This window comes from Schistocerca americana, chromosome 4, assembly GCF_021461395.2.
Source record: "Schistocerca americana isolate TAMUIC-IGC-003095 chromosome 4, iqSchAmer2.1, whole genome shotgun sequence".
Lineage (NCBI taxonomy): Eukaryota > Metazoa > Arthropoda > Insecta > Orthoptera > Acrididae > Schistocerca > Schistocerca americana.
In genome coordinates, this window is record NC_060122.1 from 549,838,458 (window position 1) to 549,910,546 (window position 72,089).

Consider the following 72,089-nt stretch of genomic DNA (forward strand, 5'->3'; position numbering starts at 1 on the left):
CGGTGATGATGGTATTGACTTTCAGCAGAAAAGAGTCAGCTATCAACCCCCACAGTATTTATACTATAACGACCCCAATGAGCTAATAGAGCAGCTTTGACTGTTCATAGCATCAGCTGCTGGTGGTAATACTCCTCATTCGAATGAGATTGTTTCAGTAAAGCGTAGAGAGAGAGGTATAATCGAATAAGTATGCAAAACAAACCCTCTTAGGCATGTCATGATTGAAGGTTTGGATAACTTATGGCAGGCTGATCCGGTAGATATGCAGGAATATTCACTTGCTAATAATAGATTCAAATATATTTTAATGGTTATCAATACGCAACCCAAATTTCCTCTGGATTACCTACTAAAACAAAGAGAGAGAGATGTTATGGAGGTGTTTGAGCGCTTGTAGCAGACAGTGATGAATCAATGCTCGGACAATCTCCAAACCGATCATCGTGGCGAGTTTTACAACAGGTATTTCAAGATCTTGATGCAGCAGTATGGAATACATCATCACTCAACATTCACCCAACTTCATACGAATATCATGGAACATTTGAATAGAACAATAAAAGGTCAACTGTGGATGCATTTTAATCTTCACAGCTCATACAAAAGGACAGGTTCATGAAAATGGACTAATGGGTATGGTATACTATTTTATGAAAATGCTGGATCCATGTAAACAGAAATTTAGTGTGGATGATTTGGTTGTATTTGAAAACACAAGACAGCACTTGAGAAGGTATACCTCCCAAACTGGTCGAATGACATATCCACAGTTTCGAAAGTGCTGAGAAGAAATCCCGAGCCTGAATCTTAAAGGATAGCCGTGACATTGAAATTTTAGGAGGCTTTCACACAGAGGAAAAGCTGAAGATCTCGGAGCGACGCGTGTTTCTCATATAGTGTGTCATACAACACAAAACAGCTGGATTCATGCTGACAATACTATATAATGGGATGTATAGAGCACAGCCGACACAGTAGCATAACAGGCACAATAGGAGGCACATTATAGAAGGCGGTGGTATTCTACATCTACATCTACATCTACATCGATACTCCGCAAGCCACCCAACGGTGTGTGGCGGAGGGCACTTTACGTGCCACTGTCATTACCTCCCTTTCCTGTTCCAGTCGCGTATGGTTCGCAGGAAGAACGACTGTCTGAAGCCTCCGTGCGCGCTCTAATCTCTCTAATTTTACATTCGTGATCTCCTCGGGAGGTATAAGTAGGGGGAAGCAATATATTCGATACCTCATCCAGAAACGCACCCTCTCGAAACCTGGCGAGCAAGCTACACCGCGATGCAGAGCGCCTCTCTTGCAGAGTCTGCCACTGGAGTTCGCTAATCATCTCCGTAATGCTATCACGCTTACCAAATAACCCTGTGACGAAACGCGCCGCTCTTCTTTGGATCTTCTCTATCTCCTCCGTCAGACCGATCTGGTACGGATCCCACACTGATGAGCAATACTCAAGTATAGGTCGAACGAGTGTTTTGTAAGCCACCTCCTTTGTTGATGGACTACATTTTCTAAGCACTCTCCCAATGAATCTCAACCTGGTACCCGCCTTACCAACAATTAATTTTATATGATCATTCCACTTCAAATCGTTCCGCGCGCATACTCCCAGATATTTTACAGAAGTAACTGCTACCAGTGTTTGTTCCGCTATCATATAATCATACAATAAAGGATCCTTCTATCTATGTATTCGCAATACATTACATTTGTCTATGTTAAGGGTCAGTTGCCACTCCCTGCACCAAGTGCCTATCCGCTGCAGATCTTCCTGCATTTCGCTACAATTTTCTAATGCTGCAACTTCTCTGTATACTACAGCATCATCCGCGAAAAGCCGCATGGAACTTCCGAAATTATCTACTAGGTCATTTATATATATTGTGAAAAGCAATGGTCCCATAACACTCCCCTGTGGCACGCCAGAGGTTACTTTAACGTCTGTAGACGTCTCTCCATTGATAACAACATGCTGTGTTCTGTTTGCTAAAAACTCTTCAATCCAGCCACACAGCTGGTCTGATATTCCGTAGGCTCTTACTTTGTTTATCAGGCGACAGTGCGGAACTGTATCGAACGCCTTCCAGAAGTCAAGAAAAATAGCATCTACCTGGGAGCCTGTATCTAATATTTTCTGGGTCTCATGAACAAATAAAGCGAGTTGGGTCTCACACGATCGCTGTTTCCGGAATCCATGTTGATTCCTACATAGTAGATTCTGGGTTTCCAGAAATGACATGATACGCGAGCAAAAAACATGTTCTAAAATTCTACAAGATATCGACGTCAGAGATATAGGTCTATAGTTTTGCGCATCTGCTCGACGACCCTTCTTGAAGACTGGGACTATCTGTGCTCTTTTCCAATCATTTGGAACCCTCCGTTCCACTAGAGACTTGCGGTACACGGCTGTTAGAAGGGGGGCAAGTTCTTTCGCGTACTCTGTGTAGAATCGAATTGGTATCCCGTCAGGTCCAGTGGACTTTCCTCTATTGAGTGATTCCAGTTGCTTTTCTATTCCTTGGACAAGCTTCTCGCCAAACTTCCAGTAAAGTTGCACATTATTGGGTATAATTAGTGTATACCTGGTACAAAGCTTCAAACATATTTAGCTTGTGGTGACACAGAGATCAATCTGGTCGTTGAGGCACGTTCGAAGACGATACTGCATACAAAGAACATAAAGGTCTCCCAGGAAGTCACATTGCAAATTGAATTTTGGTTCGTAAAGCCAAAGCAATACAGGAGAGAAAGGATATTGGTATAGGGCAGCACGTTGCAGCACTTGTAGTTCATAAAACCATGCGTGATAAAATTAAGCTGGGATTCTTTGTGGTTTTCGAGCAAGTTATGAATACTGCATATCGTGCACTGAAGAAGAAGAACACAATGATGGCGAAGAAGTGGTGATAAAAAAACTGTATCCTGACAGTGATGTATGCAGTTAAAGTGCACTGAAGCATAACAGACCAGTAAAAGCACCCTAGGTTCCGCTGATATCCAAAACATCAGGAAGAATTATCCCCTTCCTCATTCCTGTCGTTATAGGTCTCTTAGCGATGGGGTAAGTGACTGGTGGTGCTGCGGCTGTTGCCAGAATGGTCAAGACGCACAGAATCCTGGGAGCAGCTGAAGGAAGCTAGAAAACATAACCGCATGATGGAAACAGCAGCCACAGCGAAAGGTCTGTATCTGTAAGCATACAGGAAAGGACTATGTCTCATAAATAATAATAACAATAAAAATAAATCCCGTTAGGTATCCTGCTTACAAATACAGATCTGTTCAAGTTTGTTAGGAAAAAGTTCATCCGTCCAAGAGTCTGTGACGTGTTTATGCGGCATAAATTACTGAAGACTATGGGGAAATCCGGAGAATGTGGAATTACTCGTATGCATTTAGAAGTTGTTGTTGGCACGCAAAGTGCACGCAGCCCTGGTGAGGCCAACTGAGGAGCTACTTGATCGAAAAATAGCAGCACCGATCACGAAAACTGACAACGGTCGGGAGGGCGGTGTGCTGATCACGTGCCCCTCAGTATCCGCATCCAGCGATGCCTAGGGGCTGAATGAGGATGACGCGGTGGCGGTCGGTACCGTTGGACCTTCAAGGCGTGCTCGGACGGTGTTTGGTTGTTTGTTTATTTCGACTCGTTCGGAGACCTCTAGTGAGACCTGTAGCCACCAGAAGAGTTACAACCATACTTCACCATCAGCGTGTTCCACAATTTTTATCGCTAGCAGGCCTTTAATACCTAATTGTGTGAGATACGAGCATCATGTTCTTCCTAACGTGCATTAGACATCCACTCATCAGCTAAGATACAAATGCAATCTCGCATAGTCTGACTTTAAAGGAATGATCGTCAGTATTATGCGGGACTTACTTCCCCCCCGATTGATTCAAGCAACGGGGAGTGGAGTATTGCGCTGACTACACTGGCGATATATAACAACATTCAGAATATCGCAGAGGCTAACAATGAAGTTCATCAGGAAATTAAAAGTGGAGGAGAAATTGTGGAAAGAGAACCATGTGCATATGATACAGCTATTGGACTGGAAAAGGGATTGTGCTACATGAAAATATCAATACACTTAAATATGAAATAAAGATACCTAAAGCAACGATTGGCTTTAACCAGAAAGGTTCAATTGGACGGCTACTGGGTTTCACAAAAGGACAGGTTTTTCAAGAAGGATCCTAGTAAAGTTTACAGATATCATCAGTCTGTGGATATACATCCCGTCAGTACTATCCGTGTTGAGTGTAACATTGCAACAAATTCTTATCTCTACAATGGATTGATTCGTACAATTTACAGACTCTTCCCACCAGTTGGAAGAGGACGTAAGATCGTTGAGATCCCTGCCAACGATATTTACCTCCCAGTAACGGTTTGAACAATGGGGCTCCGTATTGTGGACCAGGATAATCAACTTTTCAACTTCTGCGGCGAGGAAATCATTGTAGGGCTACATCTAAAGTGGAATTAGCAGTGATATCAAACACACAGAGATGCAGAAGTGGTCAACCATCTGGGACCTGTTGTAGGCAGTTGCAACGACATTTAACTTGCTAGACAGAAAGCACTGGGGCAACCTTTATCCAGTCAGGCATCGCAGCAACCCGCAGCGTCCTCATACTGTCAATGAAGACAGGATGAACCTAAGGTATAAAACCAATGTGCACAATGCACAGCGCAGCGCTTCACAGCAGGCAGCAAGGTGATAACACACGCAAACTACAAGTTTCTTAAATTATTAGGTCTGAAACATTGCAACGACGTTCGATATAACTACCCTAGTGGAAGTTAATGAGCGTATTATACACCGGGAATACTTCTAGCATAAGCTTTAAGCATCAACCACATTTAACAAGAATGATGACATTAGGGTTGTCATTCAGCACCAAGATGCTTTAACACTCCCATGCAGGAGTTTCATATATCTTGATGGATCATTTACGTAAAAGGATAGTACTGCTACAATGGCATCGAACCTCACATGTAATGCTTTAGGTATCCTGTATTATGAGATGCAATATGAAACTAATGGGGTCGAGGTAGACCGTCATGGACTGTACACACAACATCAACTCTTAAAATGATTTGAACAATTTAGAAAATGCTGGATGGTTCATTCGCGAGCCAGTGGATAGAACAGTGGAAGAGTACAATAAATTTACTGCATGTGTACCTCTAAAACTTCTTATTGGATACTCTGAAGACATGCGGCGAGCTATATTGAATATTAAACAGGAACTTATTCTGGTAGAGAGTGCAACGGATAACAACTGATATGTTCAAGGAGCTCAACAGAAGAACGAGATCACCATCAATAAAATGATGTGGAAAATGCCACACGTCAAATGAGCAGTGTTTGAAGCTTACAAAAGTTATGAATGCCGGTGTATTTCCACCATTATCTTATCATTCATGGGAGGTTTCGCGTACCCAGTGCTACTGATTGCACGCAGACAAACAGACGTGTGAACATCATTGTAGATGATCAGAGTTTCTATGATGATGAGCATACATACTTCACATTTAAATGTGTTGCATTCATAAAATACACAAAAGATGCCAGAATAATAGAGAGATTCTCAGTAAAAATTACATCGCTGAGGGGTTTCAAGGATATGAAGTATGTTAAAACATTTTCATACCACAGAATTCACTAGATGGTTCTGGTATACCACATAAAGATATGGTGATATCGCTTTGATTATTCAACCTCATGAATACAATTATTTACGTCAAAGGCGAAGAGAAGATCACTTAGATGCGTCGAATCTCCAAGTTTGCTGCTATTCAAGACCTGGAATATTATGGGTGTCCTGCTCTCCATCGACTCAAAAAGAAGAAGATGTGTGAAAATAGGATTGTGTCTCCTTATGAAAATGTAAAGTTTCTTTTAACTGGGATGAAAAACAATTTTTTATATTTTTTTATTTTACTTTTCTTACCTCACAATCCATCTATGATTTCTCTTCAGCCTGTTCCTACTTTGACAGTATACACTTTTTTTCATAGGTCTGTTATTTTTTTCAAGTACTGGTGATATAATTTTCGACATGTTTGCCGTATGTCATTAGAAGATGTTAGCCATATGCCATTGGAAGTGAATATTTTCATGTGCCTCCTGCCTCTATAAGACAATTCGTGCTGCCCAGTATGAGTAATTCCATGTGACAATTTATTATCTTCCATGTTAAACTTCACCTACATGTTCAAAACCAATGTCATTTGTGTCTTGCTCATCCTATATACAATCATCATATACACAATTGGGATAGGCGTTCTGTAAATAACGACAACAAAGATGTATAGTAACAATGTTTTCTTCATTTATTCAATTCTCACAGATACAATTTGATTATTGAGATATAATTTGTTCTTGAGGTACGATTTCGATTCGGTATTATTCAATAAAAAGATTTTTTTTGCGTAATAACAAAAAAATTTCTCTGGTTGAAATATTTACAATTGTCAGGTATATAAATCTATGCTAAAAGTAACAGTGATGTGGTTGCTATACAACAATTATGAAGGATGGTTAACTATATATATACGTATATATATATATCCTGAATGGCTAGCGGCAAGTGAAACTTAAAAAATCTGTTTTATTTACATATTGTGCAAGGTAACTACATATATTTCCGACATACAGCTTTTCTTGTCGACACACATGCTGTGCAAATATTTTACAAGTACAATTTTTTACCGATCAGCGTGATGTGTAGATTTCCCTTACAAGATATATGTTTTTACAAGTGCACACAGCACACATTCCTCACACACATGCTTTCCATAAATAAATAAATATTTACATCACACATATACACACAAAATTACTTACACTATGATAAAAGGATCATATTATTCTGCAGTATCACCCAATCTCATTCTCGCCCTCTCATTCCGTCAGAGTCTTTTCACCTACGCTCTCTCAAAATACGAATAGTTTGAGTATGGGAGAATTTCATTCCTGTAATCACAAATGACCCTTTTATCGTCATGAGGCGACTATCGTCAAGAGGCGACAGGTCGACTTTAGATTGCAGCACAGTGTACGTGTTTTCCCGTAAAGGTAATATGTAGGGTCACCTTCATAGTGGGTCACAAGAACGAGGAGGCATTCCAAGTTGACATACACCACAAATGGGTAACGCTCCTGATGGTGAGTATTCTTAAACTTTACGAATATGTTTTCTTCAATAGGCATAACACGTGCCGGCCGAAGTTGCCGTGCGGTTAAGGGCGCTGCAGTCTGGAACCGCAAGACCGCTATGGTCACAGGTTCGAATCCTGCCTCGGGCATCGATGTTTGTGATGTCCTTAGGTTAGTTAGGTTTAACTAGTTCTAAGTTCTAGGGGACTAATGACTTCAGCAGTTGAGTCCCATAGTGCTCAGAGCCATTTGAACCAGTTTTTTGCATAACACGTACTGAATTATTTGAAGTGCAGTCTACTAGATAGTTTCCCAATAACTTTTCTGGGGAAAAGACATTGGGACACCTTAGTCCAATATGCTGCATATCCTTACATTTACTTAGTTGGGAGGCAAGGAGTCAGGTCCTTGATACAAACAAAATGATAATTGCCTTTCTCCTTAATTTCCTCAGCTAAGAATAACAAAGCGTTCACATGCACTTACACTTACTGACAAATTTTGAGAAATGGAGGGGTCGGACGACAGTATGTTTATCCTGCTTGTTCTGCTGTTCTGAATTTGAGGCACGGAGTACCAGAACATTGCTTCATGTTTATGGCCTGGAGAAATGCAAGTCAAATGAGCCAGATGCTGGAAGGAGGATGGCTCATGGACTCCAGAAAAAGGTTGGTGGAGACAGGGGCGGAGGCAGTGGCGACTGTGGCTGTGACTGCTGGTGCAGCAGCAGCTTCCTGTGCACTGACGAGGCTCATTGTACATGGTGCAGCATGCCACTCAGAACCTCTTCTACAGTTCTACCTTCACTGCCCTCGGTACTTGCGCCACTGTATACTACATGAACAATGGTTCTGAGAAAGAATAACGAGAAATAAATACACCATTCCAGACATCACCTGTTGCTGCAATTATGAAGGATGGTTAACTATACAGGGTGATTCAAAAAGAATACCACAACTTTAAAAATGTGTATTTAATGAAAGAAACATAATATAACCTTCTGTTATACATCATTACAAAGAGTATTTAAAAAGGTTTTTTTTTCACTCAAAAACAAGTTCAGAGATGGTCAATATGGCCCCATCCAGACACTCGAGCAATATCAACCCGATACTCCAACTCGTTCCACACTCTCTGTAGCATATCAGGCGTAACAGTTTGGATAGCTGTTGTTATTTCTCGTTTCAAATCATCAATGGTGGCTGGGAGAGGTGGCCGAAACACCATATCCTTAACATACTCCCATAAGAAAAAATCGCAGGGGGTAAGATCAGGGCTTCTTGGAGGCCAGCGATGAAGTGCTCTGTCACGGGCTGCCTGGCGGCCGATCCATCGCCTCGGGTAGTTGACGTTCAGGTTTCATAACTAACCTTTTTCGTAGGACTCTCCATACAGTTGATTGTGGAATTTGCAGCTCTCTGCTAGCTCTGTGAGTCGATTTTCCTGGGCTGCGAACAAATGCTTGCTGGATGCGTGCTACATTTTCATCACTCGTTCTCGGCCGTCCAGAACTTTTCCCTTTGCACAAACACCCATTCTCTGTAAACTGTTTATACCAACGTTTAATACACCACCTATCAGGAGGTTTAACACCATACTTCGTTCGAAATGCACGCTGAACAACTGTCGTCGATTCACTTCTGCTGTACTCAATAACACAAAAAGCTTTCTGTTGAGCGGTCGCCATCTTAGCATCAACTGACGCTGACGCCTAGTCAACAGCGCCTCAAGCGAACAAATGTACAACTAAATGAAACTTTATAGCTCCCTTAATTCGCCGACAGATAGTGCTTAGCTCTGCCTTTTGTCATCACAGAGTTTTAAATTCCTAAAGTTGTGGTATTCTTTTTGAATCACTCTGTATATATATATATATATATATATATATATATATATATATATATATATATATGGATTTTATATTCAGCAGAGTGAGTATATATATAAATTACCTATCTCTGTCAGGCTCTGTGCGGTATCCTTCAGGTCTTCTGGCATCTCCCCATTTCGACGTAGCTCCTTCTGCATCTCCTCTGCCAACTCAAGCATCTCCTTGCCCAAACCACTGTGGATCCATCGCTCGAGGTCTGCGAAATCACATGAAATATACAATGTAGATTTTCACGGCCGATATTGTCAGGGTTGAGATTTGTACATCGATCACGGCCTATCAGCCCGGAAGTCTTAAGTGAAGTCACGTGAAACAGCAAGATACTGATTTAATAAAAAAGTATACGCTCGAAAATCGAAGAAAAAATTTAATTAACAAATATGTACTTACTTGATAGCAGTGACGCATATGGCGCCACAACCTCTGCCCATTCCTGCTCCTACTCCTTGAAATCATCTACAACAATAACGAAGAATGTGCCTCAGACATCATATTATGTATATGATGAATTTTTTCAAGCAGACACGATAATATGTCTAACAGCTACACAGTACTATGATAAAGAAAATGTATCTGAAGCTGCTGCTGCTGTTCCTTCTCAGCTGCCAGCTGATCCACGATTTGGTGGATGTATGCTGAAACAAGTAGGAAAAAAAATTTACACCGAGATCTGAGCAAATGCTATGAAACCTGAACAAATACTACGAAACCTATGAAATCCGAACACACAATGATTTGATACTACTAAACCTTTCTACTAAAATATACTGCGAAATCTGAGCACGCAGTACTTTGATACTGTGACACCTTTTTACGAATGTATACTTCTAAATCTGAACACACAGTGACTTGATACTACAAAATATTTTTGCAAAAACATATGCTACAAAATCCGAGCTCACGCTATGAAACCTGAAGGGGACTGATCCATGAATAAAAGGGGAAACCTTGAAAAAATTGACAGTTTTCTAAACAGTATAACTCAAAGAATAATATTTACAAGGCCATACAATGCTTGCCATCTTTTAAAACATCTTTTGAGAACATTTTTATGGATGAACCACAGCTTTAGCTCTCACACGATTTTTTACTGTATTTTTTATTGCATGTGAAATAAACCATGCTAATTATTTATGTACATCATAGGCACACATTATTCAAAATACAAACTAAGTAGAAGGTTTATTTTTTTCTGTAAGTTCTTTACACTATTATCTTTAAAGCAGACTGTTGAAAAGATGGTGCTGACATAAACTGTGGTACTAAAAATATTTTAAATATGATTATCAAAAATTTTGGAAATGAATTCAGGTTTTTTTTCAAAAAAGCATTTTATTTTCAAAGCTAAGTCACAAGAGTAGTCTACTTTTTAGTGAAACATGTTTTAAGACGTTATACAAAATTTCAGCAAACTATCTTTGATAGTTTTTAGGCGAAGTGTACCAGAACACGAAATAATTTAACTTTCGCAAAATGCAAATTAAAGTTAAAACTTGCTTTTTCTATTAAACTTGCATGGCACTAATGCACCCCAGGTCCACATTCATCTTGTTTCATGTGCTGTTCTTCCACCCATCTCTTTTTCACACTTCTTCTTATTCTTGCTTCTTTGGTGGCTTCCAACACTGATTTTTCTGCTTCGACTGTCTCCTTCAGTCAATGGGTATTAGAGCTCTGTTCATATTTAGTCCACCAGGCACTCCCATCAGTTCCATAACGTTATGCCTTGACACTGAACCGTTATTGAAACATAGAACAGCATGTAGCACATCTATTTTCAAAATATTTAGTCCTAGTTGAACAGTTTTTGGTATCTATTCCCATATACAATTGTTGAAACTATGATTTGGATTTTGAGTCCTACCATGTAAACATTTTTTTTCAGGATGCTGCCACTACAACTGTCTGATGTAATTTGTCAGATAGCCTGATCCACTGAGACAGGCTGCTTGAAGTTGGAACACGTTCTGGTTTTGTCAGTCAGCGTCCAGAGACGCTAGAGCGACGTTGTGTTTACCGTGTATGTCACGCACAACGCGTGAACATTAATTTCTGTTTCAAGTTTCAAAAAATTGCTAATGAAACTAACGAAATGTTGAATTCTGCAACTCTAAAGATTTTTTACAAGTTTATGAGCCGTTTAATAGCGGAAATCAGTCGTAGAAGACAAAAGATGTTCGAGACGTCCATTAACCTCAAAAACAGAAGAAACCGTCCAAACAATGGTAAAAATTGTTCGTTCAAACATGCGAATAACTATTCGAGAGCGTACCGAAGAACGTAGCATCTCATACGGGTCCGTACAAAGCATTTTAACTGATAATTTATAAATGGGACGAGTGAGTGCAAAATTTGTTCCTAGACTTTTGAATGATGACCAGAAGAAAAACTGTGTGTCAATTTGCACCGACTTCAAGGATCGTCTTCGTTCGGATACAAACCGTGTCCAAAATCGTAAGTGGAGATGAAACTGGGATGAAAATCCAGAGTTCCCATTGGAAAACCAGCGAATCTCCTCGTCCTAAAAAGGCACGTCAGTCAGAATCGAATACATAAGTCATGTTCAGCGACTTTTTCAATGTTAAAGGCGTAATGCGATTAGAATTCGGTCCAAGGGGAAAAACTGTAGACACCGAAATTTATAAGTGCGTGCTACAACGTCTGAGAAATGGAGTGCGCAGAAAGAGACGAGAAAAACGGGCTTTTGGTTTCCTTCTTCATCACGAAAACGCACCGTGCCACACCTCGCTTTTGATTTGCGGATGTTAGGCCGAAAAAGTGTTCCTGTCTGTCCACAATCGCTTTATTCAGCAGATATGAGACCATGCGACTTCTGGATCTTTCCAAAAATTAAAACAGTACTGAGCTGAACGCCTTTTCAAAAGAAACAGCTTTCAAAACATATCCCAGACATGGATTCAACGTTGGTATAAGCGCATTTCGAGTCAAGGACAGCACTTTGAAGAAGAGTAAGTCAAATTTCATCAAGTTTATTACTGTTTCTGACAAAATTATTCACCGTATTTTTTTGGTCGCTCCTCGTATGTTACCTGTAGATGCGGCAGGGGCGTATTACATAAAGCAAGGGACACTAGTGGGGTACCTGAGGAGAACAACACTGATCAACGAGGCACAGTGGCTGACTGAGCGCTCATTCGAAGAGCATGCACTCTGGCTCGAATCACCTGTGCCATAACTCGTCGTAACGTGAGGCTATCTAACCAATAGCTCAGGCACACAAGCACGTCGCAAAGCCGTAAACTGTTGGTGCTGCATGTGTGCTTACGAGAGGATTGTTTATAACACCTGATGTTTCAGTGACAAGTCCTTGAGGCGCGCAGCTATTCATCAGCGCACTTCCGTTCTTCAGTTCGTGACAGGTTTCAGCAGCTTCTGAACTCATAAATAGCGTGCTTCATTGGCAGCGGCAAAAACGACGATGAGAGAATCTCCATGTGGCGCACGCAAGCCCTTGGGTTGGGTTGGTTTCTGTCTTTCCCGGCTCGTTGCTTCCACCTTTAACTTCCAAACCGTTGTTAGACACATTTCCCCTCAAGGTTTTGGGACAGATATTACGAACGTGCCGATTATTAGTGTAAGCATCTAGACACCAATTCAATCGACTTGACTTCCCGTGACGTGCAAGTGATGGCGCATTAGCTAATTTCACATCAGTGCTAGTATGTTGTTGTGACAAGACCCGATCCTTACATCTATAAAATAACATTTTTTGTGCCCCAGTTTGCGAAAACGTTTGAAAAACTTCCAGAAACATTTTGATACACTACTGGCCATTAAAATTGCTACACCACGAAGATGACGTGCTACAGACAGGAAGAAGATACTGTGATATGCAAATGATTAGCTTTTCAGAGCATTCACACAAGTTTGGCGCCGGTGGCGGCACCTACAACGTGCTCACATGGGGAAAGTTTCCAACCGATTTCTCATACACGAACAGCAGTAGATCGGCGTTGCCTAGTGAAACGTTGTTGTGATGCCTCGTGTAAGGAGGAGAAATGCGTACCATCACGTTTCCGACTTTGATAAAGGTCGGATTGTAGCCTATCGCGATTGCGGTTTATCGTATCGCGACATTGCTGCTCGCATTGGTCGAGATCCAATGACTGTTAGCAGAATATGAAATCGGTGCGTTCAGGAAGGTAATACGGAACGCTGTGCTGGATCCCAACGGCCTCGTATCACTAGTAGTCGAGATGACAGGCATCTTATCCGCATGGCTGTAATGGATCGTGCAGCCACGTCTCGATCCCTGAGTCAACAGATGGCGACGTTTGCAAGACAACAACCATCAGCACGAACATTTCGACGACGTTTTCAGCAGCATGGACTATCAGATTAGAGACCATGGTTGCGGTTACCCTTGACGCTTAATCACAGACAGGAGCACCTGCGACTCAACGACCAACCTGGGTTCACCAATAGCAAAACGTCATTTTTTCGAAAGAATCCAGGTTCTGTTTACAGCATCATGATGGTCGCATCCGTGTTTGGCGACATCGCGGTGAACGCACATTGCAAGCGTGTATTCGTTATCGCCATACTGGCGTATCATCCGGAGTGATGGTATGGGGTGCCATTGGTTACACGTCTCGGTCACCTCTTGTTCGCGTTGATGGCACTTTGAACAGTAGATGTTACTTTTCAGATGTGTTACGACCCATGTCTCTCCCCTTCATTCGATCCTTGCGAAACCCTACATTTCAGCAGGATAATGCACGACCGAAGGTTGCAGGTTCTGTACGGGCGTTTCTGCATACAGAAAACGTTCGACTGCTGCGCTGGCCAGCACATTCACCAGATCTCTCACCAATTGAAAACGTCTGGTCTATGGTGGACGAGCAACTGGCTCGTCGCAATACGCCAGTCACTACTCTTGATGAACTATGGTATCGTGTTGAAGCTGCATGGGCAGCTGTACCTGTAGACGCCATCCAAGCTCTGTTTGACTCAATGCCTAGGCGTATCAAGGCCGTTATTACCGGCAGAGGTGGTTATTCTGGGTGCTGACTTCTCAGGTTCTATGCACCCAAACTGCGTGAAAATGTAATCATATGTCAGTTCTGGTATAATATATTTGTCGAATGAATACCCGTTTATCATCTGCATTTCTTCTCGGTGTAGCAATTTTAATGGCCAGTAGTGTATGTTTAATAAAGGAGTAACGTGTTTTGTTCTCGCTTTTGCAGCTGTCCCTCCAAAAGTCGCTTGAGGATTCGTGTAGTGCCTGAATGGATACCTAGTAGTAGTAGTAGTAATAAGATCATGCTTGAAAAGAGAACATACGTATGTTTAATTTTTCACACTGAATAGCTTACAGAAAAAAAAACTTATTTCTTTACAAAGTACATAATTCTAAAAGTTTCCTTTGATAGTATTGTAAATGTTCTTCGTACTGTGTGTAGCTTGTAAGAATAAGAGGTGACTTTTCTGTTGAACATCATTAGTAGCAGCTGTTGATGCATCAAAATGTTAGAAATTATGCAAAATTATCATAAGCCTGGGCAAAATAGAAATACATCCTTTAGGGGCTAATGAAATAATTTGGTACAAAATACAATCTAAATTCATTGCTGTAAGTTTTGTTAAGTACACTACGGCCTTCTGTATCGATGTGACGTAACAGCTGCTGTACAGCGGCACCATAATGTTGAAGAGTACAAGATAAACTTCATTAAAGAATATTAAATGAGTATATTTATGGAGCCTTTGGCTAACGGTTTATAAGTATAGAGCCATACCGTCTTGGTACCGTTTGTAGTGACGTTAGACGTCTGGGTTCTTATATATTAAAAATGAAACAGCCCATCAGTATTTACCCCGAACCTAGACATATTGTTCTCTGTACCCCACTTTGTGCCAAAACACGACGACTGTGGTCACCTTAGTGCCAAAGCCATACAGCGCGTTGAAGAAACCAAAAAAGTCTGAATTATTAATAAAAATACGTAAAGATTTGTTGTACAATAATACATCATGCACACAGCTCATTTACTGGCACTACTGATCTAACTTACAGGTTAATGTACACTTGGCGATTACTGTAATTTGATGTTTGTACCTGGGTCGGCCGGGGTGGCCGAGCGGTTCCAGGCGCTACAGTCTGGAACCGCGCGACCGCTACGATTGTAGTTTCGAATCCTGCCACGGGCATGGATGTATCTGATGTCCTTAAGTTAGATTTAAGTAGTTCTAAGTTCTAGGGGACTGATGACCTCAGAAGTTAAGTCCCATAGTGCTCAGAGCCATCTGAACCATTTTTTGAACCTAAGTAAAATAGGGCTTTAAATAAGCCAAAACAAGTATTAATTTCTATTACACTCCTGGCCTATTTAGTTGATGTTTTGTTTACATCAAGACCGTGGATCTACTGTAACTTCAAAAGGCAGGACCTCCTTATCAGTGATATCAAAGCCATGCATCCCTCCTCCCCCCTCCCTTCTTTCCTCTCTCCCAATCCTATCCTACTCCCGTCACCCTTGCCTTCCAGCCAATCTCAGCGCAGTATTAACATGCAGTTACCAATCAGAATGTAGTTTCACTAATAATTAAGTAAGTAAAACGAATTTAAAATATCGAAGATGGTGGAATTAACCCAGTTGTACTTTGCACCAGCTCCCCCTCCCCAAGCTCCCGAATCAATCAGAACAATGCCCAAAAATGGCGTCGAGTTGCATTCTTTCCATGAAAGTCAATGATATTTACGTACGATATTAACCTTTTACCTCTTGGGATGGGTAGGCACTAAAAAAAATATAATAATAATAATAAAATAAAAGAAGAGAGAGAACAGAATGAGTCACTGTTTACAGAAATGAAATTTCAGATATCGGGTTAGGACACCACATAAGATAACAGAATGGCTCTCAAAATGGCTCTGAGTACTATGCGACTTAACTTATGAGGTCATCAGTCGCCTAGAACTTAGAACTAATTAAACCTAACTAACCTAAGGACATCACACACATCATTGCCCGAGGCAGGATTCGAACCTGCGACCGGAGCGGTCGCCCGGTTCCAGACTGTAGCGCCTAGAACCGCAAGGCCACTCCGGCCGGCAAAACAGAATGTGTCACCTTTCAAATAAAGAGAAAAATGTACCTTTCAAAATAATTGGAGCAGGTCGCTATTCAAAACATGAAACCGGTAATCCTTTAACGAAACAGAACAAGTCGCCATTTAACGAAATGGAATGCGTTAAACGAATACTTCAACATGAGTTACAAACATCAAATGGAGAAACATCAAAATAAATCGACAAAATTAATGATGACATGCAAAAAAAGGCACGAAGAAATACATTGGTAACTAAAGCAAACTGTTGTGGCATCACAGATGATTAATGGAAACCATGTGACACTATATTGTCTCTAAAATCCGCAACAAATAGACCAAAATTGTAACAGTTGCCCACTATTTTTTATTTGGATACAGATCAGCACGTAATAAAATTGTTACAGATTGCTTCGTACATCATTATCTTGCATGAAATCATAACAAACCGAACGAGAGTGATCAGTTAATAATGATGAACAGTGGACAATTACGGTCAGTTTATAGAATGAATGCCATTAACCCAAATGCACATACACATATCAAAGAAAGTTTTGCATCACCTCGGTTCCGAGAGTTCCGGAACCTGTACAGAAAATTGGAATAAAGATCGACATAAACGTCATTTCCGCCCTTTTTAGTGCTCATGGAAACCAAACATTACATGTTGTACCACCATACAGCGAGACCTTCAGAGGTGGCGGTCCAGATTGCTGTACACACCGACACCTCTATTACCCAGTAGCATGTCCCCTTGCATTGATGCATGCCTGTATGCATGCAGCCTACTGCGCACATCTTGTGACTGCACGAAAAGCATTATTAAACATGGTGGCGTTACTGTCAGGGTCCCTCAGAGCCATAATCCGTATGTAGCTTGTGGCGTAATATCCACAAGTTAATCAAGGCACTGTTGGTCCAGATTGTCCCATAACCAACGGCGATCCGGCGTAGATACCTCAGAGTGTTTGGTGGATCCCTTTGTTCAGAAACAGCCCTTTTCAGTCCATCCCCGGCATGTTCGATACGGTTCATGTCTGGAGAACATGCTGGCCACTCTAGTCGAGTGGTGTTATGGTGAAGGAAGTCATTCACAAGATGTGCATGATGGGGGCGCGAATTGTCGTCCATGAAGACGAATGCCTTGCCAGTATGCTGCCGATATGGTTGCACTATTGATCGGAGGATAGCATTCACGTATCGTACAGCCGTTACAGCTCCTTCCATGATCACGATCGGCGTACGTCTGCCCCCATAATGCCACCCCAAAACAGCAGGGAACCTCACCTTGCTGCACTCGCTCGACAGTGTGTCTAAAGCGTTCAGCCTGCCGGGTTGCCTCCAGACGATTGTCTGGTTGAAGGCATATGCGACACTAATCGGTGAAGAGAGAGTTATGCCAATCCTGAGCGGTCCATCGGCATGTTGTTGGGCCCATCTGTACCGCACTGCAGGGTGTCGTGGTTGCAAAGATGGACCTCGTCATGGGTGTTGGGAGTGAAGGTGCGCATCATGCAGCCTATTGCGCACATCTTGTGGCTGCACGAAAAGCATTATTCAACGTGGTGGCGTTGCTGTCAGGGTTCCTCCGAGCCATAATCCGTATGTAGCTGTCATCCACTGCAATAGTAGCTCTTGGGCAGCCTGAGCGGGGCATGTCATCGACAGTTCCTGTCTCTCTGTATCTCCTCCAAGTCCGAACAACATCGCTTTGATTCACTCCGGGACGCCTGGACACTTCCGTTGTCGTGAGCTCTTCCTGACACAAAGTAACAAAGCGGACGTGATCGAACCGCGGTATTGACCATCTAGGCATGGTTGAACTACAGACAACACGAGTCGTGTACCTCCTTCCTGGTAGAATGACTGGAAGTGATCGATTGTCGGACCCTCTCCGTCTAGTAGTAGCTGCTCATGCATAGTTGTTTATATCTTTATGCGGGTTTAGTAACATCTCTGAACCCTGAAAGGGACTGTGTCTGTGATACAATGTCCACAGTCGACGTCTATCTTCAGGAGCTCTGGGAACCGGGGTGATGAAAAACTTTTTTTGACTTGTTAATATTTATGCATTTATGTGATTTATAGACTACAGTAATTTTCAGATTACTATCTCCGACTCGTCTTAAACGTCATCTCACATATGTGTGATACCACAACATTAATAAAAAAAAAATATCCAGTAGCTGTCACTGACAGCACTGTGGACTCAACTTTTTGTTCCATATGAGGCGTGCTGCGAGGTCGGCAGGAAGGAAAGAGAGGAGGGTCGAGGCTGACGGTTCTTGCCATTGGTGTCGGTGGAGCGTACATGGTTATTGGGGAGCAATTGGCCAGTATTTACTGACCCACGGATTTCCTGGTGCGAGCATTGTGAGCCGGTGTTTACGGTGCAGGAGGGTGCAGCCGGCCGTAGACGCCAAGTACTGGCGAGGCTACACCTGTCCTACCTGGGCTAGTTGGCGTGGTCTCGAGATTCCTCGTGCAGAAGTCCGCGCGATTCGACGAAGCCTACGAATCATAACCCGGGGTGCCCTAGTCGATTGGAACGCACTCATCGCCGGCCGCGGTGGCCGAGCGGTTGTAGGTGCTTCATTCCGGAACCGCGTGACTGCTATGGTCGCAGGTTCGAATCCTGCCCCGGGCATGGATGTGTGTGATGTCCTTAGGTTAGTTAGGTTTTAGTAGTTCTAAGTTCTCGGCGACTGATGACCTCAGATGTTAAGTCCCATAGTGCTCAGAGCCATTTGAACCATTTTTGAACCAACGTTCTCATCCTATTTTGCCGGATTCAGGGTCAATGCCTCCTTGGATTTTTCAGTCGAGGACAGATCCACGTCCTGCCTCCTTCAGTTTATGGGTGAGTGTAATTTGTAATGTGCACCAGAAACTCATCGAGGTTGCCTGAAATTTGTTTGAAGCAGCTTGACACTTGCCTTCCGGTTGGTTTTCAACTCCAATTGCACTGCGTTCCCGCATTTTGCATTAAGGTAATTATTTGAAGGGGCCACTGGCATCTGCTCAACTTGCTTATGTGTCGAAATTGGCTTATCTGTTTAGTGCACGTTTTTGAAAAATTTCGGGTGCTCCAACAACATGCCGATTGTAAGTAAAGGTTCAAACTGTTGTTTTCCTGTAATTTTGATTGTAATGGCTTGCGGCCTGTGCTCAATTTTAAGTTTAGATTTCATCATGCCACTGTGTTTAATTTAAAGCGGTGGCTGTGACTTGGTTACTGGAGGCTGTAGTGTATGAGCGTTCTTATTCTATAGTGGAATAACGAGAATATTTTATTTGATACCCAACCACTTGTTTTACAAGCTAAATAACATTTCATTCTTGGTTACTTCTCTCTCTATACCCGCTTTAAGTCTGATTTCTTAAAGATCTGGGCCAAGAGCTGTAGTTTGTTTCACCGTTTCACTGTTTAAGACAGTTACACTAAATGTAATCACAACTGCGAGTATGGACAACTATCAACTGTAGAATCGAATGACGACAATGAAAATTTTTAGCGGACTGGGACTCGAACCCAGATTTCCCGCTTATCGCTAGCGGTCACCGTGCCGTTTGGCTATCCGTGGACGACTCAGGGCTAGACCCAAATTTCCATTCGTCGTCAGCTATGCATCTACAAGCTGTACACGTACATCCAGTTTTTGTATTCCAGGTGAGACATTTTACTTGAAAGTCGCTTTCCCGGTGTGGCGGATAAAAGTGATTTTCAGTGCCCGTGTTAGTCTGAATTACGATGCAAAGTTCATTTGGACATGCACGCAATCTTAATGTTATTGCCCTTGCTTTTAATTTCATCAAAAGTTGTTTCGACTTTTGTATATGCTGAGTCCTTCCCTCAGTCATTTCTTTTTCGACTTCTTCACATTTTTCATGTAACCATTTCGTCTTAGCTTCCCTTCAGTTACTGCCCGTACTTCTGTATATCCGAATTTCCCTTCACATTTTTGTACTTCCTCTTTCAACGATCAACTCCAGTATTTCTTCTGTTACCCACAGTGTTTCCGCAGTTACCTTCCTTGTATCTATGTTTTCTTTCCAACTTCTGTGAGTTCCCTGTTTAGGGAAGTCCACTTCTCTTCAGCTCAAATTCCTACTGAGCTATTCATTATCTCAGTGTCTATAGCCATAGAGAACTTTAAACATATCTCTTCATTTCTTAGTACTTCCGTATTCCACTTCTTTGCGCATTGATTCTTCCAGACCAGTCTCATGAAATTCAGCCTACTCTTCATCATTACTAAACTGCAATCTGAGTATATCTGCCCTGAGTACGGCTTACAATTCCCCCAACTACTTTGGGAATCTATGCCTGCCCATGATGTAATCTAACTCGAATCCTCCTGTATTTCCCGGCCTCCTCTTCGGATTATTGAGCAGAGTATTCGTAATCACCAGCTTAAATTTGTTGCAGAACTCAGTTAGTCTTCCCCCTCTAGCAATCCTACTACCACTCTCATATTTTCCCGTGATCATTTTTTTTACTCGTTCTCCTACAATTTTAGATTTTCATCTCTCTTTACATACTGAATTACCCGCCCTTATATACTTTCTCTAGATCTTCCTCTTCTGCTTGGGATGTCGTCGGATTGTCAGATTTGGTTTGCTGTTGATTCTGATGAGAACTACCCTATCACTGAACTGTTGACAGTAGCTCACTTTTTGCCCTGCCTTCCTATTCATAAAGAATCATTTTCCCATTGTACCATTTTCTGCTGCTGTTGATACTATTCGTCTGACCAAAAACAGTTGGTTTCTTTCCATTTCACTTCACCGACGGTCATCTTAACTAGATTGAGCCTTAGCACTTCCATTTTCAGATTTTCTAGCTTTTCTACCACGATCAAACTTCTGACATTCTACGCCCCAATTCTTGGAAGTTACCCCTTCGTTTGTAAATCAGTATTTTTCTCGTGGTCAGCAACACTTTGGCAGTGCCCTCAAGGAGATCCGAAAGGGGGACTAGTCTGAATCTTTTATCAACTATTTTTCCGTTACAGGCCACATGTCCTGTGGATAACAGTCTGTGTCTTTAAGGCAGTAAGGTTGGCGTCTGCGTACTTTTAGGAGCAGTTTCCCACCCCAAGGGCATGAGAGATCCCTAAACCTCTGTTCGTTCCTCCGCTCTCGAATCTTGAACCCAGCACTTTTTTTGATTATTAGTGAAACATTCTACCCCTAGATCGCGGGTCTTAGCCGTCACACATATCACAGACTTCAGTGCCGCCGCTTGCTAGGAGATAGGGGGAGAGAGACAAAGAGAGAGAGAGAGAGAGAGAGAGAGAGAGAGAGAGAGAGAGAGAGAGAGAGAGAAGGGGTAGGGGGGAAGGAGAGAGGGGGGAGGGGTGGAGGAGAGGGAGAGAGAGAGAAAGCCACGGGCGGCAGTTACGTCCTCACGTCGCAAAAAACGGTTCAAATGGCTCTGAGCACTATGGGACTTAACATCTGTGGTCATCGGTCCCTAGAACTACTTAAACCTAACTAACCTAAGGACATCACACACACCCATGCCCGAGGCAGGATTCGAACCTGCGACCGCAGCGGTCGCGCGGTTCCGGACTAAAGCGCCTAGAACCGCATGGCCACACCGGCCGGCCTCACGTCGCAGGCGTCCTGATAACACAGAGCCCAGGTGGCTCTGCTGAGAGAGTGAGATGACACAAGTCAAATTGCTAATATTATGTTGCATGAAGCACAAGCAGAGGCAATGGGAAGGAGAAAAAACAAAAAGCACACTGAAGATAAAATTTATTATAATTTTTTTCCATACAGTATTTTTACAGAAGACGTTTTTCATATAGGTGCGAAATGTGGGTGCTGCAATTTTGGCTATGTGGTTTTGGCTACTTCTGAAGGTACTGAACTACCCACATATGGCTACTTTGCAGATCACCATCCGAAAGACAGACATAGTTCATCGCAGATAGGAGACTATTTTAGTATTTTTGGCAGGGTAACGAATAAAGAAACATACACTACTGTACAACATATTTATTAATTTTTAAATGTATATTTACACACGGAAAACAACTCTTCCTTTATGTTTGTTTGTCGTGGGTTTGTTATCATCCACTTTAATTTTTAACTTGCAATCTAGTTCTACAGAAGAATCATATAATTCGTTTTACGACTAGTAATTGGAGAAGAGCAAAGGAGTCATATTCTTGAATTCTATATCTATCTAATTTTTTCTCTGCAGACTAACTCTTTTATGGATTTAATGACTAGAACCATTCCAGTCACCTGAATAGTTCTGAATACTTCTGAGACTTCCAACTGATTCAGTAACTGTTGGGGAGAGAATTATTCTCAGTTTCTTATCTTGTGTGAAACTTGTAACCTGATACACAGTTCAGTCAACAAAAATCTGCCCAATGAAAAAAAATTCTGCTTGATCTGCAGGAATGCTGCTTCATCAGCAAAAATTCCGGCTGTGTAACGATCCTTGATAACTGCAACTGACCAGTGATCCGTGTTAGTGAAAAGTAAAAATACGAGTATATCTTCCTCCAAAATGCTAATATGTCTTAGTTTGTGGTTATTGTTGGAGAGGGTGGACAATCTTGTTATTGGTACTGCTAACGTAAATTACACCGAAAGTCGTATGCTCCTTAGCAGTAAGAGTTTCAATGCGCGTGTGCCCATTACGGGACATTTTTTGTGACAACATTATGGTGGTCAAATTTTGTGATAAGATCGACTGCCAGGAACGGTTAGAGAAGTGACAGTCTGTAATGTTAAAGAAGAAAATGTGTGATTTGTTTAACAGTTACCTGCTTGAGAAATTCACCAAGTTCATCTCTGCGAAATGTGCCGTCACGCCAGACTTACCATTTCTCCTACATGAGAGCAGCAATGTGACATCAGGAGGAATATTGGAAAACATAGGCAAGAAAGCACTTGAAACCGTTTGGAGGGAATATAAAAATTCTGTAGATATACCATATGATGTAGAATAATGATATGGCGTCAAGGCAAAGTTACCAGTTCTCCTTCTTGGGAACAATACTGTGACAACAAGACGTATACTGGAAAGAATTGGAAACTATTACAAGGAAATATAAAAATCTTGTGGGTGTACCATATAAAATAGAACTGACTGGCGCTAAAATGGTTGTAATAATGGGTTTGGTACCCGGGATATTGCAGCACCGTTATGTAAAGGACTGTTACCTTATGTTCCTGGATATAACACTAGATTTTGCAGGGCAAAATGAAGATGTGCAACTGCGAGCCTTCAGACCATGGTTTCTGTGTGCGAGGAGACTACCAAGGAAACAGCAATGTGATTTTGAACAACGATAAAATAGTTGGAAAAGGCTATTTAGCGTGGATGAACTCCAATTGTAAAGACATATGGTACATTTAGTGTACAAAATGTTTATTAATTTTTGTATTTTCTGCTATTATGATGACTTACGTGTGTCTTTTGGATGGTGATCTTGCAAAGTAGCCACAAGTGGATAGTTTGGCGACCACATGAAGTAGCCAAAATTAGATCGCAGAAAGCACAGCAACCCACACTTCGTGCCTATATGAATGTATGAATGTGTGAGTAACGAATCGATTTCATTGGAAGATGGCGTGCCGCCAGTCGAAGAGTTTAAATGTTTATTAACAGGTTAAACAGTCACAGAGGAAAATTACCAAAGAGCTTGCAGTCCATGGAGTGGATTCAGGTGTGAAACACTTGAAGAATATTCCGATTCATTTTTGAAAACTGACGTGCTACTCGTTGCTGATGCGTCCGAAAGTGGCGAAATCCTAAGATTTGTGAACAGGATCCTGCACATTACATTATTCCATATGGCTTGGTGTGAGATACTCCAATGAAAAGTAATAAAGATTATAACCAACATCAAACAGCTCCAGTTTGTTGAAAGAGGCATTAGAGGTGGAATTGGTCATTGTTCTTACACACATATAGTTGCTACAACAGATTCATGACCGATTGTGATGACAAACTTGACCTACACTGCAGCATATATCTTCATGCGGATAGCCTATAGAGCTGTATGATGTTGCAAATTTTCCTCCAGAGAGTATTTTCCCCCCAGAGAGTATGTGATTGAAAATGTACCAGATAGTTACAACATAAGTGTGTTTTAGAAATAGATCTTTAATACTACAGGAGTACCCACAATTAACTATCATGTTTGCCTTACATTCAGGAAAAATGTCAGCTTCATCCAATAGTAAGAAACCAAAAAAATTACCTCCGATTTTATACGACAAGAAAAAGTATGTTATTTACTACCAGCAAACTGAAACTATGTTTGCAACATGAACTGGATGAAAAAATCATCGCATTTCATCATTTATGGAAGGTCCCTGCATGAAGTGATGTATTCCTCCAAAATTCCTGAGTGGAAGCAATAATTTAGGGAATAACCTTTTCATAGTGATGAAAAATTGTATTTTGGAAAAACCACGCAAAATTTGTGAAAGATTTGCGATATCCATTACCAAATGCAAAATTATGATTGATTTGATTTTAAATAATATAAACATGTGGGGCAGCTGCATTAATGGTTGCACCATATTTTTAAACCTTAGTACTTTGTAACTTTGCTATTGAACATCAGCTCTCTTGTAGCTTTTGATAAAAGGAATGGCTGTTTCGAACGTTTCGAAAACCGTACTAATCGAGTTACACTATTGATCCAAATTAATTATCTGCCAAATCATGTGAAACCATGCTACACCTACACTGACAGCTTAAGGTACCACATTGAAACTCCGAATATCTATGAGCATAGCAGTGATGGGCATCCAAACTCCGATACCTCAGAATTCCCTGCAAAAAACACATGCAGCATTCCACTGGTTTAATGGAAGACGAACTTAATGGTGAACATATTACAAAATTTGTTCAGCTATGACAAAACAGTGTGCTCTCGAGGTTGAGTCAGGGCGCATACAGCGCAAGATGCATAAAACAGTCTTCTGTAAACAGGGTTAACCTTAAGCGGTAATGTGTATTGGATTTGGATGTAAAACCTACAGTGAAATTTGTAACTAAGTCAAAGAAACATGTTGCTTCTACAATTAAACAACACAAACTGGGGCTATCTGAACAGGACGGTAAACTTCCTGGCAGATTAAAACTGTGTGCCGGACCGAGACTCGAACTCGGGACCTTTGCCTTTCGCGGACAAGTACTCTACCAACTTTTTTTTTTTAAAATTGATCGGCTCTCTCTCTTTTTTTTAATTTAAATCTCATTTTGTTCGTTTTCGTTCGTTGTATCTGCTCTCGGCGGACGTCGAAAGACACCCGTTTCAGTTCGTTGTTGATCCATTAACTCAGTTTTTTTTTTATTACAGAGGGCAGCTAACCCTGTGACCGAACACGCTGAGCTACCGTGCCGGCAATTCAACTGAGCTACCCAAGCACGACTCACGCCCGTCCTCACAGCTTTAATTCCGCCAGTACCTCGACTCCTACCTTTCATTCTAGGACGATAAACTTGTAATAAGTCTTGGTAAGATAGATACAGTGACTTGTGGCCATTACCACACGAAAAGTGATTATCAATTTCACTGTAAGTAAAGTAAATACCTGAAAATAATGTAATTACCTGAAGAACGTGACGTGTAAGTGACGTAAATCTACATACTTATGTCCTCATTACCTTGTTGGAAATTTAGTGGTCCATCGTAATTGCTCAGACGGTAAAAACACTGCATGAAATCTTTTACAATAAATTTTATGATTTTGTTCATATCTGTAATTCAACCGCTTCAGACCATTTCAAAAGATATCAAGAGGCAGTCGTCAGCTGCACAAGCAAACTCTGTATAGCTTAAATGTACAGCATTTGATTCTATAGCTTCTCTGTAAAATCATTTACGGTGACCTACTTCACGTCCAACTCTCTTTGTATCTGATTACACATTCGGAGCTGGTTTGCTCACAGCTTTTAAAGCTATTTTATTTTATTGTTTCTATCCAGCGTGTGCTAACGGGTTTTGGGTAACATAGATTTTTTACTTTCTGACAATGTCCTCTTGTTATAGCCACGACCTGCTACTTAATGTTAATGTGTAATCGCACGTTGACTTGTTAAAACGCCTACAGGGCTTATTAGCTCCCACACACTAGGTTTTAGTTAGCACCTAGGTAAGCTATAGGCACAGTTGCACAAATAAAGTCAACATGGAAACACGCGCTGGGGCCCCTCACACGCCTTCCGGTGAGCGGCGTCCACTCGCTGCTACCGAAGCCCGGTTGCAGCTCACAAACTCGTGTTCCCCGCTGACGCGCGTCCAGCGGCCGGCCTCGTCTCCAGGATACTGAACAGTTCCACAGGTTGCCACTGTTCCAGTGGCCTAAGGCGCCATCATAAACTAATAACAAATTCTGAACAGTTTACCTTCCTTCGTTCATCTTCCTGTACGTAGTAATGATGTTATTTTTATATGTCTGTTTGCTTAACACTTGGTCTTTTGTTAACCATTTTATATGGTTTTATAAGGTTCATTGCATAATTGCACTTCAACTGTTGCAGAATGTATTACAGCGTATATGTACACTAGCGCTGCCACATTGTATATAGGTGTGGTCAATGCCATTCTTGTCTTCAGTATGTTGTTTGATTTTCGTCTCACTGTAGTGGAATACCACCGCAAGGACGGAGGTGTGCTAGTGTAGTCCGTGCGGTTGTGCAGAGCCTCTGTGCCGGGCTGTCGTAGTGGTTAGTGCATCTGCCTGGAGAGCAGAGGACCCAGGTTTGAATCCTGGCCTCGATTCAAATTTTCATTCTTCGCTCCAGTCTGCATATAAACATCATAGGTGCTTGAGGCTCCAGAAAATCCATTTTAGTAATCATACCTTAATTATTCAGTATGGGCCCCTGACTGCAGCTGCATGTGGCAATACACAGGGTGGTCCATTGATCGTGACCGGGCCTAATATCTCACGAAATAAGCATCAAACGAAAAAACTACAAAGAACGACACTCGTCTAGCTTGAAGGGGGAAACCAGACGGCGCTATGGTCAGCCCGCTAGATGGCGCTGCCATAGGTCAAACGGATATTAACTGCGTTTTTTTAAAATAGGAACCCCCATTTTTTATTACATATTCGTGTAGTACGTAAATAAATATGAATGTTTTAGTTGGACCACTTTTTTCGCTTTGTGATAGATGGCGCTGTAATAGTCACAAACATATGGCTCACAATTTTAGACGAACAGTTGGTAACAGGTAGGTTTTTTAATCTAAAATGCAGAACGTAGGTACGTTTGAACATTTTATTTCGGTTGTTCTAATGTGATGCACGTACATTTGCGAATTTATCATTTCTGAGAACGCACGCTGTTACAGCGTGGTTACCTGTAAATACCACATTAATGCAATAAATGCTCAAAATGATGTCCGTCAACCTCAATGCATTTGGCAATAGGTGTAACGACATTCCTCTCAACAGCGAGTAGTTCGCCTTCCGTAATGTTCGCACATTCATTGACAATGCGCTGACATATGTTGTCAGACGTTGTCGGTGGATCACGACAGCAAATATCCATCTTTCCCCACAGAAAGAAATCCGGGGCGTCAGATCCGGTGAACGTGCGGACCATGGTATGGTGCTTCGACGACCAATCTACCTGTCATGAAATATGCTATTCAATACCGCTTCAACCGCACGCGAGCTATGTGCCGGACATCCATTATGTTGGAAGTATATCGCCATTCTGTCATGCAGTGAAACATTTTGTAGTGACATCGGTAGAACAATACGTAGGAAATCAGCATACATTGCACCATTTAGACTGCCATCGATAAAATGGGGGCCAGTTACTCTTCCTCCCATAATGATGTTCCACTTGTCTCAGCCATCGTGGATTTTCCGCTGCCCAATAGTGCATATTATGCCGGTTTACGTTACCGCTGTTGATGAATGACACTTCGTCGCTAAACAGAACGAGTGCAAAAAATCGATGTTGATGTAGCATTCTCAACATCGACGTTTTTGAGATTCCCGATTCTCGCGCCATTTGTCTGCTACTGATGTGAGGATTAGCCGCGACAGCAGCTACAGCATCTACTTTGGCATCATCTTTTGTTGCAGGTCGTGGTTGACGTTTCACATGTGGCTGAACACTTCCTGTTTCCTTAAATATCGTAACTATCCGGCGAACGGTAAGGACACTTGGATGATATCGTACAGCAGCATACATAGCACACGCCCGTTGGGCATTTTGATCACAATAGCCATACGTCAACACGATATCGACCTTTTCCGCAATTGGTAAATGGTCCATTTTAACACGGGTAATGTATTACGAAGCAGATACCGTCCGTAGTGGCGGAATGTTACTTGATGCCACGTATTTATAAGTTTGTGACTATTACAGCGCCATCTGTCACAAATCGAAAAAAGTTGTTCAACTAAAACATTCATATTTATTTACGGACTGCACAAATATGTAATAAAAATAGGGGGGTCCCATTAAAAAAACGCAGTTGATAGCCATTTGACCTATGGTAAACCATCTAGCGGGCCAACCATAGCGCCATCTGGTTTCCCCCTTCAAACTAGACGAGTTTCGTTCTTTGTAGTTATTTCGTTTGATGCTTATTTCGTGAGATATTGGGCCTGGTCACTATCAATGGATCACGCTGAATACATTATATTAAAAATGTTGATCGATATTTGGACGTGAGTGAAGTCATTGGCTGCCGTTTTAAGCGAGTGTGTCCCCTTGTATGGGAGCTACAGCGTTGGATGCGAAGGCGTACTGAGTAGTAAACATGCCAGTGGGCGCAACCCCCAACAAGGCTTCTCGCCCCCGTGGATGCCCACAGCAGATGCCAGCATATCTGCTGCTGTATAGCTGCAGTGATACCTGGAAGATCATTAATGCGTTGAAGAGGCTTACAGCCATCTCAGGTGACTGTGCGACGGAAGAATAAGCAGATCAGTGACGAGTAGAATTTTGAGCCCTCTTCACGTACGTCCACTTCTTTGTAACTGTTCGGTATCCCTTTTTCTGTGCACCTTTTCTGTGCATCCGAAACGCCATTATTAATATATTCTGTACCACCTTTCGGGGGTGGTCCAGTTATCCGCCATTGGCTGATGAAGTTACTTCCTTCCACTTGGTGACTCTCATCAATCTGCGAAGTGCGTTCGATTTCGCCTGTAAGTCTAAGGAATAGCCAGTATTGTTTCCCTTGGTTCCCAGGCGTACATATTCTTGTAAAAACTTTGTGCTAGTCCAGCATTGCCGTAGGCAACGAAACACTGCTTAGAGCCTATAGCAGACTAAGCAGCGGGCTGGGGCGTTAATTTTTCATCATGCGTTTCGCAGTACCGCACAGTAACCAGTGTCACGACTATAATGAGAATGGAAAGACGTCGATGCCCTTGTGGAAGTCTATTTTATTGCCACCTGGTGGAAATATTTACAGCTATTTTGCTGAAGGTATTACAGAATTAAAAGATTTATTAGCTTGCGATAGTCTAACATGCTCGAGACAAATAGATAAGTAGTAGACTTTCGGTTATAATGTAAGAACCTAAGTGCGAATGACAAATTTTCCAATATTTTCTACTTCAACTAAAAAATTATTGAAATATGAGAAAGCTCTTATGACTTATCAAAAATCGTTCTTATGAAAATATTTTGAAACGTCAACTGTCAATATATACTATTTATGTATGAAAGTGTCATTTGAACCAAATGGAACACCGTTTGTCAAATTAAATACATTTACTCACTACATCAGAAAACTAAGGTGGGACATTTAAGAAAAAAATATTATATATTTACTGTCAAGAAAATCATGCTGCTCTCAAATAACAGGCCATTTTTAACAATTTTCTGAATGACCAACAACAGCGAGGGTGAAATTAAAAAAAAAAAAAAAAAGTTGTCAATGTGTGAACAGGACTCTTGCGCTGAAGGTTGCGCACAAATTTAAGTATGTATACAGACAGTTCATCTATTCTTGAAATCGAGGCTCTCCACAATTTTTGCCGGTCATCGACGTTAATAGTGTCAAGTCGTCGCTCCCAGGGATTCAAAGTCTTTCGTGAATGTTTCCATTTTAAGCTTAAAGTCGGATAACAAACGACACATTTTTTTTCGTATAATATAATCACAAATTAGCAATTTCGGATTTTTTCTCTTTACTTGTACTGCCAAATTTCGTGATTCTAGTCCAACGGGAAGTACCCTACAGATTTTGATGAATGGGGTTGCGAGTATCGACATATGTGACATAAATGGCCATATCTTTTGATTACATTGCCTTAGAAGCTAACATTTATTATACCGCCATGGAGCCATAGGCGATGTTACATTTTATTTCAACATCGTACGTCTACCCAATCCTGAGAAAAATGGTTTTTAACAGTCGGACAGACAGACAAATGAACAAAAAAGTGATCATATCAGGGTTCCCTTTTTACAGACTGGGATACGGGACAATAAAAAAGTGAGAATTCTTTCCAAACGCTAATTAAATAAGTCAGAATTTAATGTTCGGAGTGTAATGATCATGTTCATACGTTTTGAAGTAAATATTTGCAATAATTTGATAACACACACAGGTTAAGTCGTTAGAAAGGGCAGCATTTTGCTTTATTAAGCAGGAGACACGTAAGTTCGGTTCTAACGACATAGGGCAAAATAGTGTTATTGCGAAGTGTATCGTGCGTCTTTGTTTTGAGTTACTCATATGCTTCATTGTTTAAATATTTACTCCATGACTCTTAGCGTGCTCATTATTATTCAAAGTTACTCGTTTATAACTGGTAAGTGTTGGTTGCCCGTAATTAATTTTCGTAGCCTTTTGTGTTTGATCAACCTGGATACCGCTGAAGTTATATATGTTTTTCCGAGGTATTATTTGGACCGTTGATTGTTCGCACTTGAAGTGGTGATTTCTCAGGTGAAGTTAGCAGCTAATTTATTAATAGTACGTAATTTCTTCCCTCGCCCGAACACACACACACACACACACACACACACACACACACACACACACACACACATATATATATATATATATATATATATATATATATATATATATATATATATATATATATATATACCTCGGCTATAAACAGTGATAAGAGACAGTCGATGAGAAACAGAGGAATTGCTTTTATTTATTCGTATTAGTCAGTGGTTACACAATGAACCGAGAAATACCAGCCATATCTATAATTTCAGATTCTCACTAACGGAAACTGCGTACATGTAAACAGTGATGAGTGCCGAAAACATGGTTGCCAGTATTAGTTACGCATGTGGTGTTCATGCCAAGAACATACTTTTCAGTGGTGATGTATAGGAATTCGTGGATGACTCTGAATATGGCCCTGACGCAAATGCGCTACAGAAGTTGGTGCTAATCAGGTAAACTGCAAATAATTATTCAAGTAAATAACAATGCTGTGTTCCTTATTATAGTTTAAGTGAATTTAGGTGGCAGTGTGATGGCAAAAATGTTAAGGACCACCCTTTAAACTGGCGGCAGTAAAATTAGTTTTATATTGTGCTGAATCATATATTTTTTGAGGTTTGTACCCGCAATTACTGAAAAAACTGGTAATACAGATCTTAGTATCATAAACTGAAATAATATGCACACTTTAAATTTGTATTTTTGCGAAGTTTCAGATTAATACTTCGTAAACGCGCCCACCGAATAAACAGTGGTAAGTTAGTGCTAACCCAGGCACTCAGTGCACAGGTAAACAGTATAAAGTACCCACTGATGTATTTTTAAGAAGAAATTTTGGACAGAATTTATGATTTTAAAAATTTCGTTACTCTAGGAAAATTTGAAAATAGTGACTTACCTGAATAAAAAAATTACAATAGATGTACTTGAAATACCTTATTGACGAGATTTTATTGTAACTTCTCTGCGCAGTTCCTCAAAACAACCGACTTGTTCCACTGTATGCAGCCAAGGTCTTTGTAAAGGATGGGAATCAATGGGTTTAAGAGACCATAGTGACCAAGACAAGGAGGCATTGTTGTTCAAACAACTCGAAGTCACGACAATGTGCGCATGGAAGCTCGAGTTAGAAAAAATGTTGCTATAGTTAGTACTTATTTAATGTTAGAAATCAATGAATAACTGTACGGTGGAACGTTTTGAAACAAAATTCGCATTAACGGAGGAGAAAATGTTGGTTGAAATCTTTGGGTTAATTTGAGTAGTAGTTGCATTCTTGAGATATGGAATACATGTTTAACAACTGGTTTGAATGATTCGTAGAAGGGATGGTAAACACTTACCGGTGAAGCTTCGGAATTAGTTATGCTTTTGTAATCTGTGTGGTAAAATATATTACTATAGTGGTAAAATACAACTTGGAAAGTAGAAAAATTTTGTTAGTATTTTGAAACCACATTATTTACATACTATGTACAAATGCTGATAGCGTATTAGTTTCGTCTCTCAGTCTTAAGACTACGAGTTATAGGTACATTACATTACACGATGTATTTATTTAAGAACTATTCGAGAGTAAAACATTGAACTTTGGCAGGTGAAATTGATCTGTGAAATTCTTCCGTCAGCCTATCACGTGCCCGAAGAATGTTGGCCAAGCGCTGAATACCCTAAGGCCATTGGACAAGACCCTGCCACCAGTCGTCGCCGCACTCTCTATTGAATCGGCGATGGGGTCAACATTACCCTTGACGAGATTTTCGACGGCCGACGAAAAGCGATCCCTCTCAGCGTTGATGGTGTTCGGGATGACGGAGATCAGGGCAGCGAGTGGGTTGTTGGCAAGTTGGTTGTTTGCAAGTGGGTTGTTGGCACTGTTACTACTGCCGGTGAGTCCGCTGATGATGGCGGAAGCTAACAAGTTGTTGGCGTATTCACGAGGAATTATTATAGCTGTAGGGTCTGTCGCTCCCGAGGAGTCGGCGTTTGATGCTGAGTTGGACACGTTTCCAGGGGACGAAGAGGCAGAGCCGCTATTCGCCTTCTGGTTGTCAGTGGTTCCGCTCTGCGGCCGAGGAGCAGCCTGAGGAAGCAAAGAAAATTTCTCAGCACTATATTATATTGGCCACATTTCAATTGTTAGCATTTTAATTTCTTAATGTTTTATTTTATAAAACTGTATTTTCGTTTACTCGAGTAACCGTCTTTGTAGTAGAGGTCGTTCATATTTGATAGTGCAACACACTCTACCGGAAGATAGCCAATTCGAATTCCTGGTAGACTGTCGGAACGACAGAGTCAGCAACAAAAAAGTCAAAACAACCTTCAGTGAAATTAAAAGCAAGGGTGGTAACATTAAGAGTGCAATGCAGAGGACAGAGCGGCTAGGTGGAAAGGCTACATTAAGGAATTCCACGAGGGAGAAGATTTGCCCGATGTGACTGAAGAAGAGGCAGATGTCGATAGGGAAGAGATAGGGGAACCAGTATTGGAATGGAATTTATAAGTTCTCTGGAAGACCTAACGTCAAATATGGAAGAAGGGATAGATAACATTCCATCAAAATTTCTAAAATCATTTGGGGAAGTGTCAACAAAACGACTGCTCATGTTGCTGTGTAAAATTGTATGAGTTTGTCGATATACGATCCGACTTTCGCAAAAGAATCATCCACACAATTCCGAAGACTGCAAAGAACTGACAAGTGCAAGAATTACCGCACAATCAGCTCAACAACTCATGCATCGAAGTTTGTGACGAAGATAATATACAAGAGAATGGAAAAGAAAATTGAGGATCTATTAGATGACGATCACTTTGACTTTATGAAATGTAAAGGCACCAGAGAGGCAGTTCTGACGGTGCAGTTGATAACAGAAGCAAGACTGAAGAAAAATAAAGACACGCTCATGAGAGCTGTCGAATTGGAAAAAGCGTTCGACGATGTAACATCGTGCAAGATGTTCGTAATTCTTAGGAGACTAGGGAGTAAGCTGTAGGGTGAGACGAGTAATATACGACATATACAAGAGCGAAAAAGGAAGACCAGAATCGAAGTGTTCGGATTAAAAAGGTTGTAATTGACAGGGATAGTCTTTCGCCCCTACTGTTCGATCTAGTGATCGAAGAAGCAATGATGGAAATAAAAGAAAGGTCCAAGAGTGGAAATAAAACTGTAGGTGAAAGGGTTTCAATGATACGATTCGCTAATGACATTGCCATCCTCGGTGAAAGGGAAGAAGCATTACAGGATCTGCTGAATGGAATGAACACTCTAATGGGTACAGAATATGGATTGGGAGTAAATCGAAGAAAGACGAAAGTAATGAGAGGTGGCGTATATGAGAACAGCGAGAAACTCAACATCAGCATTGATGGTCGCGAAGCAGGTGAAGGCAAGGAATTCTGTCACCTAGGCAGCAAAATAACCAATGACAGACGGAGCAAGGAGGACATCAGAAGCAGACTAGCACTGCCAAAAAGGGCATTCCTGGCCGTTCTGAGAATGTACGTTTGGAGCACAGCAGGTTGAATGGTACAGAAATGTGGACTGTTACAAAACTGGAACAGAAGGGAATCGCAGAATTTCAGATGTGGTGCTACAGAAGAATGTTAAAAATTTGTTGGACTGGTAAGGTAAGGAGTGAGGAGGGGAAGGTCTGCGCAGAATCATGGAGGAAAGCAATATATGGCGAACACTGAGAAGAAGAAGAAGGGAGAAGATGATAGGATATCTGTTAGGACATCAGGGATAATTTCAGTGATAACAGAGGATTGCAGAGGGTAACAATTGTAGAGAAAACCAGAGGTTGGAACACATCCAGCCAATAATTGAGGACGTTGGTGGCAAGTGCTACTCTGAGAAGACGAGGTTGGTACAGGAAAGGAATTCCTGGGGGGGGGGGCATCAAACCAGAAAAAAGTACTATCCATGCACTGCATAATCCTAATTTAAAAGCTTCTTTCTCCATTTATTAGTTACGTTGCAGCACTTTTCACTATTTTCACGATTTTCACAGGAGAGATGTCACATGTGTGTCTCAACATGTTCACGCACACACATAAAATTGGCTAGGTGCGAGTAGGACTGCACACTGAAGCTCAATTATGTATACAGACATTTCATCCATTCCAGAAATAGAGGCTCTGAACGATTTTTGCGTGCTATCGACATTAATACTACACTACTGGCCACGAAAATTGCTACACCAAGAAGAAATGCAGATGATAAACGGGTATTCATTAAACAAATATATTATACTAGAACTGACAAGTGATTACATTTTCACACAATTTGGGTGCGTAGATCCTGAGATATCAGTACCCAGAACAACCACCTCTGGCCGTAATAACGGCCTTGATACACCAGGGCATTTAGTCAAACAGAGCTTGGATGGCGTGAACAGGTAAAGCTGCCCATGCAGCTTCAAAGCGATACCACAGTTCACCAAGAGTAGCGACCGGCGTTTTGTGACGAGTCAGTTGCTCGGCCACCATTGACCAGACGTTTTCAATTGGTGAGAGATCTGGAGAATGTGCTGGCCAGGGCAGCAGTCGAACATTTTCTGTATCCAGAAAGGCCTGTACACGACCTGCAACATGCGGTCGTGTATTATGCTGCTGAAATGTAGGGTTTCGCAGGTATCGAATGAAGGGTAGAGCCACGGCTCGTAACACATCTGAAATGTAACGTCCACTGTTCAAAGTGCCGTCAATGCGAACAAGAGGTGACAGAGACGTGTAACCAATGGCACCCCATACCATCACGCCAAGTGATACGGCAGTATGGTGATGACGAATACACGCTTCCAATGTGCGTTCACCGCGATGTCGCCAAACTCGGATGCGACCATCATGATGCTGTAAACAGAACCTGGATTCATCCGAAAAAATGACGTTTTGCCATTCGCGCACCCAGGTTCGTCGTTGAGTACACCATCGCAGGCGCTCCTGTCTGTGATGCAGCGTCAAGGGTGACTGCAGCCATGGTCTCAGAGCTGATAGGCCCTGCTGCTGCAAACGTCATCGAACTGTTCGTACAGATGGTTGTTGTCTTGCAAACGTCCCTATCTGTTGACTCTGGGATCGAGACGTGGCTGCACTATCCTTTACAGCCATGCGGATAAGATGCCTGTCATCTCGACTGCTAGTGATACGAGGCCGTTGGGATCCAGCACGGCGTTCCGTATTACCCTCCTGAACCCACCTATTCCATATTCTGCTAACAGTCATTGGATCTCGACCAACGCGAGCAGAAATGTTGCGATACGATAAACCGCAATCGCAATAGGCTACCATTCCGACCTTTATCAAAGTCGGAAACGGGATGGTACGCATTTCTCCTCCTTTCACGAGGCATAACAACAGTTTCACCAGGCAACGCCGATAAACTGCTGTTTGTGTCTGAGAAATCGGTTGGAAACTTTCCTCATGTCAGCACGTTGTAGGTGTCGCCACCGGCGCCAACCTTGTGTGAATGGTCTGAAAAGCTAATCATTTGCAAATCACAGCATCTTCTTCCTGTCGGTTAAGTTTCGCGTTTTTATCAAGTCATCTTCGTGGTGTAGCAGTTTTAATGACCAGTAGTGTAAAAAGTTATCGGTCCCAGGGATTCCAAGACTTCCGGGAATGTTTTAATTTCAAGTCTGAAGTCGAATAACAAATGTCAAAGGACATATTTTTTCGTGTAACATAATTACGGATTAAAAAGTTCCTTTTCTTCTTTTTCTTTAATAGTACTCCGAAACCTTTTTTCTTGCCAAATTTCGTGATTCTACGACACGGGGAAGCAGCTACAGATTTTAATGGGTGAGTTTTCGAGTGTAGAAATTTATGACATAAATTGTCACAACTTTTGGCTGCATTGTTTATTGTATCGAAAAGAAAGCATAGACCTAAGATAGTGTCATAACTTTCAACTTTATACGTCTACCCGTTGCCGGTAAAAAGAGGTCTTAACAGCCGGATGGGCAGACGGACGGACGGCGTGATATGAAAAACATATTTAGTGAGATATAATTACAAATTCAGAACTTTCGGATTTTTTCCTCTGGGTGTAGTATGAAATACTGCTTCTTGGTAAATTTCATGACTATGTCAACCCTTTAGGTTCTGATGACTGAGTTTGGGAATACAAAATATGTGACGTAAACTGCCGTATCTTTTGATTGCATTGACTTAGAAGCTTCACTTTTTCCATCACAAAGGGACCGTAGACCTTAATATGTGACGCAAATTTCAACTTCATGCGACTACCCGTTCCTGAGAAAATGAGACACATAGACAGGACAACAAAGTGATACTATAAGGGTTCCGTTTTTACCGGCTGACGCACGGAACTCTAGAAAAGAGCTCACCTCAAACTAAGGTGTTAAGCTGTATTGTAAAAAATGAGAACGATCATTTGTAAAGAAACGATCAGAAACATATTATCATAGAGCACTAAAACGTTGAGTCGATGACATCAGCGTTTTATTTACTGAGTCATTTGTGTACTGTTACGAGCTTCATGCTGTGTTAGTGGACATCGTGAACATGCGAGGGCGGTGACAATTAGCACAATTTGTGTAATTAACTTGTAACTGATTGAATTTCAGCAACGTCATACCATTTATTCAGGCTGTGGGAGGTAGGATAGATCCTCCGAAAAAAATTTAAAAGCTCAGGTTCCTCGCCTCACAAACCAAATTATTTGTAAGCTACATTTGTTGATGTGATACAATGCCCTATGTTTCCACACTGGAAAAAAAGACACACTTGCCAAGAATGCTGCTTTATAAAACCATTCAATTTTCGAGCAATGGTTAAGTTAGCAAAATCTATCAGCTCTGTCCTGTTGAATGATAAACCTTGTCATGTCCCTTCGACTGTCTCATTCATCGTACTTTTATCATCAAGATTTATTTACAAACGTGAAATGTCCTGACGGTGTTAGACGGCTCTCCAGGAATGTCATAGTCTGACGCAAAGATTTCTTTCCCTGTCCTAAGGTCCGCCACATAAACTCTCTACATCGCCTAGACAACCGCTTCAGAAGAGCATCCACTGCACGGCGACCAGCGACAAATTAGGACTAATGCTGTATGTAGAACGTCAGCGAGAACCACCAAGGTTTGCTGGAAGCTGGGAAACAAGTAAGTGCGCCATTCACTAGACTTCCTCATACACCTTGTCACTTACCCCTCGATGGTGCAGCAAAAAATGGAACGGGAGAATAAATGGGATTAGTTAACCATGGCGGAAGTTTTTACCTTGGAGTTTGTAACAGTCGTTTGTGAATTTAGCAATAACTACTGGAATGTGTGAATCAGTGACACACAGCACTGACTTCATGCATCATGAGGAACAATAGCTTGCAGTTCCCGTATACATCTAGAATACAAGCCACTGCAGAATAATTTCAGAAGGATATCCGGACTGTTCTGTTACCTTTTTTACAACGCCATAGGTATACGTTTTTCCAGAAACATTTTCCATGAACATACTCGTCGCAGTGCCCAAAGTCATTTTCAAGAAGTCTGACCAGTACTATCACCAGGTATGTCCACCACCATGTCTGCGATAATAGAGTCCTTGTCTGGTTTGGTCTATGGAACACTATTTTTGAAACATTCTCTCTCAAGATTACATTCGTCATGAAACACGACTGAAAGTCTGCACTCCAGCTACAGTGTGCTGTACTAGCTAATGGAGTTGTTGTCCAAAATAACTTATACGTATGTTTTTTATCTGATTACTATCATATGCTGTATACAAGCTGTATGAATTTAAAAGTAAAATTCGTTCCTTTCCCACTATACTGTCTCACAACTACTGAAATAAGTCTAGCTCAAATATAATCAATTTTGCTATTGTTCATCATTTTCTTCAATGTCGACTGTGTTCAGCTTCCTGCACTGAAGATGGAATTCAGCAAGGAGAAGAAAATGATTTGGAAGTGGCTAAGTTTTGGGCAAAAGTAATATAGTCGCAACTGTGTGCAATATGTTCACATATCAGCCAAAACATTACGACCACTGCCCACCGCGATTTTAAATGGTGCCTGGTGACGTTTTGGGTACGTGACGCGGTAACAGATGTATGCAAGCGGAGCAAACACGGTTGGGGGGTCTCCCTAGTGAAGCTATTATTATTATTATTATTATTATTATTATGCAGAGCCTGTGAACGAATATCTCGAAAACAGCGAAGCCAGTCGAATGTCCACGTGCTACTATCGTGAGAATCTACGGAAAGAGGTAGGAGCATAGTGAAACTACCACTAGACGCTAAATTGTTGGACGTCCACGGCTATTAACAGAATATGGGGTTCAGAGACTTGTCTGCTCTGTAAAGTGGGATAGATGGTGATCTGTCATGTATGCCAAAAAGAGTACAATGCTGGTGCACACACAAGTATTGCCGAGCTCGTCGTTCGTCGTGCATTGTTGAACGTGGAACTCCGCAGCCAACCAGCTCTGCGTGCTCACGTGTTGACCCAACGACATCTTCAATTACGATTTCAGTTGGCACGAGACCATCAGGTTCCCAACGTTGATCAGTGGAAAAGGCCAGCTCTTAGGTTGAATCACATTTTTGCTACACTACTTTGATGGTCGTCTCCGCAAATGCCATCATCGAGGTGAACGGTATTGGGTATTAACTTCTGATGTCATTAGTCCCCTAGAACTTAGAACCACTTGAACCTAACTAACCTAAGGACATCACACACATCCATGCCCGAGGCAGGATTCGAACCTGCGACCGTAGCGGTCGCACAGTTCCAGACTTTAGCGCCTAGAACCGGATGGCGATGTCATCTTTCAGCAGTAGACCTATAACTGTCCAAGTCTCGAAGCCAGAACCGTGCTACAACGGTTTGAGAAGTATTATAGTGAACTCATGTTGATGTCTCGACGACCAAATTCGCCTGATGTAAGTCCTACGAAACCCATTTGTGTCGCTATCTGGCGATATCAGCACGTACGCAAATCAGCGGTCCGTTATTTACGCAAATTTGGCTGGATTGAAGAGTTTTTAGCAAACAGAACGCAGCATGTTATTCTCAATGGAGAGACGTCTACAGACGTTAAAGTAACCTCTGGCATGCCACAGGGTAGTGTTATAGGTCCATTGCTTTCCACAATATATATAAATGACCTAGCATATAGTGTCGGAAGTTCCATGCGGCTTTTCGCGGATGACGCTGTAGGATACAGAGAAGTTGCAGCATTAGAAAATTGCAGCAAAATGCAGGAAGATCTGCAGCGGATAGACACTTGGTTCAGGGAGTGACAACTGACCCTTAACATAGACAAATGTGATGTATTGCGAATACATTGAAAGAAAGATCCTTTATTGTATAATTATATGATAGCGGAACAAACATTGGTAGCAGTTACTTCTGTAAAATATCTGGGAGTATGCGTACGGAACGATTTGAAGTGGAATGATCAAATAAAAATTGTTGGTAAGGAGGGTGCCAGGTTGAGATTCATTGGGAGAGTCCCTAGAAAATGAAGTCCGTAAACAAAGGAGGTGGCTTACAAAACACTCGTTCGACCTATACGTGAGTATTGCTCATCACTGTGGGATCTGTACCAGGTCGGGTTGACAGAGGAGATAGAGAAGATCCAAAGAAGAGCGGCGCGTTTCGTCACAGGGTTATTTGATAAGCGTGATAGCGTTACGGAGATGTTTAGCAAACTCAAGTGGCAGACTCTGCGAGAGAGGTGCTCTGTATCGCGGTGTAGCTTGCTGTCCAGGTTTCGAGAGGGTGCGTCTCTGGATGAGGTATCGAATATATTGCTTACACCTACTTATAACTCCCGAGCAGATCACGAATGTAAAATAAGAGATTCGAGTGCGCACGGAGGCTTTCCGGCAGTCGTTCTTCCCGCGAACCATACGCGACTGGAACAGGAAAGGGATCTGGCACGTGAAGTGCCCTCCGCCACACACCGTTGGGTGGCTTGCGGAGTATAAATGTAGATGTAGATGAAATTTCATGATCTATGTGTAGGCATCTAATGCCACACACCACCACAAATCTACCAACAATAGCCGGATACCTGATAAGCAGAATCAGTGACGTATTTCGTTCCAAAGTCGAACAAACAAGCTATTAAGCCGGTAGTCAAAATGTTTTCGTTCATCAGTGTACGTTTCTGATAGAATTACAAATCAATGTTAGTTAACACAACTCAGTAGTTGTGTTTGTCCTGCGATATTTATTGATCTGCATCTTTTACTTTCTATTTTTTTTTTTTTGCTTTTTTTTTTAGATTCACCTGAACGGAATGTTGTTATTCAACTTGGCCAAGTCTCGATGTCATCCTAAGACACCATGAAGCACCGTGCACTGCTACAGTTCTAGTAGGGGTTATATTTCAAGGCTGTGTACAAAAGGAATCATAAAAAGATTAAGATGCGGAAAAGCTATCCCAGCCTGAAGATTTGAACACCAGTGTGCTGCACCAGGCATGGACGTATTTGGTATGGTAGGCCAGTGCCTTCCTACGATCTTCAATTTGACAGTTTAAGATGGACTCTAAACCGCGGAGGAAACGAGCGTTTTTGACACGGGCGAAATCGGAACAAGAAGTTGTGACAGAAAAAAACAAGCGTTACAAACTCTTCTTCGAAGATTATACCTTTGCTACCAGAAGCCTGATGGGATAAGAATTAAAAGCAACCTCACACATATCCCGTAAAACATAGGAACACAGTTATTTGGTCTACATCAGATCGTCCAGCGTCCTTACCTGTGAAATAGCAATGAGAGTGGCGATGAACAACGTTACAAAGCGTGCCATGGTTTTCATATGGCTCGCACTTGTCTATAGAGGGACTGCGTCTTCCTTAGCTGCTGGCTGTCTTCTTTATATCCAGTTCACGGACACGATCGTGTGGCTCCAGGTGCATGTATTGTTACCATGATAAAGGGAACAGACGCGCAATGTTGACGTACTTGGCGCTCTGTTGTTTGATCAGCAGCCTGCAGCGTCCTTTTCGCTTGATTGCACAGTGCGTGGGGCGCTGTTTTAGGAGCAGTAACTCTCCATTATCCAGGTCGGTTGAAAGCAACGCTTCGGCTCAATCCACACAACAAAATACCGAGTACAGGAGGGTGTACTCGAGTGTGGGCGTGTAGTGCAACCAACACCAAGACAGTTGCACTTTCTCTCCTGCCGCTCAGTTTACACGTAATCATGTGTTATATGTATTCTATGAACATTAAATTCGATATTTAGGAACATTATTGTCAATGTCATTTGTGTGTTTCTCAAACTGAAACTGTGTGTTTGAATGGATTGTTTTGTATCTGTTTCATGTCGTAGGAGAATGCAGTAACACGACGACGGCAACATTTTTGGCGCTAAGCAGAGGACTGTCTGCTATTGTTCATCTGGCTAAAGCCATCGTGCGGTGGAAGATCTTGTCGGCTTGTGTTAGCGGCCTTTCATTTACATAAAACAAATTATTTCAGGATACGTAGCAAAACTTTGACTGTCAGTGTTGTTCAAATAGAGTGAAAAATTGTTTAATTATCCACAAAGATTTCTTAACTGAATTTTAAGTGCATCTGATCTCCTCAGGAGAAGACTGCTCTTTTTCATGATTGAGTTTTGTTGAGAATGCTAGAATTACTGAAGTTTGAAGTGCGTCATACATCGATTTTAATGGACAATAGCAGAGATAATCGGGATCATAGTCTAATATTTTTATTACCCAAACAGATAGCAGCGCTCTAAGCGGCCGACAGGCAACACTTCTGAATACGATATCGGATGAGTGTGAATACTAACGTTGATATTGATTTGTAACGTAGATTATACAATGGGGAGTGTATGTAGTGCCATAAAATCGACAATAACTAAAAAGGACACCATATTTGTCATGCTTTAATTTCCGAAGGAGGTACGAAACGGTGTGTTACAGGTCATTTTATTTACGAGTCTGCCGTAACGTACAGATATTTCTGAACAATATTGTTTCCTTTAATAACAAGAAAATGCTAGTAAACACCAGAAGACCTGAATTTTTACAGAAAGACGTCGTATAACTACCCAATACAGCAGAATTTTGCTCGCTGCACTTTCATTCAAAATGGTTCAAATGGCTCTGAGCACTATGGGACTTAACATCTGAGGTCATCAGTCCCCTGGACTTAGAACTACTTAAACCTAGCCGGCTGAAGTGGCCGTGCGGTTCTAGGCGCTGTGGTCTGGAACCACGAGCCCGCTACGGTCGCAGGTTCGAATCCTGCCTCGGGCATGGATGTGTGTGATGCGCTTAGGTTAGTTAGGTTTAACTAGTTCTAAGTTCTAGGGGACTAATGACCTCAGAAGTTGAGTCCCATAGTGCTCAGAGTTATTTTTTTGAACTTAAACCTAACTAACCTGAGGACAACACACACATCCATGCCCGAGGCAGGATGCGAACCTGCGACCGTAGTAACAGCGCGGCTCCGGACTGAAGCGCCTAGAACCGCTCGACCAGAACGGCCGGCGCACTTTCATTCTAATCAGTTGTTGTGGAACGTACGAAACCTATATGGAATCTAATACCTACATTATTTTACCAAGTAAGGCTCCACACCTGTAACTTGAGGGAAAACCACTCAGACATAATGATATAAATCGTCAAAAGCAATAAAACTGTCTCCCAACGCAGAAGAAACCAATTCCACAATTGTTCTTACACCTGAGCTACAAACGGAAAGAATCTTCAACACGTTCGCTTTTGAAGCAAAAATGTGTAATTTGTAGCTTGTAATTACATTCACAAATATATTCGTGTATTAGGAAGTCGAGTGAAGCATACTAACGGGCGAATCCTTAGACCCCATAAAACATTAAGTGTGAAGGAAAGTGCCTACGATAATGACAACAGATAATAAAATATATGCTTCTGATGCAGGAAATACATGTTTATATACTCTTCCTTTCAGCGGAGTAACCTGTAAATACCCAAATATTCGGAAGTATTTCCTTATTAATAAAACTAGTTTATGTCGCTGAATCAGTTTGATTTGGCTGTTTTTATGTGTATTTCACAATAATTCATGTTTCTTGGTATTTTACTATCGCTCGGAACGCAAAAATATATCAACTATTTCGTTAAGTAAGTATAAAATAATTATAAACAAAAACTTCCCTTGCGAAGCATGTGGCCGTCTGCTTTTTCATCGCTTGAAGCGCTAGTGTCGCTGCAGCTGTCGACCGGCAACAATTTTCGTGACTGTATGTATTAGACTGTGCCCCAGATGTCACTTTATGAAAAGCCACGGAACTGATGTTATGCGAATGACAGTATTTTTGTCTCTCTCTCTCTCTCTCTCTCTCTCTCTCTGCTTCCGAGCTTCCACAAAGTTAATCAATTCATAGAAGTGATTCAAATTAGTTGTGGTGTCCATTCAGTAAAAGATGTCTGAAACGGTCAAGCTGAATTATTATACGTACCTGAGTGAAAGTTTTCGTCACCTCGGTGTTAGGTACGACGTCTGTTAATGTCTAAAGAGGGGTAGAGCGCCACAAGGGTTAAGGAGCTATTAAACAGCGGAACCGTATGCAAATGAACATGATTTTCCCCATCTTATTTTCAAAATGTGGTTTGTATGTTAAAAAGTGACCTTAGCAGAAATAAAGTACTTGAGAACAGCAGACTTTAAAAGAATTCCGAGGCTAGGTGAGTATTACGAAGGCGCCTGTGAAAATGAGCGTCTGTAGTGAACTCGTGGTCTTCCTTCCGTCCTTTTTTTTGCCTGTGAATATTGTTGGAACACATATCTGTGGTTGATATTTCGCGATTTCAGTTGAACTTTTGTCTATAAAAGTCGGTAAATTAGAGGAGCTAAGACTCTAAAAGACTGTGAGAAGATCTCGACATCCTCTAGCGGTTTGCAGTACAGCGTCAAAATTATTAGGCTGAATATATAGTCATACTTCTGTCGGCGAAGTCTCCTTAGACATTACACTTCAAGTACACCTTATACACATATCAAAAAAAGTTTTGCACCACATCGGTTCCGAGAGTTCCTGAACCTGTACAGAAAATGTGAATAGAGACCAACATTAACATCATTTCTGCCCTTTTTATTGCTCATGAAAACCACACATTGCATGTTGTACCGCCGTACAGCAAGACCACCGGTACCTCTAATACCCAGTACCACGTCTTCTTGCATTGATGCATACCTGTATTCATCGTGGCATACTATCCAAAAGTTCATCAAGGCACTGTTGGTCCAGATTGTCCCACTCCTCAAGGGCCATTTAGCGTAGATCTCTGAGTGGTTGGTGGGTCACGTCGCCCATAAAAAGCCCTTTTCAGGCATGTTCAATAGGGTTAATGTCTGGAGAACATGCTGGCCATTCAAATCGAGCGATGTCGTTATCCTGAAGGAAGTCATTTACAAGATGGGCATGATGCGGGCGCGAAGTGTCGTCCATGAAGACGAATGCCTCGCCAGTATGCCGCCGATATGGTGCACTATAGGTCGTAGGATGACATTCACGTATCGCACAGTCGTTACGGCCCCTTCCGTGACCACCAGCGGCGTACGTCGGCCCCAAATAATGCTACCCCCAAAACAGCAGAGAACCTCCACCTTGCTGCACTCGCTGGTCAGTGTGTCTAAGGCATTCAGCCTGGCCGGGTTGCCTCCAAACACGTCTCAGACGATTTTCTGGTTGAAGGCGTAGGCGACACTCATCGGTGAAGAGAACATGATGCCAATCCTGAGCGGTCCATTCGGCATGTTGGTGAGCCCATCTGTACCACACTGCAGGGTGTCGAGGTTGCAAAGATGGACCACGCTGTGGACGTCATGAGAAGTTGCGTATCATGCAGCCTATTGCACACAGTCTGAGTCGTAACACGACGTCCTGTGGCTGCACGAAAAGTTCAACATGGTGGCGTTGCTGTCAGGGTTCCTCCGAGCCATAATCCGTAGGTAGCGGTCATCCACTGCAGTAGCAGCCCTTGGGCGGCCTGAGAGAGGTCTGTCATCGATAGTTTCTGTCTCTGTATCTCTTCCATGTCCGAACAACATCGCTTTGGTTCAATCCGAGACGCCTGAACACTTCCCTTGTTGAGAGCCCTTCCTGGCACAAAGTAACAATGCGGACGCGATCGAACTGCGGTATTGATCGTTCAGGCATGGTTGAACTACAGAGAACACGAGCCGTGTATCTCCTTGTTGAATGAGTGGAAGTGATCGGCTGTCGGACCCCCTCTCTCTAATGTATAGTTTTTTTTACATCTTTGGGCGAGTTTAGTGACATCTCTGAACAGTCAAAGGGACTGTGTCTGTAATAATTAAAAAACAGTCTTGATTGCAAATTTCTTTTAATCGAAGTGACCGGTTTCAGTCCTTAAGGATTATCTTCAGACTCTAGAATGGCAGGTGGACATCCACGGAGCAGGCTGCGCCGATCCACGACGCTGTACTGAGCAGTCAGTTCAGCGTCGTGATCGGCGCAACCTGCTCCATGAAAGTCCACCTGCCATTCTGGAGTCTGAAGAGGGATTAATAGAAATTTGCTATCAAGAATGTTTTTTAATTATTACATTAATATAAGATCGCTGATAATGTTTTCAAAAATTTTATACGGTCCGCAGTCAACGTCTATCTTCCAGAGTTCTGGGAAGCAGAGTTACGCTAAAGTTTTTTTTTTTTATGTGTGAGTTATGATACCTCATCGAGTCTAGTTTGTTTGATTATTTCTCTTTCTCTTTATTTTTTACCTTAATTTATTTACTTTTTTGCAGTCATTGAGTCATCAGTCTTCTGATTGGTTTTATGGGGCCCGCCACGGATTACTCACATGTGCCACCCTCTTCATCTCAGATTAATTTGCTGAATGTATTCCAATTTCTATCTGCCTCTACAGTTTTTACCCTGTACAACTCCATCTAGTACCATGGAAGATATTCCCTGATATTTTAAGAGATGTCCTATCATCCTTTCCCTTCTTCTCGTTAGTGTTTTCCATAAATTCTGTTCCTTACCGACTCTGTGCAGAACTACTTCATTCCTTACATTATCAGTCCTTCTATTTTTCAGCGTTCTTCTGCAGCATTACATCTCAAACGCATCGATTCTGTTCTGTTCTCACAGTCATTCTATTACAACGAAAAGAACGAGTAATAAAAAAATTAAACAGCTGTGTACTCATAAATGGACGTTTCTTTAAGATTAACCAAAACTAAAACCATTATCTGTAATACGAGTTATCTGTCAGCTGACGTTGCATATCCAATAACAAATGTTACCGGATTCACCAGTGTTCGATAGGAAATTCTAAGGTACCCCTTGCCAGTAACCTCGCATTTAGGAGTGTCAAGAAGGGAATAGACATGATGAACTGTTTTTAGAAACTGTCAGTGTGCAACAAAATTCTTCTGAATTATCCACTGTTACGTAAATCAAAAATGGGTTCGAGCCCTCTGTCTGCACCTAACCGAGTGCTTCAGAAAGAAGGCCCCTAGTTTATTGTAGCCCAGATTTTCGCTTAATAAAAGTTGGTTGTGGTGTAGTAGACAGTTTAGGTCACTACAAATAATTGCTTGACTTTAACCGTCTCTTTAGGTGTCGATTATTTTACGTACATTTACTTTATCAGCGGTTTTTTGTGTAACTCAAGTTTTCGTATTTGGTTTCTGTTTTAGAAATTATCTGCAGCGTGACGGTCAGCAAAGATGGCTGCCTGCGGAGGTCTCGGGTTCGATTCCCGGTACTGCCAGGCTTTAGCAGTTACTAGCATATTTACGGGAATAATAGCTTCAGTTGTTCGATACTAATAAGTAATGGGGTAGCAACACTGGACTGGTACGGGGTGTACTCAACCTCGTGATGCCGACTGAGGAGTTGCTTGACCGAGCAGTAGAGGCTCCACGGTCTGGTAAGTATGGCCGAGCGGCTTTAGGCGCTTCAGTCTGGAACCGCGCGACCGCTACGGTCGCAGGTTCGAATCCTGCCTTGGGCTTGGATGTGTGTAATGTCCTTCGGTTAGTTAGGTTTAAGTAGTTCTAAGTTCTAGGGGACTGATGACCTCAGATGTTAAGTCCCATAGTGCTCATAGCCATTTGAACCAATCTGGGAAGTCTGCAAAATTGCCAGGACGGGATGGGGGTGTTCTGACCATATCCGCCTGATTCCACCAGGCAAGGGATGACACGGCGGCCGTCAGACAACTCTTGGGCCTTCACAGCCTGGTAAGGCGCACGTTTTATCACTTTTATTGGAAGCCAGAAACGTCTTTTTTTCGTAACGACGTAACACTTTTTGTGCCGGATATTTTCCATTAACTGACCACGCAACGCCTAATACGAGAGCGGTCTTCAACCTGCTGTTCGACTCTATCTTTGAAAAGCGTTTTGGAATATCTGAGATATGATGGTAGATGTACGAGTTTGGATCACATTGATACCAGTAATTTGTTTCATCCAGGAAACAATGTTTTAATTGATATTAGTTGAACGGTCGATATATACACTACTGGCCATTAAAATTCCTACACCACGAAGATGACGTGCTACAGACATAAATTTAACCGACAGGAAGAAGATGCTGTGATGTGCAATGATTAGCTTTTCAGAGCATTCACACAAGGCTGGTGTCGGTGGCGACACCTACAACGTGCTGACATGAGGAAAGTTTCCCAACCGATTTCTCATACACAAACAGCAGTTGACCGGCGTTGCCTGGTGAAACGTTGTTGCGATGCCTCGTGTAAGGAGGAGAAATGCGTACCATCACGTTTCCGACTTTGATAAAGGTCGGATTGTAGCCTATCGCGATTGCGGTTTATCGTATCGCGACATTGCTGCTCGCGTTGGTTGAGATCCAATGACTGTTAGCAGAATATGGAATCGGTGGGTTCAGGAGGGTAATACGGAACGCCGTGCTGGATCCCAACGGCCTCGTATCACTTGCAGTCGAGATGACAGGCATCTAATCCGCATGGCTGTAACGGATCGTGCAGCCACGTCTCGATCCCTGAGTCAACAGATGGGGACGTTTGCAAGGCAACAACCATCTGCACGAACAGTTCGACGACGTTTGCAGCAGCATGGACTACCAGCTCGGAGACCATGACTGCGGTTACCCTTGACGCTGCATCACAGACAGGAGCGCCTGCGATGGTGAACTCAACGACGAACCTGGGTGCACGAATGGCAAAACGTCACTTTTTCGAATGAATCTAGGTTCTGTTTACAGCATCATGATGGTCGCATCCGTGTTCGGAAACATCGCGGTGAACGCACATTGGAAGCCTGTATTCGTCATCGCCATACTGGCATATAACCCGGCGTGATGGTATGGAGTGCCATCGGTTACTCGTCTCGGTCACCTCTTGTTCGCGTTGACGCCACTTTGAACAGTGGCCGTTACATTTCAGATGTGTTACGACCCGTGGCTCTACCCCTCATTCGATCCCTGCAAAACCCTACATTTCAGCAGGATATTGCACGACCGCATGTTGCAGGTCCTGTACGGGCCTTTCTGGATACAGAAAATGTTCGACTGCTGCCCTGGTCAGGACATTCGCCAGATCTCTCACCAACTGAAAACGTCTGGTGAATGGTGACCGAGCAACTGGAGCGTCACAATACGCTAGTCACTACTCCTGATGAACTGTGGTATCGTGTGAAGGTGCATTGGCAGCTGTACCTGTACACGCCATCCAAGTTTTGTTTGACTCAATGCCCAGGTGTATCAAGGCCGTTATTACGGCCAGAGTTGGTTGTTCTAGGTACTGATTTCTTAGGATCTATGAACCCGAATTGCAAAAAATGTAATTACATGTCAGTTCTAGTATAACATATCTGTCCAATGAATACCCGTTTATCATCTGCATTTCTTCTTGGTGTAGCAATTTTAATGGCCAGTAGTGTATATGCATCGGTAGCTTACCAGATACTTCAACTTGGGAAAATGCAAGATCAGGCTTTTAATCTCGGACCAAATGCAGTCGTTCAAAATATACATGTGCTCAACTTTCAATTCTGAAATTTTTGTAATGGGTTACATTTTGGTACGTCTTAAGCGTAAACTCATTTCAATCAATCCTCCTTTATATTGCGAGTAACGCACCATGGTGAAAATTAGCTTTCAGTGCAATTGGAAAAATTATAATTGGACTGATAAGACGCTTAGAATGACATCGTAAGGCACCATAAATAAACCACATTAGCTAAAGGTGTCAAGTTGTGGGCTGTTGTGTAGAGCTTTTAGTAAGTTAGGCGAGTTATTAGCAGATTAACGGGAATAATAGTTTCAGATGTTAGATCCTAATAAGTAATGTGGTAGCAACACTGGTTGCGGGATGATGAAATATAGAATTGCGTCATGTTTTTGCTAAAAGGTAACAAAAAATCTTCATGGAAAGTTTTTGTTTGCTTTTCAACCATTTAAAATCACTTTGAGCTTTACATGAAGCCGTGGTCTGCAACCCTGGACAAAGCAACGACCACTAGACAACTATTAATGTTATAGATTTGATAATCCACCACAAAACACAAGTAGGTCTCAAATGTTTCTGCGAATTACAAAGGTATCTCCACCTACCTTATTCACAGCGGTAAGTGACGTTACACTTCCTTGTCAACAGGGCCCTCCCTGCCACGTAATAAGGTGTCGCAGTGTTGAAAACAATACTCTCATATTTAGCCAATTGGACCGATGCGTGCTACTGAAAGGAGATAGTAACTACAGGGTGTCCCAAAATAACGTATACACTCGCTGAAACTGAACACCTCTTTAATGAAAGGGGTTAGAAATACAATTTTAGTGGTGTTAGGTGCCTCATGGTGCGACTGGTAAATGTTCAAACTGTTGTCCGTCCACCGCAATACACCGTTGACAACGACATAAAACTGAGCGACATGCCAGCTTTACTGTTTCCAACGGAATAGCATTACAGGCTTGCTCAATTTGCTCTCTAAGATCATTCAATATGTGTCGTCTCGCAGCGTAAACTGTGTTCTTGAGAGTACGGCATAGAAAGAAGTCTAGAGGAGTTAAATCTGGAGATCGAGCGGGATACTCCACACTACCTCTTCTTCCTGTCCATCTGGCAGGAAATGTAGGATTGAGAAATGCCCTCACATCCAGGTGAAAGTGAGGTGGCGCCCCATCCTAATGAAAATAATAATCTTCATTTCCAAACACTAAGACCAGGAGTTATTTCCAACATTTCCAAGTACGAGTCGCCCGTGACAGTGTTGTCAAAGAAGTACGGCCCGATTAACCCTCTAGAAGACACACCACACCAGACTGTTACTGCTGGTAGATTAACATGCCTTTGCTCGGTTACGTATGGATTCTCGCTGGCCCAGTACATGCAGTTATGGCGGTTAACTGTTCCACCAAGTTTAAACGTCTCTTCATTTGGTCAAAGAATTCGATCTTGGAAACAAGTGGCTCTGAGCACCATGCGACTTAACTTCTGAGGTCATCAGTCGCCTAGAATTTAGAACTAATTAAACCTAACTAACCTAAGGACATCACACATATCCATGCCCGAGGTAGGATTCGAACCTGCGACCGTAGCGGTCTCTCGGCTCCATACTGTAGCGCCTAGAACCTCACGGCCACTACGGCCGGCAATCTTGGAAACGTTGTTCTTCATATCTGTTAATGAACTACTCACAAAATTCGCTTCGTCTATCAGGATCATTCTCATTAAGAGCATGGAGAAGTCTTGGAAAGTAAGGCTTGAAGACCGCAAAATTCTATGAACACTGCTGCTGCAGATCCCAGTCTCACGAGAGCATTGCCTCACAGAGTTCTCCGGGGATCATGTGTATGCCTATATTACTGCATCAACACTCTCATTGTCTGTTGAACTTCTCTTTCGTCCGCTGTGTCCCTTCTTCATATCATGTGCCGTTCCTTCGACTTCAAACTTACCTCTGATTCTTGTAATTGTTACTATTGTCGGTGGTGGCGTTCCAAATTCAACTTTCCAACATCATCGTACCGCACTCACATTCTCTGTTTTCCAGTAATACTTTAGCACCCATTTCCGTTGTTCAAAAGATAACGCGATGTTTGCTGACTTTTGTGGCGGCGTTCGTAGCGACAAACAATTTTTGTGGAAACGGCTTACGAAGTCACCGCCACACTTTTAATAGCGGGCCGACCGGTCCGCTGGAACAGTGAACAGAAAGATGAAAACCCAAACACTCTGATTAAATAAAAGTCAGTACTTATCTTTATTAACGAAGATACAGAAACACAGTAGTGAACTCCGTGTCTACAGAAATCTGTCTAGTTCGAGTCGGAGCGGCTAGGTCAGCGTCGGCGGACGACAAACAACAACTCTGCTGCGATGAACACACAACTGACTAGCAAGTACACAATTCGGTGGCGAGTATACAACTGAGCGGCGAATACAGAACTGTCCTAGCGCTCGCGACTCCAGCGCTTAAGAAACCAGAAGCCAGCGGTGGCGCGCGCAGACTTGCGGCGATTTCCTGTCTCGCTGGCGCTGCTTATGCGGACGGCGTCCGGACTTTGATGCTGCCAACCTTTTGGCAGCGGGCTCGGGTGGCATTACTGGCTAGGATATAACACTGACAATCCTGAAACAAAAGAAAGCATTGTGATGTTTTTCCCCGCGTTCTAAATTATTACTCATAAAAATTGTATTTCTGTCTCCTTAAATTAAAGAGTGTATACATCATTTTGGGACACCCTGCGTATGACAGACAAGCTACTGTGATAGCAAGTGTTTCTGATTCCTCGCCATTTGATCTACATGCAGCAGAACAAAGCTGAATCCGTCAACACAGCTTATTTGTCATGGAACACGTTAATAACTGTTTTAATCTCGAAATAAAAACTGCATACCCTTCTAAACTTAAAAGTGCCTAGGGAATTGTGAGACAAGATAGTACCTCTACGCAAAGTTAAACAGTGCAGCTTGTAATGCAGACGTTTTACTCAAAAAGTTTAATAGTGGATGTACTGTAAGTGTCAGTAGCGATTTTTTTCAGACTAAAATCAAAATGGTGGAAGTAGTAATGTTGAAACCAGCAGTACTTGGGAAAAGTAGCAGTGTCGATGTTAGACGATGCTAATAGTAATCGTAATAAATGCAGTAACAGAACATGTTAATTGGTGATGTAACACAACCATACCAATAGAACGAGGTTGTGTAGAGGTTGGCTGTGGCCAATATAGAAATTTATAACTTGTTCTTCGGAATGAAGAGACGACCGACAACAAACAGAACCCGATCACAGAGGAAAGTTGCACACAAGGTCATGTACAATGCTTGACAATTGCTAAGGAACAGTGACATAGTTGGACAGGAACAATCGCAGGTAATGATGGAAGACATAAACACAGTACATACAAAGAAGATGTGTAGTGGTATACTTATAATGAAAAGTGATATGGACACCACCACATGGTAAAGCAGGATAAAAGATATAAGAAACATAAAAACATTCAAATTTGACACTAATGCTAATTTTACACCTGCTATTCATGCTGGCTACCAAGCTCTTGAATGCTTGGGTGATATTGTCCCGATCAATGCCGTTTTCAACTCTCACGCTTCGGGAAAGGGGTGTTCTTTGAGAAACAAGCCTTCCAAGAGCATTCCAGGCATGCTCTGTAGGGTTTAGGCCCTGGGAGTACATAGGCCATTTCATACGTCCAATACCTTCACTTTCCATTGTTCCCGACATCTCAGCGGTCCTGTGTAGGCGGGCACTGTCATTCATAAACAGGAAGTCTGGACCTGACGCACCTCTTAACAGACAGACATATTCGTCAATATTCTCCCTCCAATAGAGCTCTGCTGTGGCGGTACCTCGTTCGAAGACACGCAGCGATATTCGGACATAGTGCATAATGCTTATCCACAGCATAATCCCTATTCTATATGGATGGCGTTCACGAACATGTTCCCCTCCCCCTATACGCTAGTTAGTGGCCAGCATCACTTGTCACAGTAAAATGGAATTCGTCGGAGAAGATCACTCGACCGCTGTTGCTGACCCCATCCAACATGCTCCCTACACCAACAATGTTGGCGTGGTTGAAGTGGGATGTATGCACCAGGCTTCGGAGCATACAAACCAGCCTAATTTAATATCCACGATATTGTTCTTGTAGAGACACGTGTACCAGTAGCGACTGCAAGGTCTGCAGCGGTCTGCCTAGGAATGAGATGTCTGTTTCTTTTCGCCACTACGGGTACGTATCGATACTAGCGCTTTGTGTGCCGTGTGGTGGACCGTCTACGGCCACTGACGCCTTATTTAATCGCGAGATAGCACTTTTGGACACGCGGTTTTCTGTGGTCACAGTAATAACCTGCTTCGCGCCGTCCAACTGCTCTTCGAAGGTCGTAAGCAATCAAATGATTTCTTGTAGATATGTCGCCGTACCACATGGAATGTCGCACTAATCGGTTCCACAACAATCTTCGTCAATCATGCGTGAACTGTCGAAATTATACAGTTCTTCGTGCACACGCCTCGCTGCAGTTAACGCGTCCCACCGTCTACATTTTTTTTTTTTTTTTTAGCTGGTCGTGTGTTACGTAGCAATTGTCGGCTGATCCGTAGCATTTGGCAGTTATTCCTTCACAAGTTTCAGGTGTTCCTTACTAATTATCAAGCAGTGTAACATTAGTAGATGCTGTAAAAGTTAACGTAGCAGCATTGTAGAAAATTAGGAAATGACTTATGAACAAATTTATTTGACGAATAACTATAGGTATGTATTGTGTGCCTCCAATTTATTCGCTATGGTAACGTACTAATGAAAAAATAGAGATAGATTATAAAGAAACGATATTGGTAAAATGATTGAAGTGAAAGACTGCATCATTTCCTCGCCTTTACAAAGTAAATTAGATACTCAAATAAGGAGAGGCAGTTAATGTTATAGCAATATTTTGGATAGCAGCTTCAATGCAGCCTTAAAATAGTGTCACAACAGTAAATTGTTCTTTGACTGGAGGTTCGTGACTGGTGTTGACAGAGAAACCATAAAAAACACGGAGCAGTTGAGGAGATTAAAATTCAAAGAGCTGGCAACGCCACACCGTAAGCAAGTAGCCTCGCACTGAGATAATTCATGAGCTTCAGAAGATTTCAACTACTTTTAGAATCGTAAACCAGAACTACAAGAATTTAGTATTTAATTTAGACATTAGATGAATTTTCAGACGTCGGGTTTTCACTGCGGATCACTGACAGTGAAAGTAAGTTTTACAGCTGTGTAACATTGTTGTGAGGTTGAAGTATAGATTGGCCAGCAGAAAATGCTGCTATCGGAGCACAGTAAAGGCCAATATGTTCTTGTTTAAAAGACTGAAAATGGCTTCCAGTTGCCTCATCCTACCTTCCTCAGCAACTTTAAAAATTTGTCCAAAAGTTTTGGCATGCGAATATACTCGCGCTTTTTTTAACATGAAACTCAACCCTCGCTCCCAAAAGCTCCTATCATCTGTAACTGTCTCTCACCCAATAGTCATACCCATCCCCTCCCACTTGCCCGTTCTCACTTACCCATTTAGCCCAACACATTTTCGTTATCTCTTTGTGTCTCTCTGCCACTGTCTTTTGTCTCACGGTGACAGTCTCCTTCGTTCTGTCCCACTACTACTCTCCTTTCATTGTCTCTATCTCCCTCTTGCACTACCTTCCTGCTATATTTCATACCTTCCTTCCCACTGCTGTTGTCTCTTCTCACTATCTCTCCCTCCCTCTTTGTCATTGTCATAAACTGTCTCATTACCACTAGCTCTCACCCAAACCTACATTCTCTTTCTCTTTCCTCCTGTGCCACAGGTAATGAATCTTCCACTCTTTTCCTAGCACTGTTCTGTCACTGTCAGATATGTTACACTGCCAGTGTGTCCTCCTGTTCCTCTCTCACTGCTGTTGTGCCCTTCCCTCTTTCTAAACCACAATCACTGTCTATTATCGTCCAGTATTTCTTTTCCGTCCTTTTCCCACTGCTTCTGTCTCGTTCACCCCAGTATAAAAAACACGAATATGTTCGCATACCATAATTTTTGAGAAAATTTTTAAGGGGAATGAAGATAGAATGAGGCAGGTGGTACCCCACTTTTCAGTTAGTATTTTAAGCAGGCATATATATGCCTATTTTGCGCTCGGATAGAATCATTTTTCCTCTGGTCTCCATATTTTCTCTGTCTCAGCAGATGATGTCACTCGTATGGAAAGAACTTTGTGAGCCAGTAAAACTTTAATAGTTTACGAATGTACAATTGAAATAACGGAAAAGTACACTGCTGTTTGAAATTAAAGCAACAAACCGAAATTTTGCAAGGTAGCCTTTATTTTGCCACGAAACAGCATAATAAGGTGACAGTGAAGTAGAAACAATATAAAGAAAAGAGAACGTAAACAACGGCAACATGCATAACGGTAGACAAAAAGTTCTTCGTTTTTTTTTCAACTTAACGGATTTATACACACATTCCGACAACTGGTTAATGCGCTCAGTATGGGGTGTGACCACCTCTGGCGGCAATACAGGTCTGACAAACGACGGGCAATGCTGTGAATGATGTCATCAGTCTCATGTTGAGGCAATAACGCCCATTCTTTGTGTTGCGCTTGGAGAGTCGTTGGTGAATGCTGACGTGATGCAATCCGTGTCCCTATTGGATCCCAGACGTGCCCTATGGGATTGAAATCGGGAGAGTGAGCAGGCCATGCCATGCGTGCAATATCTTACGTTTCCAGGAAAACATCAGCCACCCTTGCTCTATGAAGTCGAGCAATGCGATGTCTGAGCCAACAGCATCTCGCAACAACCACACATGAGGTCCCAAGATCTCGTCACCATACCTGACAGCAGTTAAACCTTGCCGATTCAACCATACAATTTCATCAAGACGTGTTTAAGGGATCAACATGAATCCTGCCCACACCATTAGGGATCCTCCTCGATATCGGTCTCTTTCCGCAATGGTTGGGTCCCGAAATCGTATTCCACGTTTAATCCACATGCCAATCCGTCGAGAAACACTGTTCGGAGCAAATGGGGACTCATTTATGAAAAGAACATTGGCACACTGTTCGACCGTTCAGCTGGCATGTTGACGGCCCCACTCCAGACGTTCCCTTCTATGAAGACGCTTCAAAGGAACACATACAGCCGGTCTCTGACTATAAAGGCCTCTCTACAACACGTTCAGTGGGTGCTGCGAGGTCAGATGCCAGTTGCAGTGCAGTACAAAGGCGATAGTGTCGTGCCCTTACAGCCACATAACGGTTCCCTGTTTCTGACGCTACACGATCTTCGGGGTGCAAACTGTCGCCATATTCGAAAAACAACAATTCACATTACCCCATCGTGCCATATCAGTTTGCGACTGTCCCGCTTCCATTGTTCCCATGGCCCTCCACCACAGAGGCGTCCTCTCTGTGCCGCACTGCACCGTCTGTGACTGTGTACATGGCGACTGTGTGTGTAGGACTAAGCAGCAAACACTATCATGTTTGATAGGTGCCTTGACATCATTGTTGGCGTCTTGTCCGTTGACCAGAATGTCATCTTCCGTGCAGGACACGATTGTACGGACATCTGTTGACAGTCTGTATGATTACATCGTGAATTAGACACAGGACGGGGAAATAGTGGTTTGTTGCTTTAATTTTGGGCAGTAGTGTAAGTTTACACCTCAAACTGTGTTTTACGGGCACAAAAATTTTGCATATTCTTCAGTACTACAATATGGGGTTCCCGGAATCGTTCTGACGATAACGAAGACGCTTTATAGCATATTTCTCCGTGTTACATCAATATATAAAAAACGTTTTCGGACTGTACAGGAATTTACGTGTAGAGTGAATCTCTGCACCTCGGAAACGGATAAAGATACCATGAAAATTTTCAAGGTTGTTCGAAATCGGGACTTTTGCAATGCATCATAAAAATTATAAGTAGTACAATTCGCTGTGCATAACCGTCTCGGAGTCGGCGGATCGGTTTTGGTACGAAAACCGTGGTAAACAAAAGCTTTTGTTGAGGGGGGTAGGGGATGTTTGAACTTAAGGACCACCTTAGACTACATCAAATACGAAAGGAATCAACTGCTTTGCTGCTTTGCCTAAGCAGGAGGAAGGATGTAATAGTCATACTTTGACGCTGTACTGTAGGATAGTGACACTAAGACAATCCTTCGGTTGAGTATATGAGTACAAATGGTCCCTAGCACAAGGGTTATACTAAACACATGACCCTCCCTTTCTGTCACCAACAGAAACCGAGGCATGAGACGCGGGAAATCCCACGTTTATACGCGACGTTTTGGAACATATTAGGTAGCGTAAGCTGTTGCGTCTGTAATGATTGTCATATTGTTCAGCATATACAAACTTGAGACTTCAGTTGTTACTCCTGTACGTCAAGTACACTGAATTTTTTATGCAGTAGCCTTACTCTCGCTACGCGGAGAAAGGAAATGTCTTACAGCGTTCTCAGTTGTCCGTGTACAAAGACTGTGACGCAACTAGAAACGTCAGTGTAGATGAAAACAACTGCTGGTGCAGGCAGATGAAAACAATGTTTCCTGGGTCGACATGCAAAAACTGCGAGTTAGTTCACCAGGCCAATTCCCACCTGCTTGTCTGATGCAAAACTTAACACGTCGTGATACAAGAGGCACTGAAAATACCCTCCCAGCTTAGTTAATTCCATACTAGCGAATCCAGAATTCGATTAAATTTTAGAAAACTAACAACATATACGCAAACATGATTTAACAGGAATACTGAAGAGAAAGAGACACGTAGCAGGCTTCAACTTTGCTTTCGTTCTTGTTTCCCTTGTGATCGCTAGTTATCTCTTCGTGTGCAGCTTACTGTTCACCTTAATTACAACAATGCTCTTTTTCGATTTGTTTCTGTGAGAACTGATATTCCCTTCTAAGCATCATTAACCTTTGTATTTTTTATTTTATTTTTTGGAGTCTATGTTCTCTGTAACCGACAGTTCTTCGAACACACTGAAATAGAAATGCCTCCATTAAGAAATTAGTCCGTAACTTTCAGATCGACAGCAGCTGCCATGGAATTAGGTTCACTTCATACGTTAGATTCCAAAATCAGATTTCACCATCCTTTGATTCTATTTAAAGTCCAATCACGAGATTCTTCCATAGTAAATTTATTCGCATATGTTACGTCTGTGTTGGTAGTTGCAACAGCTCTAGACTCATGTGCTACTGGATTCGCCTAGTCTAGAGCAACACCTTCTGTTGTCCTGACGACGGTGGTGGTGCGCCATAGCATTGATTTCATGGCATACTGCAAATGGCAGGGACCTATTGAGATTCACTGACATCTCAGCCGCTGCCCACAACTTCTAGATAATGACCGGAGACGGATCCTAGGCACCCTCCACCTCGCCACCTGATGGAATAGCATTTGTGTACACAATAGAATAGATGTCAGCTGACCAGGTTGCACACACAACGAAAGATGGAAGATTGGTGGTTTACGTCCCGTTGACTTTGAGATTATTAGAGATAATAATCTCCGCATTGTAAGTGTCAAAATTACACTGATGGCATAAAATTCTGAACTGGATACTTTGTGATGTGAACCTAATGCCTGGAAGCGGTTATTTAGTCTTTTATTGGCATAAATAACTAACAATTCGTAGCAAAAGCTGCAGAATCTTACATACATTTTCGTGTTTGAGTAGAGAGGTCTGAAAATAGTCTGAAACTGGCTGCATTGACTGTAAATTTTTCGACGATTTACAATGCATTTTCCATTAAAATATTCACGATCAAAAACCTACCACTGAGAAATTCTCCTTTCAGAACATTAAGAATTACAAAAAAGGTTGAAATAATTTTTTAAGCTTGTAACATTGGCACAAATTATTAAAAAAATGTCGAAATATATTTTTTAAGTTAGTAACATTGCTACGTTATACGACGTTTCTGGTAAACGCATTAGCTAAAATAACGATTATTATTCAAAAGTATTTACCATGATAATTACTGATTTGATCTGTGTTTCTTAAGAAACTCTACTGAAATTTAATTTTAATTAACCAAAGGATAAGGCGGATGCTTTGCCGCAGGGCTTTTATCGCAGGTTTAGTATGAAACCGTCCGCTGCCTCGAGGTGTTGTCCACATATATAGCGTTCTATCATGAGTCCTAATGCAGTGGTTTGATTATGGCCTGTACAAAATCTACCAGACGACTTCTTCTTTCATTCCCTTGGCTAGCCATCGAATTTAAACCAGCATTGAAATTACATTTAGTCTTTTTTTACGTTCTGCGCAATTTCTTTTATCTCAGCTTACATTTTTAAAACTCTTCGTTACCTGCAGAGCTCTGAGGCAAATATTCTACTGTGGTGAGATGATGATACATCGGCTATTCTGATCGTAGTTGTTCAACCACATTCCTTTTTCGTTATTAGCCGTTTGACTGCATTCGTTAACCGTATTTGTTTTTGTAATGATAAATCCAATACTCAAATAACAAGATATCGAGTTCTTCCTGCCACCACACTTGAGTAATTCCTGCTAAATCCGGCTTCAGACAATTCATATCTCTTCTCAAGTTCTCTAAACAACTTATCCTGTTATGGGAGCTAACATTCAGCTCTCATACCAGTAGAATAGCAGATTTTTCATGTGGTAACAACTCCCTCTTGAGTAATCTCCACCTGGCTGTCAGAGTGGCGAACTATCTTAACTATTGAATATTTTATTTTTGAAAATGTTATCATTATTGAACCCTGTAAGAGAGCTATATGTCATTCGGAAATATAACGGCTTGCCATGGTACATATACAGGGGGGCGAAAAATTGTGTCACGAAATTTTAACCCTGTATAGCTGATGCCAGTAGGAACCAAAATTACTCATGTTGTGTATGTCGACAACGTACAATTTTTAAACTACGGAAACCTGGCGCCGCACGCTCCGGTTGACTGCGGGATTGTTCTGTTGCCAGATGCTCTGGACAACGCATGACCGCGAATGCTTTGCGTGCCGGAGATAGCGATGTATCCAAGGCGGCCCGCACGCTCGGTGGTAGCGCGCCAGCCTTCAACTCTGGTTGCCTGGAGGCGAATCCATTGTAGTTTCATTATAAAAACCCGTCAACAGCTGTTAGTTAGAAAACAAAGTCTTTTATAAATTGTGTCGGTCCTGAAAAGGACCTTTTTTGTAGCTACGACATTGTTTACTTAAAGCAGGTACTCGAACTGGTGACCCTCTGACGCGACACAGGCTTGGTAACGTCGAACGGTGTTTTGCCGAACTCTTTCAAAGATTCCTTGATGAGATTGGCGACATGTTGAATGCGATCTATTAATTCCTCTTCGTTTATAGGTGGTTCGCGTCTGGGTGGGTGAACTACAACCTTGAAGAACCTCCACAGGAAAAACACCGGTGGCGTGAGGTCTGGTGATCGCGGGGGCCATGTCCTATGAGCACGTCTGCCAATTACCCGGCTGTCGAAGAGTTCATTTAAATATCCGCGCACAGCGCGACTGTTACGTGCGGACGCCCCGTCATGCTGCAACCACATGCGTAGCCGTATGTCCAGGAGAACATCTTCCAGCAGGCTGGGTAGAGTTCCTTGCAAAAAGTAAAGGTAATTTGCCCCGATAAGTCGAGGAGGTAGACAGATCGCCCCAATTAGATGGTCACCCATAATGCCTGGCCAAAGATTGAACGAAAATCGTTCTTGGTGTCCGTGGACGTACGTGACGTGAGGATTTCCCCTTGCCCAGTCATGAACATTTCGAGTGTTGTAAAGGCCATCCCGATGGAAGGTGCACTCATCGGTAAACAACAAATTGGTGGGGAAGTCGGGATCTCGTGCAACACGTCGCAGAAACCACCGGCAAAACTCTAGCTTGTGTTCATAGTACGCCACAGGATTTAGGTCTTGGACAGGGTGGAAACCAAATGGGTGCCGGTCGTCATCCCTCAAATCCTTCCAGATTAACCGATGAGAGACTCCCATGTCGTGTACAACTGCTCGAGTACTTGTCGTAGGTGCTTCCTCGAAGCGCTCTAGCCGGCCGGTGTGGCCGTGCGGTTCTAGGCGCTTCAGTCTGGAACCGCGTGACCGCTACGGTCGCAGGTTCGAATCCTGCCTCAGGCATGAATGTGTGTGATGTCCTTAGGTTAGTTAGGTTTAAGTAGTTCTAAGTTCTAGGGCACTGATGACCAAAGATGTTAAGTCCCATAGTGCTCAGAGCCATCTGAACCATCTGAAGCGCTCGATAACAGTCTCTTCAAATGCAGCATCCAGTCGTGTTCGAGGTCTTCCAGCATCACCATGATATCCCGCTAACGAGCCTGTTTCGCCACATTGCCGATGAACTGCTGTAAACGTTTGCGGGTGTGGGTGGCGTCTTGCTGGGTACCGTTCCTCATACAAACGTCGAGCTTCATGCGCATTACCGTCGGCTAGTTCATAAACAAAAACCATATCTCGTTGTTCTTCAAACGAATACTGTGCCGCCATGCTTACTGTATGACTAAATCGCAGGTGACATGTGTGTGCTCCGAAGCTAAGCTTACTTGTGAATGCCTCTGACTAGAGGTGGAGACAAACGGCAAGACGTATTCGACACGTGCGCGTATCACGTTGGGGCAGTGAGGGGCTACGGACATTTGCATGTGTGAACCGACAACCACAGCGCTGCCATTCAAATTTTTCTCCACCTTGTATAACACGGTAACGTTAGATAATGTTACAAGGCACATCAGTTAATCATTCGTCCGTGCAACTGCTGAAGATCTTACCGATTCCCTTTAGGAAATATATGTTGATATGAACTCTCTACAGATGCCTCTCTGATATCTTTACGCCTATGGTACGGGTATCCGTAAGCCACCAAATGTAGTAATATCCATGGTTTGTGGCGGTAGGTAAATAAAAGAGAAGTATTAGCACGCGTACCTAAGTCCATCCATTTCTTATACGATAATTCTGTGTGTACTAGTAACCGATGACTCCTTCAAACGCGTATCAGTTTCGGCTTTTATTCCTTTTGGAAGAGCTGCATTAATGAACTTCGCCAAGGACCTAGAATCGCTACATTGAACATTAAAGTGACTTACTAATCATTTGAATGATAGAATATGAATATCATCCGTAAGTTGTCATTCTCTAAAATTTCTGATTAATAAAGAAATGGATGTTTCACCTGAAACATCTGGGAAAAGGGAAACTTATGAACATACAAGTTCCGAAAGAGATATAGAAGTGTATGTGAGCCGTGCACTGCTCGTGTTCAGGCCATTTATTGTTTGTCATCTTCAGTTACGGTACTGCCGCCTCGTTGCGTTATTCCATTTACCGGCATCACTAACTTCCTGCCTTATTTTCCCGTGAGCGGCAGCAGCAGCGCGTATCGATAAGTGCACTGTCGTACAATCTCTGGAGCGACTGATAGTATTTCCGGGTCGTCGTGTGTCTGCCAGTTGGCTGGAGACGGACCAGCAGTGAACTCGGGACGCAGCGGCAGTGAAGTTGGGGATGGAGCGCCGCTGAGGAGCGGACAGCCAGTGCTCGCCGACCGCTGGTGACACACATGAACTGTCCGACGGAGAGAGGTTGGAGCGGGACGACCGTTGGTTGGTCGTCTCATCGGCCGACGTAGGTTTGGTCCTTTCACCGTTTTCGGGCCTGGGCAGTTGGTCGGGTGGCGAGGAGCAGCGAGGAAGTCTCCGTGTCGCGTAGTCAGGCCAGAGCCGCTGGCGGCGTCCACGCTCGGACGGAGTGTGAGGGGCTGTTCCCGTTGCTACGAGTTCCGTGGCTCACCGATCCCGGACACGAAAGTTGAGTCTTTACTTAATCTACCCGCCAGCCCCAACTGTTCACAATGTGTCGTTTGGATTTCATTGTGGGCTGTTGGGACATTCCCGCGAGCAACAACGTGTGTTTTCAAGTTGGCGAAATTCTAGCAACCCTCCTGTGGAGTTTAACTTAACTTGATTATTTTTGAATTGAAGTGCACCAGCGGAATCTTCTGCCTTGTGGCCGTTAACGATCCAGTTACCTACCCTGGCCGTTGACGTAAATTCAGGCAGTGTATTTTCCTTGTGGTGTTGTGACTGTCCAGCATGGCGTGTAGTTTGATAGCTGAATGTGTAATTCGTTGTGGGCGCCGATACCTTCTGCGTTGTTCCATTGAACTCCCTGTTGTGTGCTGGTCGGGTGGAGTGGAAGATATCCTGTCACTTGGTCCGTTAAATGTCTGTTGGTTGGGTTGCCGTCGAATTTAGAATTGTTGGGCTGACTGCCTGTCTCACCGAAGTGAGCGTTAGTGTTTGAATTCCAGGCCGACCCTTGGAAACTTCTGAGCGCCGTTTGATGTGCTGTCTTTTTTTATTCGTCCGTGTTTTTTGTTTGTGTTTGGCTTCTAGCCGATTTTAAGTTAAATTTGTTTTGCCGTTAAGGCGTGAGGTTGTTTGGGCATCGGTTCCTGTATACACAGAATTTAAGAGGTCGTATAACAAATGGATGGACTTAGGTACGTGTGGCAATACTGCTCTATTATTTACCTACCACCACGAACCGTGGACATTACCGCCTTTGGTGGCTTACAGTTACCACAGTATATTACCATAGGCGTAAAGATATCAGACAGGCGTCTGTAGAGAGTTCATACTAACATACACAGGGGTAGTACATTGATCGTGACCGGGCCAAATATCTCATGAAATAAGCGTCAAAGAAATTTTAGAATAAGGGCTTCTGCCTTTTAAAATTCAAATTCTTGTTTTTCAATCTTAAGTGATTGGCATTCAGCTGGTTTTAAATTAAAGTTGTTTTGCTCTTGAGGCGCGAGACTGGCGCATTTAGCCGGGAATTAAGTTATAAAATTAATGTGTTGCTTGCTCTGTTTTTAATGTTTTCTTTACTCTTGTAATGTTTGTCAAATGAATAAAGTAGTATGTTCGAGTGCAACTGACAGCCACTCATTTTGGCCCGTTTCCACAAATTAAACTATCTGTCCTGTCCTGCGGGTATAGCAGGGGATCTCAGTGTTCACTGCAACTAACTATTGTAAAACAACTTGTAGTGAAGCTTGTCGAAATCTGTCGGCGTTGCACAGTTAGTGCTGGCGGAAGTTGGGTGTGTCATTAAGTTCGCAAAAAAATGCGTGCAAGCAAATCTTGATAGTAAGCCTTTTACGCGACCCAGATGAATGCTTCTCACTTGTTCTACGAAAGTAGTATTGTATTGTCATCGCGCTTCTCTATTAACTAATAACGAGCATTTAGTTATTCTCACACACAATCGGATCACTTATAACGCTTCTCAAGTCAAAAACACGTTTGTGTCAGTGCGAAATTGTGAAGAATTCAGCAAGAGATGCTACAAAAAGTGTAAATGACCCATTTGAAAAGCGAGTTGAGATCACATGGACGTTTAACAGAATTACGTCGAAATTATAATATTACTATACTTCTTTTTGGGAAACCCATGGAATGTGTCTGAAAAAAATCTCTTGTTAAATACCTGTAATGCAGCAACATATTGATCTAAAGAGATCACATACGTCAAGAAACTCGTCCCATTACCCGCAACGTGGCTTTCTTTCTTTACGAAACACGAACGATAAGCTGTTACATGTCAGTGTTTAGACCCATCAACCTTAGATATTTCTGACCTGAAGCTGGTACGTGTCAACTCTGGCGTCGGCGTTCTTATCCCTTCATACCAGTGAACGTAGACACATCATTGAAATAGTTCTTACAGGCTTGAGCAGAAGTTAGTTTCTTTTTAATATAAAACACCTACCTGGTACGGATATCTTAATATGAGGTACTTGATGAGTTAAATGATACACGCTGCTTATGAAAATACAGACTGCTCGAGAAAAAATTGAAATCGATTTTATTAAAAAAGACTATTACCACTGTAAATTTTTCAGGCTGTACAGGATAGCATTTCTCATATAGAATGTGTTAAATGTCTTGTAATATCTGAAAAATTATTGCATGTTCCAAATATCTTGTTAACTGTTTCCTTTCTTTAATATTCAGGGTCTTTCAAAATTCATGTTACGTTCTTCTAGGTGTTGTAGATGGGACTTAGACGAAGTTTTACGTAGGGATCTGTGGCGTCGATAGTTACGATGCCACAACGTAGGTGCACGTTCTCGTAAGTTGGCACTACGAGAGAAGACTGACTACGCCGACCACAGCGCCCTCTGGCCGACGCTGTGGAGCTCAGGGAGTGCCGTCTTGATTACGGCCCATTTCATCAAGAGCAGATGCCCTGGAAATATCGCTTCTACTACCGAGTGGACTAGCTTGCTATTGAGACTTTGTATTAGTTACGTTCAGTTAAAGTTTGGACAGCAACGAGTATTTGTTAGTTTTGAGATTATACAGAACAGTCATCCTAACTTCACAGGATTAGACATGGACTACGGCTTCACACCTACGTGCTCATCCCAGCCAAAGCTATGTATGCATTTGATATTTACTTATGTTTTTGACTCTATTAAAAGTGTTAAAGTTACAAGCAGTACCGAAGTGCTTCACCTCTCCTGCTCCTACTCGCTTCCTTCATTCTCGGTATACAGGGTGTTACAAAAAGGTACGGCCAAATTTCAGGAAACATTCCTCACACACAAATAAAGAAAAGCTGTTATGTGGACATGTGTCCGGAAACGCTTACATTCCATATTAGAGCTCATTTTATTACTTCTCTTCAAATCACATTAATCATGGAATGGAGAGCGTGGAGGCCATGGAATTGGTCCGCCTCTACCAATCCATCGGTCACCGAATCTGTTGTTGAGAAGCGTACGATCACTTCGACTGAAATGTGCAGGAGCTCCATCGTGCATGAACCACATGTTGTGTCGTACTTGTAAAGGCACATGTTCTAGCAGCACAGGTAGAGTATACCGTATGAAATCATGATAACGTGCTCCATTGAGCGTACATACTGACGAAACTAAAATGCAAATTAAGCGTTTCCGGACACATGTACACATAACATATTTTCTTTAATTGTGTGTGAGGAATGTTTCCTAAGAGTTTGGCCGTACCTTTTTGTAACACCCTGTATATTACAGAAGCAGTTCACAGGAGCAGACCCACGCTCCGCCTTTCCAGGCGGGATGCAAAAGAATCCATATCCGGAAACATCATCTAACGACGCTACGGAGCTGTGAGCACTTGTTCAGTAGAGGAGAAGTGTTTCACGGTAGCGAAGATGAACAAGTGCTCATAGCTTCTCAGGTACGCAATGTAGAACCCATATTTGGTTTATATTTTTTCTATGTTTTGGTCCACATTACCACCTCTGAAAGCTGCCTATCCTACAGTCTTAGCAATAATAGTACCAGTACATGTATTCTACTGTCAGAGGTATCAGAACCGTTTTCGCTTATAACTTTCGAACGTTCGTTTCCGGTAGAGGATATTTACCTTTAATTGATACGTTTATCCTTCTCCATAGGCGTAGAAAATATGTAACATAACCACGGAAACACCCTGTATATACATACATTTACAGGTATCGATGTTTAGGACTCTGACGCTCTGTAGAGCCGTTGGATGATTTTTCCGGATATGGGTTTCTATGTAAAACTTAATTTAATAAGTACTCTCTACAACCTCTAGAAGTGTGTAATATGAATTGTGAAACACCCTGTATCTCATGTAAGTTAATACATGTTGTTGGACTCAAGACCAATTCTAGGTCTTTATGTCGATTACTTGCGATACCCAAATATTAATACAAACCATTATTTATGCATGACTCTTGACGCCTGAACTCCTACTTTGGTAAGAAAACTCATCAATGTGCGGTGCTTAGGCGTACGAACATCTATGTAGTACAGTTAGGAAACCCAGGATGGAGTTGTGAGGGTAGCTCATGATTTGGGTGATGGCATGATCTGTGTTTCTGGTAACGAACCAAAAAGTGTCATATGTCTTCTTGTAACATCTAACATCCTAACTAAAGTTTTGGGCAAGGTTTTGAACTTTTTCTTTCTCTCAGGCAACAAAATTCTTGCATCTCAAATTTTTGTATATCCCTAGCGATTTTGCTTACTTTCGTATAAACTTTTTAATTTTTTATATTGTTGTTATTTTATTATGATTTTCCTAAGAATTGATATATTTTACTATGTAATTTTATCTGTAGCGATTTCGATTTATCAGCATTTGAGCTCCAACGACCGTAAGGTAGTCCGTAGAGAACCAAATATTAACAACATTAATTATAACTTCACTGAACCATTCAATGAACACCTGTAGGAACTGCCTGAAATGATTGTTTGTCATGCAGAAACATTTTTTGACTGAGGTATGAATTTAGTGCAACTACTTTTCAGGGGAACGCCCGGGATGTCACTACTTTATCTTCTGATATTACAGCTACAACCCATATAGCTATTGACAGAGTGTCGTAAACTAATTTGTGTGTGCTATGATGTGTTTAAGATGTTAACATAATTAAACAACGAAGTTTCAGACAGTGTGCACCAAAATTCTTTTAAAACAACTACGATAGGCGGAATACGAAAATTATATAATAATTATGCATCAAATGGCTGATCATTCAATTCCCAGATTGAGCACTGTATTTCAGATGGCCACTATGTGAATTATAGCGACGTTCAGATACTAGCTACGGCAGCATCTTACGAGACTTTGTGGTTGTAGAAGCAGTAGAAGTATGAATAATAGACAACCTAATCAACAGAGATGCCGTTTCAGAGATTGTATTTGATTTTCATTCTGAGTTGCCACCGAAGTTTTGAATGAACAGCCATCTGACAAATAATTGTTCTAAATTTGCGTCTTGTGTTGTATTTTAAATTATGGCTGGTGTATCTTATGATTCTTCCCTGTTTAACTGCGTTGGCGACTCAGAAAATAAATACCGCTGCTCTGAGAAGGCAGTTAGCGATGTACCTAGACAATGGCTGCACGGTTTGTAGCTGCAATATCGAAATGATATGGCAACGGCGCAGTTCTAATACTTGCTGGAGTAATGTAAACTGGAAAAATTTTATGTTAAAAATTTATTTCAACACATGAAGTAGTTGAGAAAACTTCCATATTACGCCATTTCTATTCATTTCTATTTATAGCTATCTACATCTTCATCTACAACTACATTTATACAACCCATTGTACCAGTTATAAAGGCTTTTCTCGTTCCAGTCACATATGGAACGCGGAAAGTGTGACTATTCAAATACCTCTGGAGGTGCTGTAATTAATCTAACCTTGTCCCCACGATCCCTATGGGAGCAATATGTTAAGGTTGTATTATGTTCCTAGAAAACCATCAAAACCGGTTCTTGAAACTTTGTAAGCAGTCTTTCTCGGGTTAGTTTGCGTCTGTCTTCAATTGTCAGCCACTTACGTTCTTTCAACATCTCTGTGACTCTTTCCTGCAGGTCAAACAAACCTGCGACCTGCCCTTCTCTGTGTACTTTCTCTTATTTCGTAGCGGCCCACACACTTGAGCAGTAATATAGAATGGGTCGCTAGAGCGCTTTGTAAGCGATGTCATTTGTAGACTGTTTGCATTTCAGTAGTATTCTACCAATAAACCGAAGTCTGCCACGTGCTTTACCCGCGGTTGAGGCTGCGTGATCATTCCACATCATCTCCCTACTGTTACATCCAGGTATTTGTATGAGTGTACCGATTCCAACAGTGGCCCATTGATACGTTTTCTCCTTTTGTGAAATGCACAATTTTACATTTTTTAACGTTCAAAGCATGTTGACAATATGAGCACAATTTTGAAATCTGATCAAAATCTGAGTGAAAATATGTGAAACTTCTTTCAGACTACTGAAAATTTGTGAAACTTCTTTCAGACTACTTCACTGCAGGTAACTGCTTCATCTGTGAAAAGTATGAGGTTATTATTAATATTTTCCGTAAGTTGATTAACCGGGGTTGTAAGAGAAGGCCGTGCGCAGGATCGCGGTTTGGATGGGTTTTGGTGCTAGGTTCCTCTTTCAGCTAGGGATGCGAGATGAAAAGTTGGTTTACTGCAGACCGGTGGCCATTTGCACAGCCATTTGACCACGTGTTTTACTGTAGCTACGTTACAGTACACTAATCAAGGCTTGAACGACGAACCGCAGCTAGCACCCAGGGAAATTGTGCGAATCGATTAATCCTTTTGAAAAATGAATATAACTGGGCTGAAATTCATGCTGAAATAATGGCACCGTGGTCAGGCCTGCACGGTAGCTCAGCGTAATCGGTGAGAGGGTTTCGCTACCCTCTGTAATAAAAAACTGAGTGAGCGGATGAACGAACTACCTGAACGAGTGTCATCGGACGTCTAAGACGAAAAAACTCAACGAAAAAAAAGGTGTAGTGGTCTTTGAATCAAAACGTCTTCGGTCCTGGTTTCGAATCCCGCCGCTGCTTAAATTTGGATTAATAACCAGCATTGGCGGCCGAAGACTTCCAGCATAAGAAGTCATTCTCATTCTGCCAACGGCCTTGTCAAAGAGGGCGGAGGAGCAGACTGAGGTTCAGGGCACTCTCTTGTCCTAGGGGTGCGAAACTGCCCCTAAAGGCGGAAGAGTGAGCAATGATCAACGGCATGAAGAAGCAGAAGGCAATGGAAACCACTGCATTAAAGACACGTAACGTATATCCTCAGGACATGTGGCCTGTATTTGAAGAGGTGCCATGATGATCTCTCCATTGGCAAAAGATTCAGGAATAGTCCCCCATTTGGATCTCCGGGAGGGGACTGCCAAAGAGGAGGTTACCACGAGAAAAATATTGAGTAATCAACGGAAGGATAACATTTTACAAGTCGGCGCGTGGAATGTCAGAAGCTTTAAGGTGGTAAGGAAACTAGGACATCTGAAAAAGGGAAATGCAAAGGCTCAATCTAGGCATAGTAAGGGTTAGTGAAGTGAAGTGGAAAAAAGACAAGAGATTTCCGGTCTCATGAGTATAGGGTAATATCAACAGAAAATGTTATAACGGGAGTCGGATTCGCTATGAATAGGAAGGTAGGGCAGAGAGTGTGTTCCTGTGAACGGTTCAATGACAGAATCGTTCTTATCAGAATCGACAGCAAACCAACACCGACAACGATAGTCATACATATGCCGACGTCGCAAGCTGAAGAGATAGTGTATGAGGATGTTGAAAAGGTAATACAGTATGTAAAGGGGGATGAAAATCTAATAGTCATGGGGGACTGTAATGCAGTTGTAGAGGAAGTAGTAGAAGAAAAGGTTACAGGAGTATATGGGCTTAGGCCAAGGAATGAGAGAGGAGAAAGACTAATTGAGGTCTGTAACAAGTTTAAGTTAATAATAGCGAATATCCTGTTCAAGAATCACCAGAGGAGGAGGTATATTTGGAAAACGTCGGGTGACACGGGAAGATTTCAGTTAGATTACATCATGGTCAGACAGAGGTTCCGAAAGCAGATATTGGAGTGTAAGGCGTACCCAGGAGCAGATATAATCACAATTTAGTAGTGCTGAAGAGTAGACTGAAGTTTGAGACATTAGTCAGGGAGAATTAATACACAAAGAAGTGGGATATGGAAGTACTAAGGAACGACGAGATACACTCGAAGTTCTCTAAGGCTATAGATACAGCAATAAGTGCATCACAGAAGTTGGGAAGGAAAACATAGGTACAAAGTAGGTAACTGCGAAGAAACCATGGCTAACAAAAGAAATACTTCAGTTGATTGATGAAAGGAGGAATTACAAAAATTTTCCGAGAAACTCAGGAATACAGAAATATAAGTCGCTGAGGAATGAAATAAATAGGACGTGCAGGGAAGCTAAGACGAAATGGCTGCAGAAAAAATGTGAAAGCATCGAAAAAGAAATGATTGTCGGAAGGACAGACTCAGCATACAGGAAAGTCAAAACAATCTTCGGTGATATTAAAAGCAAGGATGGTAACATTAAGACTGCAACGGGAATTTCGCTGTTAAATGCAGAGGAGAGATTGGGTAGGTGGAATGAGTACATTGAA

At 42.2% G+C, this 72,089-nt stretch overlaps 1 protein-coding gene and 1 long non-coding RNA gene across 2 annotated transcripts; both read right to left on the minus strand.

The window, feature by feature from the left end:
• Positions 1-6,496: 6,496 nt before the first annotated feature.
• Positions 6,497-10,221, minus strand: LOC124613017. Its single transcript, XR_006979592.1, has 3 exons — positions 9,478-10,221; positions 9,149-9,283; positions 6,497-8,047 (listed from the first exon to the last, which is right to left on the minus strand). It is a non-coding gene; the product is annotated as an uncharacterized LOC124613017 (long non-coding RNA).
• A 22,294-nt stretch (positions 10,222-32,515) lies between these two features.
• Positions 32,516-41,977, minus strand: LOC124612741. Its single transcript, XM_047141123.1, has 2 exons — positions 41,840-41,977; positions 32,516-33,180 (listed from the first exon to the last, which is right to left on the minus strand). Exons 1-2 carry the CDS (start codon positions 41,897-41,899, stop codon positions 32,722-32,724), a joined length of 519 nt encoding a protein of 172 aa, XP_046997079.1. The 5' UTR covers positions 41,900-41,977; the 3' UTR covers positions 32,516-32,721.
• Between the last annotated feature and the right edge of the window lie 30,112 nt (positions 41,978-72,089).

Coding starts and splice junctions, on each gene's coding strand:
- LOC124612741 (XM_047141123.1), bottom strand. CDS start 41,899: ATGAAAACCATGGCACGCTTTGTAACGTTGTTCATCGCCACTCTCATT. Junction 33,181..41,839: donor CTCTCATTGCTATTTCACAG/GTAAGGACGCTG, acceptor TTGCTTCCTCAG/GCTGCTCCTCGGCCGCAGAG.